Here is a 72,089-nt window from a genome sequence, read left to right on the forward strand (position 1 = left end):
AAGCTACCAGCCTAGGCTGCATCTCCAACCTCAATTCAGAACATCTTGGGTGTGAAAGGCACCAGTATGCTATCCAGCCTCTCCAGGCATCTCCACGGTGAATCCAAGAGAGAGAGACACCAAGTCACACCACACTGTAATCATAACTAGATAACTAGCAATGACACCCACCACGTAGGTGTGTTGAGAACATCAAATGATGAGCTAACGTAGGAGTTTCTAACATAATAGTAGAAAAATCATCCTGTTTCCCCTCAATCAACTGCTACCTGAAGCTAACTACTTTCTAATGTCTCTTTTAAAAGAAATAGGAATGCAGAGAAACAAATGAATAGTTGTCTTCTGATGGCTTTAGAAAATAAGTAATTCAGGGTTTAGCGGCAGCCTCTCCTCCTGCAGCTCCTCCGAGCATCTCCATCAGCTTTCAGGTTCAGCTTTCCACATTTCCAAGCACTTCATTTTGCAACCTGGCCTTATCTGCCAGGTGCAGCTGGTGAAACTGAGGCATGAAGAGGTGGAACGGCGCTGCCTTGGCAGCCCGGCGCCTGGATTAGGCTGCAGAGTTGCTCCTGCCTGATTATTTATTTGGTCCACTAAGCAAAGCCACATCCTCACTCAGCGCTGGGGAAACACATTTTTCTCAACTTTATTAGCACAGACTCCTCCAAAGAGGATCAACTTGACTCCTGGCTGGCGAGGGAACCCCATGCCCTTCCACTTGCTCTTCACTCCCCTCCCTGGGCTTGTGTCCCAGCACCTGGCAGGCTCAGCAGGACTTCATGGAACCAGCCCAAGGCCAGATTATCCTTGTTGATTTAGGTGACGAAGCCGACTAGGCTTCATCACTGCTACCTCTTCAAATGACTTGGTGGCATTTTCTCTCAAGGTTCTGAAGCATTACTCAGAACTGGAGAGCCTCAGGGCGCAGAGAGAGCAAGTCAAGTGGCTGACTGCTCTGAAGGCCAGCCTTCGCAAAACTTCCTGCTCTTTCATTACCCCTCCATGATGAGCTTGGTGGCAGCCCCTCTGAGCCGGGACCCCACGCATGCAGACAGGACATCCATGCCAGACCCCATCACCATCACCTCTGCTTTCACCAACATGCATAAAGAAATTTATTTATTTATTTAGGTGGTGGTGCTAGGAATTGAACCCAGGGCCTTGTGCATGCAAGGCAAGCCCTCTGCCAACTGAGGTATACCTCCAACCCTAACAAATTCCATTTTTAATTTGCTAAGATGAGCAGAGGAGGGAAAGAAGGGTTCGTTGGGCTGTGGGCTCAGAGGTGAAATAGACAAAGGCTGGTTTACTCTGTGGGTCAGAGGCCCACGGCTTGGAGGCTGCATGTGATTGAAATTGTTGGTGAGAAACTCTGAGACTAAGGTGGAGCCCATTAAAGTAATTTAGAAAGACTGGGGAGGAATTGAGGCTCGTGCACCATGGCTGTAAGGCCAGGACAAAGGTTGATGCAACTGGGAAGAGTCCCCCCAGGTGCACCTTCAGCACAGCAGCCGACCACCGCCCACAGTGAGACTCCTGCCAGGTGGCTCAGGAGAGGGAGGAGAACGCTGTAGCTGGTAGTTGGTGGCTTGGAGGCAGCCATTGATCAGGAACCCCTGTGAAGCCAGCCTGGGTCCCCAGGAAATACCCTGGGAATAGTGTTGGGAGGTGGAGGGGACTTAGTTCCCCCAGCAGGTCAGAAGCTGGGAGTCCTGGGCTCAGGGACCACCCAAGTGTGGCCCACTGCCCTCTGGCTCACCCTCCTCACCTGAGCTGGCTGCCCAGAGCTTGGACCTGGCTGCAGCAAGTGCTCCACACACTGGGGTTGAAGTGGGGAGAAGCTGCGAGCAAACGCTCAAGGCGTGAAGGAGCGGCCTTGTCCAGCTGGGCCTCCTGCCCCAGTGCGAAGAAGGACGGGAAAACAAGCGGCAGGAGCCAGCAGTGGGGCTGGGAACACCGAGGGAGCCTGTGTGCCAGGGCAGCATGTGCCCACGGCCCCTTCAGGCATGAACTTGGCTCAACAGACTCATCACAGGCCCGACGTGGGCCATGCCTTTCCTAGGTGCCAGGAGAGAGCAGCCACCCACCTGCAGCCTGCCTTTGGCCTCATGGACCCTGGGTGACTGGGTACTAGTGAGTACTCAGTACCGGGGGCAGGGTGGGGTCAAAATGAGCTGAGAATAAACAGAAAGACAGGAGTGCTGAGGGGAGGGGCCGCTTGGTCCAGGAAGGCCTTGATGGGAGGTGACATTAGGGGAGCCTGATAGAAAGTCCCCTGAGGGACCCATGACATCAGGGATTCCCAACAAGGGTCAATTCTGTCCACGGGGTCATCAGGTACTATCTGGAGATGTTTCTGGTGTCACAGCTGGGGAGGCTGTTAGCTGGCTCGTGGGTCAGGGTGCTGCTCAGAGTTCTGACCTGCCGGGCAGTCCCATGTGTCAACCGAGTCCTGTTTGGACCTGCATTGGGCTGACCATTTAGCAGGTTTGGAAATATTTCTTGGTGTGTTTGCTCAGATACTCAGTTGGTTCAACGGTTTGAAAAGTCTGTGTCCACCTGTGGGCACCACAAGGGACATGATCCCTGTCCTTGTCAAGTCTATCGTCCGGCTTTATAACAAATCAATTCCACCCCATGACAAGGGGCAGGGAGCAGGAACAGACTCAGAAGGACATGAGGTCAAAGAAAGGGCTCAAGAACAGAGAGCCAGGTGAGAGGGAGGGGACAGGGCAGGAAGAGGGTTCTGAGATGGGAGAGAGTTCGGCCCTCCAGGATGGGCAGACCATGTGGGCAGTGGGAGCACAGGAGGGCAGGGGGAGACAGGGAGGGAGGCTGCACAGGTGCCCCTGAGGACGGGGCAGCTGCTGGAGGACTGCAGGCTGCAGACTGGCCCGACCACTTGCGGATTAGACGGAAACAGTCCTGCTAACCATGCCGAAGAGCAGGAGGCACTGAGTCCTGTTTCTGGGTCTCTGGACCCACAGTGACAAGTATCAGATAAAGACCATTTTTAGTGAGGAGCCTGGGAGGTAAATGGGCTAATCCAAGTCCCTCCCAAGACAGTACCTCCCCTGGGTGGACAGTGCAGAAATTGGAGTGGCGTGGTCACGCAGCCTTGCAGGGCAGGGTAAGGAGCTTAGGTTGTGTTGTAGGGAAGCCTTGGCCTCAGAGGTTTTCAGTAAGGGAGTGACAGCCAATTTGCATTTCAGGAAGATAAGATTTATTTGAACAAGTCAACAATAACATCCAAATTACCATGAAATAGAAATTAATTCAAAATCACACTCATTTGTTGAGAACTCACTACCTACCAGGCACTGGGGGAAAAGCGAATAAAGGAAAAATCCTGCCTTCCCCTGAGCTCTGCCCCCGAAAGCCATTCTTCATTTCTAGACCTGTGTGTGAAGGGCGGAGTGTTTTATGTGTTGCAGGTCCTCTGCAATCAGTCTGGCTCAGTCTCCAGGCCAAGAAAATACTCTTTTAAACTCCAGACTTCCAGTGCTTTCTGCTTCAGGGGTTTATCCGTGGGCCATCTCAGAATTACTTCTTGCAGCCACTGGCCAGAGCTGTTGGCTGTTGATTCATCTGATTAGTATCTGTTTTTAGATCTTTATTATGAGGAGGGCTTATCATTGCTCACAGTGAAGCACTAGGTACCAAGAGATCATTTCCATGTTATTCTTCTTTCTTCTGAAGATGCAGATGTAGGAATCAGGGGTTCCTGTAAGCATCAGGGCCTATGTTGGAAAGATGGCCTGCTCACCAGAACCCTGGCTGATGCTCTGCAGCTCAGGGGTGTGTTCCTGCCAACGGGCAGAGCTGGGCTTTTTCATTGTGTCAGAACAGAGGCTGTGGAGCTGGACTGGGGGAATGCAGCCTCCCAGGATGAAGGCTGAGCCTGGGGGTGCGGGTGAGGCAGGTTGGGGGGTGTTGCCAGGAGGCTGCTGGGAGGAGAGCCCTGTGCTCTTTTGAAGTTGACCTTGTTCTCCTTTGATTGACAACTAGTTCTTGGGAACAGCACTTGGCCAGAGGGTTTGAAAGGCTCAGAAAACTGGCCCTGGGCCTTTCACAATGAATCCCGAATACAAGCCTGATCCTGAGTTCTGCTGAGGTCACAAGGTTCCTGCTCAGTGTCTGGGCCCTGTACTTAGAGGCTCTGGCCATCAGCAAGGAGTCTTGCCTCTACAGTGGTGTTGACCCGAGATGCGGTGCAGGAAGCACCCCTGCACCTCACAGTTACTGGGGCAGCTGGGTGGCGTCGGGGCAGTGCCACAGCATGGCCATTTTCTCCTGGAGCTTCGTCTCCTGATGTCCTAGTCCCAGATCTGCCAGACGTCTGGGAAGCCATCCCAGTGGGCATGGAACTAGGGGAAGAGGTGCTTCTTGGGAGCACACAGTGGGGGTGCGTTCTCTTTGTCCCCTCCAGGAGGTCCTGTCCCTTAGGGAGAGGGAGGGGACCTGTGGTGTGAGTCTGCAGTGTGGGTCCATCCAGAATGGACATCCCCTCACATGCCTTTGTCTTCCCTGGGCTCCTGCCTCACCCAGCCCTCTACGCTGAGTTGAGTCAGGGAGAACAAGGGAAATAAGGAAGGCTGTTTCCTGGAACACAGAAGCCTCTGGAGACTCTGTACCTGTGGTCCCACTGAGTAGCCCCTTTCTCTACCCAGCCCACCCTCATGCCCCAGGAAAAATTACTTCAATGGACTGGGGAGGTGGGGTCAGTTCATGACATGTGGGAATACAGGCATGGCACCGGGGAGGGGTGGAAGGAGAAGGCCCTCACTGACACCAGGCTCTTGTCCTGGGGGCACAGCTGGTTTCTCCAGGGCTCCCTGCTGACCGGGAGCAGCCGAACCTTTTCCTGAACATCAGCCAGGGGCTTTGTGAGGGTCATTTTCTTCAGACAAGTGGGTGTCAGGGAACGGCGGGGCCATGGTTTCCAGATGTGTTTCTGGGGGAATGTCCAGCTCCAAGCACTGCAGCCACCTCTTAGCTCAAGGTGGCCCCCCAAAGTGACCTGTCCAGGGCCATTTGTCCACTGCAGGGGCAGGGCCTGCTAGACCAGACAGCTCCAAACAGATTCCTGCTCTGGGCCGTGAAGCCCTACCCACCCACTATGTGCCCTTCCTGACAAAGCTTCAGGGTTTAGGTCCCCGCTGTCCTGGGGACACTGGCCTAGGTGGGAGGAATCTGAGAATGAACAAGACATCTTTGCAACCTGCCGCCATCTCAGGTGCTTATGTTCCGAAGGACCATAAAGGTAGAGGCTGTTTTTGTCCATTTTTGATGAGGAAAGCAAGGCTTCAGGAAGTATCAGGAAGGAGGTCACATGGTTGGTAAAGAATCAAGTGACAAATGTGCCTCCTTCCCTCCCTAGCCCAGGCTCCCACACTGGCCCCATCACGCACCAGGCCGGGGCTGCTCACCATGAACCATGATTCTCCACGGCCAGATGCTGGCTGCAGACGGGCGGCCATGTCCAGAGACACTCGGTACCTTAGGGCCTTGTGTGCTCTGCCTCAGGAGGGTGGAGGCCAGGAACATCTGCACACATCCCATGCACAGGACGGCCGACCCGAAGGGTGGTCTAGCTCCCCTGGACAACGGTGTGCCTGCCACCAATGTGTGCCTGAGAAACCCTCAGGAACCCTGAAGCCATGAAGCAAAGTCGTCTTGCGGGTGGCACCCTTTCAGTTGGCACCTTGGAAGGCAGGTGCGCCTGGCTAGAGTCCCCGCCCTGACGCTGAGTCCTGTGACGCGGTTCTCAGAACTCACCACTGCCCATTTTTCATTCTGTGTTGTGCTGTTTAAATTTTTTTTTTTCATTGCAGAAGACAAATTCTATTTCCTTCCTCCTGAGGGGAAGCTAATTCCAGCAAAGGCCATTTGTCTTTGGTACCTTAAGATCTGGATAATTTACTGCAAGTTTGTTTTTTATTGAAAATTATGTAGATATTATTCAGAAACACAATTTCCAACTCTATGGCACACTTAAGCGGATTCTATTCTAAGTGCTAATTTGTGTACTGAGGAGATCTGCTGTAATGTGCATTTCTTAAAGATTTTTTTTTAATGACTCACTGCCTTTGAGACCCTCCACCTTGGGCTCCATGAAGTGCCGAAGGATGAAGGTATTTTAAATGGCCATTGTGTTGTTATGAGTTGTTACCATTCAACTGCAATTCAAACTCGTGACACTTCATGTAGATTTTATGATTAATGCAGAAATAATATGCACTTACATGTGTTTATGATGTTTAACTAGTGGTTCCAAATGTGCTTCTTCGTGCTTGGCTGGAGCGTGCCCTTCTCTAGAGCTTGTGGACACACTCTCCTTCCCTTATCATATGAGTTGAAAAGGGACTCGGTGTCCATCTAGAACAGCTTTCCAAGCTATTTCTGAAAACCTAAGAATTAAAAGATGCCCTCCAACACACAGGGACCCACCCAGGTTCATGTGTATGCACATGAGACTTTTCTGCTTCCTTGGAAACACTGGATACACTGGAAACTGTAACTGGTTCTTTAACTTTCACAATGTGCATTTGACAAAGTAAAGACCTGCAGTGAAGAAACTAGGTCAAGTCAATCTATCCCTTCAGTTCTTTGTGGAGAAATCAGCAACATTGTTATGCAAACTCGGCAATCTGCATCAAACCTGGCTTCTTCTACCAGGTGTGTTAATTCCTAGGGCTGGGAGTTATCTCCCTAGAATTTGGAGGGAGAGGCTTCTGAAGTGTGGGTTCTCATCTCTAGGATCTCTCCCTGCCCCTCACCTCCAAGCCAACCACCCTGATATGTTCAGCCATAACAACTGCACAGCAGGATCTGGCTAGCGCCTGCCTGCTCTGTGGTCCCCAGGAACCCTGCTGGGCTATGATCTTCATTATGGCAGTTTTCAAGGAAACTGGAGAAAGTATACATACACGATCATTTCTTACAACTGCATATCACTACAATGATCTCAAAACAGGAACCTATGGATAATGGCTCTGTTACTTTGGGGTTTACTAGGTACTAGCTCTCAGATTGAGCATTTCCTAGGCATCATCTCATGTAATCCTTGCAAGAAACTCATGAGTTCCAGCATTACCAGCATCTTGCAGAGGAAGAAACTGAGGTTCTTAGAAGTTTGTCCAGCTACCCATCTAGGGCTTGGTGGAGTGAGAGCTGCTCCTAGAAGGTCCATCCCCAAAGCTGAGATTTTCAGTTACCCCAGTGGGTCGCCTGTCTGCTGTCCTCACTCTGAGTCCAGCCAGGAGCTTACTGAATTCTGAGCCTAAGGGGGAGGGGCCAGGCTGGGAGGAGATGAGTCACTGTCTCCACTAGAGAATGCTGTGTGTTATGGTTGACCCAGGCCTAGTGGAGAGGCCAGGACCCTTGGATGGCTGGACAGGGAAGATGGACCTTGTCTTCCCCCTGAAGCCCACAGCCTGATGGCAGTTGGGGGCTTTGTGACGTCAGATAAGAGGTATAATCTGGTAGAATCAAGATGTCCCACCAGAGTCAATCTTGGAGACAAATTAAACCCAGAGACTATGACAGCAAGAGGCTCATGGGTCTGGTTTGAGTTTCTGAGAGGGGGTGCGGACACCCCAGTGTTTCCTTGAGTCAAAGATGGAAGCAGGAGAGAAAAACTGGTGTGTGGGCAACCACTGTGAACTCTTGGTAACAGCAGGCATCAGCCACTGACCAGGCCAAGACCCTGTTCAGACCTTAATGTTTCCGCCTGGGGGAATGGAGACCATGCCTATGTCACTAGGCTGCTGAAGATGCATGAGGAAGCAGTTCACTGCATGGCACCCACACAAGTCACGGGGAAGGGATGTCACATCCTCTAGGAAGAATCAGAGGTGGGAAGTCTTCAGACCTTAGAATTAGGAATCTCTTTGAGAAAGGGCCAGTGGGTCTCCCTCACCGCCCTTACTAGCAGCAATTTGAACTGCGGACCACATTTCCCCCTTCACTTTGGCTGATGGGATCCACAGGAGAAACAGGTGGTCCTGCCATAGTAACAGATGGGGACCCTGAAGCTGGCAGAGATCCCACATTCTCCTGCTCTGTCTTTCCTTGCTTGTAACTGCACATGGTTGTGCTTCACTGTGCAAGCCACCTGAGTCCAGTGTGGATGGATGCAGATATATAAACAAATTGTAAAAAACCTAAACCTTGAATCCATTCAATAATTCTCCAGGATTCTGCTTAGCTTCATTGTGCTGCTTCCAATTTGAGACTCGCCCAGCTTCTCCTATTGGCTGACTGTAACTATAAAGATAACTGATTCCTATGCCAAGTCCAACAGGATAAATTAAAATCCTTGTAAAACTATCCCTAGTAGGGGAAATGCTGGGTGAGATGCTGAAATTTATCTGTTCAAAAGCATGAGCCCAGTGCTTGCCTGGTTTTTTGCCCCCGATCAAAGTGTTCTTCCTGCTTCTTGTCATCGCTTTACCCAAGGTGCCCCTGACAGATGGCAACAGAATGTACACAGCCTCTGCTTTGATTTTAATAAAAAATCCTGACTAGAGAGAAAATGAACAGTGGAAGAGATCGAGGATTAGGTCCTCCAAACTAATTACGCCGAGTCTGGGCACATCATGACCTCCTCAGCATGGCCGTTTCACCATGATGGGGGACTCTGTGATTCAAAAGAGAAGTGGAGAGATGCCTCATGCTGCCAGGCCTTCTGACCCCTCCCCAGCTTTGAACTAGGGCTGGTGGCAAGGTGTTTACTTGTATTTTTATTTAGAAAATTAGGTACACAAGTGGAAAATGGCTTTCCTTCGGATAAAAGACTATCAAGCCTCTTAAATGTTGGAAAATGTCTCCATGAGCCTATTCCATGAGCTGGCAGGCACTCTGCAGGAGAAGGGCCTGCTGCGATGCCCAGCACAGGATGGCTCTTGTGTCCTGCCAACTGGATCGTCTCTCTGCCCCAGCTGGACTCTTCTGCCAGGGCTACACTGACCCACACGTCAATGGTGATTTAACCCTTGAATGCACTTCTTGACTTCTAGATGCACTTGTTTTCTGGCCCCAGGGCAGGATGATGTGGAAATCTGGGGTGATTTTTGATGTCTTAAATACTCATGAAAGTGGACTGTGGCATGGACAGGCCTGCATTCAATCCCAGCTCCACTTCTCCCTCACAGAGCAAGTTAGAGAGTCCGTTTCTGTATCCACAAAGTGAAAAGGTGTGTGCCATCAGTGGACAGCTTGACCCTCATCCTCTAGGCGAGCAGGAGAGAAGGATGGGAGCTTCAGGAACAAAATGAGGATAAGAAATTCACAGTGGGACCCAACCTGAAGCCCAGGGTCAAGGGCCTTTTCTCTTCCCCAGCCACGTAGGCTCCTAGGTGTGGTTCTTGGTCTCTGTCTGTCCCAGTTCTCTGATGTTGGGACCACCGTGTAGAAAGAGGGACTTCTGGGGAGCTGCACCTCAGCTTGGCTGGTCACTTTAAAGATGTCTTCCTGTGTATTCTTGATTAAATGTGTGGAGTGATAATTTAAACTGGGGCTTTATAACTGTGCACAAATTGTGGTGGTTTGGGGAATTTTTTAGACAATGACTTATACTAATAACGTTCATTAAAATGAGTGAGGACATTGATTTATCTGGAAAGCATAGCTCTACAGAGGCATAGCTACTGTCTGATTGTTAAAAAAAAAAAAGGAAATCTACTACTAATATTTTCAGAGAATGAGCCAGAGAGAAGTGACTTGTTGGAGATGGCAGATCCTATCGGAAACGCCGTCATCCAGCAGTGCTGGTCGCTGATTATCATGAAGAACCTTCTTAATGGACCCAATTTAAATTAGACTCGAGGATATGTATTGATGTTTAGCCAGCTTCAGTGTCAGGACTAGCAGAAGATTAGCAGGTGCCAGTAAAAGCCCAGCTCGGAGCACAGCCTTGCTGCCACCCCTGAGCAAGATGAGAGGGAAGATTTTGAAGGGTCTGGCACATGGTGTTCTTCTTCTGTGTGGCTTTCTGGAGTTGAACATGCACCCAGGACTGCTGACATGTCTCAGATGTGACCAACACGTAGGTGCCAGGGACAATTAACAGAGCTGTGGTGGCAAACCCATTAAATCCCAGAGAGAATCTCCCATTCAGAGACACTAATTTAACATGACACCAACAAGCGTGTTTATATGTGCTCATCGTGGTGTCAGGCATTCCGCGGTAATTGAGTTAATTAAAAGTTAATGGCACAGAGCACATCACGATGCTGTAAGTGACAGGCACGTGACCAATCCTCATGCTTTCTTGTTTGAATATCTTTCACTCACCGTCAAATTCTACTTCTGAAAGATCCATTCCACATCACTGCCTCTCCTCTCTTTGAAGAGAGTACACGCTGCTCCATTTGATATATAAACAAAGGTTGCTGGAGAAGATGAAAGGAGATGTGTGCTATGCCTAAAGATCACCCACCATCGCCAGCCTCGCACTGAAGGGACACGCACATCCCTAGCTATGGCTGCACCAGGACAGGGAGACAGACACAAGGCTGTTGCTCCCCAGTGGTTTGGTTAAGATGGAGGCAGGGGACAGGATAGTGTGGTATGTAAGAGAGTGAGACGAACGTCAGGTTGGTTGCGTCTTCTGCAGGTGGACGCTGCTGAGCCTCTGAGCTTCAGTCTTCTGTGCAATGCGGAGCTAGTAAGAGTCTGTGCTGTCCATGTTGCTGGACATGTCAAAGGCACAGGGAGAATTTGTCTAAGAAACTTGGCACAGGGTTGGGCCCACAGGGAGTCATCGGTACAGGCTGGATAGCTCTTATTTGAGCCAGGGGGTCACTACCCTAGGCTTGTCCCTGCTTGTTCTTGTTTGGGCCACCCAAAGGGTTCTGAATGTTCATTTTTATAAGTTTTTGGTTGACTCATTTACGTTGCAAATACCTCGGCAAACAGCGTGAAGCACAACAGTACCTGTAGAAGCAGTACCTTAGAAATCTGTCATGTCTGGCCAGGCGAAGTCAGCAGAAATTTCCTGGCTGAGAAAACCTACTATGGTTGTGCCTAGAGGTGGAGGACAGACAAGAAAGCAGCTCTATTTCCCTTGTGTGTCCAGTGCTGCCAGCCACAGCAGGAGATAGGTGGCCTCTAGGGCCCGGAAAACCAAGAATCCATCATGGGTCATCATGGAACCTAGCAAACAAAATTCCCAAGTAATTGTAACACTCAAGAAAAAGAAAGCAACTTTTCCCTGGGTCTTTCTTGGGACAGCTCTTGGCAAAGATCAAAGAAAACGACTTTCAAACTTTTATAGATGGATCCAACAATAAAGCAAAAGCCCTTATTGTACATCGCAGCTTGGTGTCCCCTACACACCCTCTGAACAAGTGTTCAATGTCGTCCTTGCTGGCCTAACCATGGTGCTGCTTTCTAGCTTCTCTCGCACTGTCTCCTGTTGTTTAAAATGCCAGTCATGACCTGCAAATTGATTTCGTGATCTGGAGGTGAATTGTGACACCTAGTTTTAAAAACGCTGATCCAAGACGTTAGGTGGGAACATATTTCTACAAAAGCACTTCAGTGGAGGGTCAGGAATGAGTGGGGCTAGGGGTCTGGCATTCTGGTAAGAATTCAGTTTTGTATTAGTATCTCATTCCTGGCCCCCGGGGGGAGCCCTAGGAGCAGACCACTTGGCTGCCCTGTCTCTTGGGCATGGTCCCAATGCCTTTGGTGTGCACTAGAATCACCTGAGATCCTAGTTGGGGGACTGAGATTCTGCATCTCTACAGCTCCAGGTTAATGTCACAGGTGCTGGTGCCCCTGGACCACACTCTGAGTAGCAAGGGACTAGAAACCACAGAGGGGAGACCTGGTGTTTCCAAGCTGCCACCCATGGTCCCATTCAGTGAGGCTCTTCTCTCATCTCCTGGTCATTCGTTTTTAGAGACTGGTCATTTAATATGCATGAGAATTTGAAAAACCACTCAAATGAAGTTAAACATTAACAAAGAATGATTGAAAATCATGGGAAACTCTTGGAACTGAAGGAAGCTGAAGAACCAGGCTTTTGAGAGGCTGTGAGGTGGGAGGGCTGGGGGGTTGGGTGGTAGGAACAGGTAGAGGTCTCCCCAGGTGAGGTCACTGCAGTGAAAAGTCCTTGAGCTATGGCAGTGGACAACTTCCAGGGAGTTGAGTCCCCCGTAGCTTCTTGGGTGACAGATCTTCCCTTAACCAGGGAAGACAAGGCATCTTGATTCACAGACACACCAGGATAGGACTAGGTCACTCTGTGCAGGCAGACCCTGCGACAGCACCACCCTGGGCTCTTGGAAACCTAAACAGCACTGAGAGAGAAGGATTGCTCTGTCCTAAGTGCCAGCTCCAACAAGCACCGTACAGATCTGGAAACTTAACCTCTCAGTAAGCCCCGGGGTGCTTCACTGGGGATGCTGTTGCCCTCTAGGAAACAGTGGACAATGTCTGGCCACATTTATTTTTTTGTCACCCCTGGGTTGGGGGTGCTACTGCCACTTAGCAGGTAGAGGCCAGGGTTGCTGCTAACCTCACACAGTGCACAGGGACAATTGCCACCATGAAAGACTTATCTTGTCCAAATGGTCACTAAATCCAAAGTTGAGAAAGCCCATGGTAGACATGCAGCGTGGAGATGGTCTTCTCTGTTGTCCTCATTTTATAAACAATAGGAAGTTAGCTGATAGCCAGGGAGGCAGGTCCAGTACTGGGTGGCTCCAGACACCCTACTCCTTGCTTGACTTCTGAAATACAGCCCTGCATGTGCCTGCTGGGAAGAGGAGGGTGGGGACACACTCACAGGAGAATCTTACAAATCTCTTGTGGAGAGATTGTGTGTCCCCCTTGGAGGTATGGCCCCCTCTGCTCATCGGATGCGCTGTGTTGCATGCTGGAGCTGCTCCAAACTAGCAGGTTTCACTGAACAGTGCCAGGTGGGTGGGCTCTGTGTCTGAAGTTACCTGGTGCAAGTGTATTCATGCTGGCACCATGAGCAGGTTACCAAGTGACTGACAGCCATGGATTTCCCCAAACATGCAGGTGGAAGATGCACAGCCAGTGTACTCCCTTTTAATATTCGGTGGCATAGATTGAATATAGCAGGGTAACAGCAGGCATCTGTGAGAGCTGGGTGTAAGAGCTGGCACCATGGCAGCCCTCATTTTCTCAGACCACATGGTAGGTAATGGGCCTCCATCTCTCGGATTCACCCACAGGGAAGAGGACACTGAGTCTGCAGGGCTGTGGTGTAACCCAGTGTGCAGGAAGGGCCTGAGCATCTTGGTGACCCCATACCCATGCTGTCTCTCCTGAAGGGCTTGCCAGTAAATGTAACTTTGGGGAGGCATTTTGTTTAAATGAGGAAATTTCACAAATGTGAATCAATTGGCCCCATTTAACTTGGTCACATAGAAGGGTTTTAAGATGTTTGATGGATTGCTTCATATATTTTAATTGCTTTCTATACAATGATGTTTTTCATAAGGATGTATGGATGCCTGTGACATGGTGGTACTGTCTGGGTCACAGAGGGATGATAAAGAACTAGCTAGAGAAAGCACTTTTTAAGAACTTCTTGGGTGACTGTCTCATGCCTTAAAATCTTAGAGAATAATGATTTTGTTTTAACTTTTTTCTCCATCTCTACTTACCCTGGACTTTCACTGGTCATTCTCACCAAGAGAATATATAAAATATGAAACTCTAATTAGAATCCAAGTAGGAGTCTCATAGGCTGCTAATAAAACTAGCTAATTAACATGGATGTGTCAAGTGACAGTGAGGCTGTAGCCCATGTCACCAGCCGTGCTCGTCACCACATGCTCAGAACGGCACAGGGATGCAGATAGCAAACCCATGTTACAGAGGAGAGGGCAGAGGCTCAGGGGAGTCAACAACCTCTAAGGTCACATACATGGAAACAGCATTTGTCCCTGACTCGAGTGCAGTGCTGCTAGGCGTCACGACACACCTGCACTGTTCTTTTCTCTTCTGCAGGCAGTCAGTGTCACTGATGCCCAATAGCAGAGGTTTCCTTGAGTAGGTAAGGGCTGCTCTGAGGCCAGGGCCATAGTTCCTCCCATGGGGACACTCTTTAGTGCTCATTTTAGCTATGATAAGTTCCACTCAGTGAAGGGTTAGGGTTAGGGGTGTTGAAATTGAGTTTATCACCACATGACAGTTACATATCCTGACATCCAGGCTGGTTGTCCCTGCAGTCCCCAGAAAGCAACCTGCTTGGGATGGCCTTCTGCTGGCCCAAGCTCTGCTCTCCACACTCCTGGGCACACTGAGAAGAATGGAACCTGGGCTCTTCCCTTTACCAAGTGCCTTGCTCAAGGTGAAGGAGGCTGAGCAAGGGGAAGTGTGTGGCAAGCGCTGAGCCCCAAGGATGGAGGGGCTCTGGCGCCTCAGACACCCGGGCCCGTAGCTGCCTCTCCTCTCACTAGTGATGGCCACTGATGGTACCTCCTCCTTAGGTGCCCCCCACCCCTCCAGGAGGTCCTCAGTGAGCAGTCCTCTCTCAGACTGGACTCCCTAGCAGTCATCTCCTCCTGACCTTTCTGGACCCGCACATAGCTCCACCTCCCAGCTGAGCCTGGGGACACCGTCCTTCACTCGCGGGCTCACTGCCTGGCCCACACTGTGACGCTACTGCTCTGGATGTGACAGCCATGTCTGCTGTGGTCCCAGCTCTGTGTCCACTGGGACACCTTCACCTTCCTCCATGTCCAGGCTCAGCTTCCTCCTGGGGAGGTGAGGAGCTGGTGAAGCCAGGAGGGCGGCAGAGGCTACCCTGCCTTGCTCTGTGATGAGCGCATCAGAGGCCAGAGGCTACAACAGGACCCCAGCCTCTGCCATGCTCGGAAACCCCACCTGGTGGAGCACAGAGCTGGGGCGGAGGGAGCTCGAGCACGGTCAGTTCCAGGTGCCCCAGCCTCTGGCCATTCTCTCCATTTCCCTGTTTGTCACTCTGAGCTGCTGTTTGTCCCTGGGCTTCTCTCTGACTCCAGCTACAGACGCCACAGGCAGACACCTCAGCTCCCAGTGGGAGACGAGCAGCTTCTGTCCCTCTCTGTTTCTTTCTCTCTTTTCACAGACATCCCCAGGTCTAGCAGGGCCCTCATGCCTCCATGGCCAGACAAGTGAAGTGACTCCTGGTCATTGGCCAGAGACACAGGATGGCAGATAATCAAGTATCTCTCAGCTTGGAGGGGGACACTTTGCATGGTCACATGCTGTGTTGGAAGTAGTGGACACTCAAATATAATTGACTGTTCTGCCAAGAAAGGGAGGATTTTAGACAAGTACTGCAAAGTGTCTACTGTGTGACCCTACCTGGGCTCTGTCCTTCCTCCTGGGCTCCGTCCTTCCTCCTGGGCCCCGTTCTTCTGCATGGCCACATTCCTTCTGCCTGGGCCCCTTCCTTGCACCAGAACAAGCCAGCCCACATCCCCAGCAGCGGCCAGCCTGGCTTTAATCCTGGGCCCTGCCCTGGCATGTGCCATGATGATAGACACAGCTCCTTTCCATGACAAGGAGGCACAATAGAGGAGCGGCAAATTCTCTGGGCCTTGGAAAGGGCCGGTGTGTGTTCCCAATCCACCTTGGGTTGGCCACAGCAGTGTGAACTTCAGTAAGCTACTGCATCTGTCGGGGCCTTGACTGCTTCATCTGTTAAAATAACAACCTCTCTCTTGAGAGCTATCGCAAAGGCTGAATGTTCATGGCAAGGTAGAGGTAGGTGGGTCGGCCATGCGCAGGTGGATATTAACTCAGGATAAGACCAGAGGAAACCCCCAATAAGAGTAATTGGAAAAATCAGAATGATGAACATTAAAAAATAACAGGCAGTCTCAGCACACTGAGTAACACTCGTGTGTGTGCCCAGACGTGGGAGAATGCATGTGGTATTTACACTCAGGTAACATACAGTCTTCGTAATATGCAAGAAACCTAAAAAGTTCCATGAAAGCACAAACGAGAGAGCACAGACAGCCACACTCCTCTTGGCTGTGCATGGCCAGATGTGTCTGGCACACCCTCAGTTCTGTTCGCAGAGACACTGCTGCCGCGTGGCTCCTGGTGCCAGGGAAGGGCCACAGCTTTTCTGACTTAACTAGTTTTTCCAAACTAACAGGATGTGCAATCTAGTATATAGTTTCTGATTTGTGAATCTGTTAACATGATTCAAATTATAAAAACATTCCAGATGACCTTCAATTGCATGTGTATTATAGACATCATGCACAAAGTATACATTTACGCATTGCAGAGAGCACTGCTGACGTGGAATGGCAACACTCTTCAGTGGAGCATACTGGTCTCAATAAATTACCCCCAAATTTGTTCTCCTCCTACAAATCCAGTTGTCTGGATTTGAATTGAACACACTGCGATAGACTCAGGGATAAGAGTACATCCCATGAACCACCTTGGCGCATGACCACGGAAGCTGGCCACGGCTCACACAGGGTCAGCACCACAGGGAGAGAGCTGCTCTGCTCACCACCCGCTTCCCGGGCTCTGTCTGGTGCTCTGTGGTACTCCATGGCTGGGGGTAAGCTGGGCCACAAGACAGGTACAAGGGCAAAGCCAAAGTGGAAAGGTCCCCAGATCATCAAGGAAACCTCGAGGACCATTTGTTCTCACCAGCCAGCTTCTTGGCATCTGCTTTAGGAATCCAGTGCTGCTGTGCCTTTATTGTTGATGTTTTAAACAAAAATACAATGGCCCCGTGAGCCCAGAATTCTTGAGCATCAACTTTTTCTAAGCAATTGCGTTCTGTCCTAGTTCTTGAAAACATAAAGCTTCTTGGAAATGCAACTATCATTGTCTGGAAGAATTTCTGCCATCAGTGGGAACTGACTGGGCTTCATGTCCCACCACACCAGCCCTCTTCCTAGGGCCCTAGGAATATCTGAAGTGCAGGGCAGATCCTGTCACCAGCACTTGTGTTATGAAACTTTACATTAAAATGTTAAGTGGCCTATTATTGCTGGATGCATAATAGACCCGTGTCCTTCGTGTCGCACAGATCGGCTCTCTAACTCTGCCAGGTCATCCCTTTGGACCTGCGAGTATGAAGATCCAGTCTCAGTCTGGAGGGAGAATGAGATATCGTGTCAGTTATCAGGATAGGACAAAAAGGATGTCAGCAAGTCCAGAGTGCCATGGGACCCGGGAGGGATCCCCAGCCCAGCAAGGTCAATGGGGGCCACCTCAGCCCAGAAGGCTTCGGGGTACTGGGGAGGTGGACGCTGGGTGAATCTGGCTTGGTAGTGCCACCCAGGCCACAGAATCCACTGAATTGTGACCACCTGGGCCTAATTATAAAATGACACAGCCTATGCCAACACCAGCCACAGTAGTAGCCCACCTCCATGTGCACAGCTCAGTGAAGCACTTCCCTTCATACCTGGCTCTGCACGCCCACCTCTGCTTCAGCCCATGGACAGAGATGGAGTTGAGCAGCACCCTCGTCCCCTCCCACGGGCCTTCATGTTTGAAGGAACCATCCTGGAAGCCCACTGAGTCCTCCACACCCACGTCCTCCACAGGGTTGGGTTCCACAGCTTACGCAGTGAGGGACTGGCCCCAGGAAATCCCGAGTTGGATCTGACAAAGTGAACAGGTGTATTTTCAGGACGTGGGGTGGGGAGAAGGTCTCCATCCCAGCTCTTGAACCAGCACCATGGGGTTGAAATGATGAGCTGGTTTCTTTTTATCTTCATTTAGATGTACAAGGGGAGTTTGGGACTGGTAACACATGGCTCCTAGGGGTGCTGTTTACTTAAAATCACATGTACAAAGCCCTTTGTAGGAGATAAAGGGCCACGTTAACCTTAGTTGGGTGGTGATGGTGGTGGCAGTTGGTCATATTGTTCCCTGTACTTCCCGTCCCCACCAACACAGTTCTGCCCTTGTCTCTGACCTCTGCCCACCTTCCCTTGTCCCAGCCTTGCTCCTCAACACGTGGTCCTAAATGCAGCTCACCATCCACGGAAGGTAACAACTCAGCCTTTCTGTGCACTGGGGGAGATGTGATCTGATTGTCTGCCCTGCTTCCTTAGATCCCCTGCCAAGCCTTTCTACGCTAAGTTAAAGAGAATTGATTGAGGCTAGATTTACTAAGTCCTCTGAAATGGTTCTATTATTTCAAATACAAGAAAATAATGTACTACACCTCCTGAGAAATATATTTTCTGCAACATTTTCATTAATCTCTTTATTAAACTAAACTGGCTTCTCTTTGGAAATTAATTACTGAAATAGTATTGAGAATTTTAATTTCCACAATATACCAGCAAGAGATACCGCTGTTTCTTTATACACTCTTACACAGCAGGGCCATAATCTATTGAAATAAGCCTGAAAAGGGGGCAGCTTGTAATTGAAACAGTATAACACAAGTGTTTGATTACTCTCTTAGAGCTAAAATGGCCCTGTCGTGCTGTGTTTGGGTGGAATGCAATGTATATTTAGGAAACAACTCTATATGGAGAATTCGGCAGACCCAGGTTTTACAGTTTGGATGTGGCATGTTTCACTGCAGTAATATGCCCACGAGAAATAGGGTTTGGTTTTGGCATCCGAGAGTTACAACCCTTCCGGTACCATGAGAAGGAAGTTTTCCTGACGAAGCCACCCCCATTGTGAAATTTAAAATATTTAAATCACAAAGTGGTGAGCATGAATTATGGATGTTAGCATGCACAGGTAAAGGTGGGTACCCCGGTCTCTGGTGTGTGCACAGCATCCCAGTGTAGGTGAGGATCTGCGTGCACGCAGCTTCTCCCTGTGCATGAAGGCACTCTGGGACACAGATTTAGCTCTTCATAATTCCCCCTCAAGTTCAGAGGATGCTTCATATTTTTCAAGACGTGCTCCTATCTATCATCTTCTACCCTCCCAGGCGTGTTTTCTCATGATAAGAATTATTTACACATCATTTACATTTATAGATTCGAGTATTTCCTGGAGCCCAGCACATTCTGCAGATACTGCGTTTCTCTTCTCCTCCCTCCCTCTCCCCCTCCTCTTCCTCCCTCCCTCTCCCCCTCCTCTTCCTCCCTCCCTCTCCCCCTCCTCTTCCTCCCTCCCTCTCCCCCTCCTCTTCCTCCCTCCCTCCCTCCCTCAGTTTCCAAGCACAGTAACTTAAGATCACATCTTATCCATTTCATTCCCTTTTTCCCCCCGTGAGTCAGCTCCGTCCATAGATTCCCTGCAAACAAGTCCTCTGCACCCAGGGGCTCCAGATACAGCTGCACCAAATTCTTAAATAGAGAGAACTGCCAGAAAACAGTGTGGTGACAAGAGGAAGCAGCCTCTACTTCTGGAAGGGACCCTCTGGGGACACAGCTGCATGGGGATTCATCCTGCAGGGGTCCTCAGCTGAGTTGCTGGCTCTGTGCCCCTCGTCGGTTCCCAGGGCATGTAGGGGCTTCATTGTGAGGATGATGTCTTTCCCACTATCTGTCACTCTTTCCATCTTCCTGATTTTCATTCTATGTGGGTCCTAACCTTACTCCATTCTAATTTTATGGTATCTATGTAGACGTAGATTTTGCATAATACTTATTGTTTACCACACATCAACAAAAGCATTGAAACTGGAATATTTATCCTTATCTAAAATAATTTTGCATACCATTGCGAAAATGCATTTTATTATAATCCATAAACATCCTCGAGTCTGGTTTCCTTTTGGGCCAGGAGTTTAAAGACTGGATTTAGAATTCTGCCAAGGATCAGTATAAAGTCACAAAGTCACGGACCCATCCTGTTTCTGCTCTTTCTCCAGTCTGAAAATAAGGCCAATGCAGCCAGCTTCCTGGGGTGGGAGCAGAGGTGGAGAGGCAATGGCTGTGCCTCGCCAACTGGAAAACCAAGGCACAGAGACCCGGCAACGGCCACAGCCACAGCCTCCCTATGTGGATGAGTCCTGCTCAGAAGACTCCTGTGTTATCACAGGGTCCATTTTGTACTTATTTGGGGGTAGGTGCAACCACGAGGCTCTACGCATAGGAGTTGATGATGGGGGAGACTGTGGCTGCAGGAACACAGGTTGGGCCACTGGGACTGAGGAGCACTGTGGGCATCTTGCAGAGGCTGGCAAGTGGGCGTTATTTCACACTTGGGTTCTTTAGCAATGCTGGGTATTTAGGAAGGAGGAGAGAAGTATCCCATACGTGAGAGGAAGGGGAGCTTCCTGGTTGTCCTCAGTATTCAGTTCTTCCAGTGCCTTGAGCAGCTTGACTCCAGCCTTGAATTTGCAAACCTCCTGGTGCCTGTGATGATCAGCCCACAGACACGCATGACCACCACCAGTCCCTGTGCCCAGGGAGCCCTGTTCCTTCTAGTGAAATATTTGGCGTCCCTCCAGTGGTCCTCATGAGATATCGTTCTCTGAGCTATTTTGTCCCGTCGTCAATAGTTTTTTTTTTCTTTTAAGATAGCTCAGTTGAATCACACATTCTCTCTGCATGAAGTCTGGAGATATTTTAGTCTCAGGGATGAGTGCTCAGGGCAGTCCCCAGCTTGTCTCCTGGTGTCAATCCTCCAGTGACAATTCCTGAGTTAGGTGTGTGCAGAACTCTGCCCACAACTGAGGCAGAGATGACCAGAGTCACTGCTACTGTTGGAGGCACAGCTGGCTTCCGTTAAAGAAGCAGCACCTCAGAGTGACAGTCCAGAAGGGAGACGACAGTGCACATAAAGAGCTGGAAATCAAAATGTTCTGGTTTCTTGATGGAAATCAGGAAGTAATTCATGAGAGCCATGTAGCCCGCACAGGCTGCCACTGTTTACAGAAGCCCCTTCTTATAGCTTCTCCTGCAAAGTCTTTGACCAGAATTGTTCACTTAGGATAATTAGAGAAAAAATTCTGTAATAAATTCTATGTGAATATTAACCACAAATCAATTCCAATGAAAGTGCTACTTTCCCAGACATCTGTGAAGTTGGGAGGAAATAATTTATGCTCATGTCTCTTCAGCTGGATTAATTTCTTCAAACCTAAGTGATCCATGTGAAGATCTTGTCATTGGAATTTATTTTTGATCCAAAGCCTCCCACATATCATAATGCTAATAAATATTTGTGTTGTGCCTTAGCACTTACAAAGTGCTCTCCCATCCATTATGTCTCTTAATTTTTATATTGACTTTTAGTTATTTCATTCAACCATTATATGAGTGCCTCTTGTTTATTCAATCAAAAACATTATAGACTGCCTCTCCCTGTGCTAACTGTTGGGCACACCATGGCAGATAAGGCAAAGTCCTGAGTCAGAGACTAAATGCCCTTGAGGGAGGCTGCAGGTGCAATGAAAAGTTATATAAATGTGCAGCTCAGTGTGAAGAATCCAGAAGCCAGGGGACAGAGCATGACAGGGAATGCTTGTCCCTCTGCCTAGAGGCTGGGCAGCCCTAATAAAATGAGTGAATGAGCCCAAATACAGCATTTCAGGCAAAGGGAACATGAGTGTGAGGCCTCATGGAGCCCACCACCATGCAGCTACAACTCCAAGGAATGCGGATATATTCCCATGGTGCTAAAATTTTAATTTTAAAGGCTGCAGAATATTCCATTTTATGATGTCCTTATGGATTTTATGGCTTTCCCAAAGTTGCAGCTCAGAGCTCGGGTGTTTCTCCACTCCTACCTGAGCCTCAGGCCCCAGCAACTCATAATCATTTGGGTTAATAGGCCCACGTGGCCCCTGCAAATCTCCTAAGCTGGAGAGAGCACCTCCGACTCCTGGGGATTAGCAGGGCCCACTTAAGTGGCTTCCTCAAAATGAGTGAGAAGGAAGCAGTGGGGGAAAGCACCAGCACTGCAGGCTGGGCTCTCGAAGGTTCTGGGAGCCTGGAGCACAGCCACCCTGTGCGGATCAGTCCCTGTGCGGGGATTTTGGAAGTGGATTTTGCTGTCAGAGCTAATGACTCTGCTGGAATCGGCTTTTCGATTTCCACATCTGTGGTTAGCAGTGTGCTTAGTCAGGTGCTGCCAAGAGCCCCACTCCCCAGCCACCTGGGCTCTTGTGGGCGGGGCTCAAATAGACTTTCACCTCCTAATTTCAGGGGGCGGGGACAAATATGATATTTATAGACAGCCTTTCACCATGGTGAAAGGCTTATTACATTGTTTATCAAGTGTAATGGCTGTAAAACCCTATCAAATGCCAAGAAACCTACAGGTGACACATCTAAAAGTGGCTTCATCAGGCTTTGCAAGCTGAGATGCCTTGGATGAGCCTTGTTTGGTGGCTCATCTCGTGGCTCCCTGGGAGGAGCCCTGCCACGCCGCTGCAGAGCCCTCTGTCTCCTTGTCTTCCGTCCCTACGTGTCCCAAGGCGGGCTTAGTTTATCTGCTTACAAAGGGAGGGGAATTTCCACTAGGGGGGTGGAAAACAGTTGGTACAGAGCCCGTGTGGGACTTCACAGTATTTGGCCTCTGCCCTGAGTGAGGAGGCTTCCCACCCTGCTGGGAAGGCCCTGCACAGGCTCCCTCCTCACACTAGTCCTCAAGCCCTCCCTGAACTGCCCTTCTGTGGCCATCTGATTCCTCGCTCTCCACTGGGCAGTGCCTTCCTGTGAGGAAGGGATTGTCTTTTCCTCCGAGAAGAATCTCCTCCCTGGCAGGGGTCTGATTTGTGAAACTTACTAAATGCATTCTTTTTTAAAAAAATAATAATGATAATAGAAATGTGTGTGAAGGATCCCTCACCTCCTGAGCTATGGCCTGGGACAAGGAGTGCTTGCGAAATATGCGAAATATGACAACTCTCAGGTCCTGGCCCAGATCCGACAGAAACCCCTCGGCGTGAACCTTGATGGATTTGGAAGCAAGCTCCCATCAGAGTTTGGGCACTTCTTTGTCAGCAGGTAAAATCCAGCCTTGGTTTCGTTCAGGTGTGCTCTGCAGTGTGGTCTTGGCCAGTCCTCCTTGGCCTCCTCTCCCTTTGCCCTGTCTTCCCGAGGCTCCTAGGAGAAAACACACCTGGGGGTCTGCCTGTCACACTCCCCTGCCACAGAAGCTCCCAAGGCAGGGGTCTCTGTGTGGTTCCACCTCACCCCTCAGAACTGGGCCTGGAATACAGTCACCACTCCACAAAGGCACAGACGAATGCACAATTCACCTACAGAGCAGGAAAAATTGATTAGGGCCCTCCACAGCTGGGAAAGAAGTGGCCAGGCCATAGTAGTTTGAGATAATATTGACTTTTTTTCTTTTTCCCTTTGATTAGAAGACACTTGAGAAATGAGGGCAGCCATCCTGTTCTCCCTGGTGCCTTTGGGTCATGTCCACTAACAGAAAGCAGTGTGGACAGCTAATTTCCTAATCAGATTAATTAAATTCAGATGTTGAGCACAAAGACCTCCCGCACCACTACCTGAGTAAACAAGACAGTGTGAAGGCTGATGCTCCTCCAGGCTCCCTGAGCCCCTCTGATGAAGAGCTGTGCTTCTGTCCTCTGCTGAAACTGCTGGGAAGATGGGTGGTGGGAGGGACATGCATGGTGTACAGGAGTGGCTCAGGAGGGGCGCTGGGTCCTCACTGCCTTAGTGGACACTCAGGACTGAGTCTGATCCTTGGGTGGAGAGAGACACTGGGTCTACTGTTGCTTGACACCATTAAAGATTTGGAGCCAGGATTGCACACCTGTAATCCAGCAACTCGGGAGGCTGAGGCAGGAGGATCACAATTTCAAGGCCCTGAACACCTTGGCAAGACCCTGTCTCAAAATAAAAAAGGGCCAAGGAATTGGCTCAGTGGTAAAATGCCTCTGGATTCAATCCCCAGTACCAAAAACAAACAAACAAAAAATATTGGTTAGGTATTATCTCTGACCCCATGGTGTTGTGGCCCAGCTCAGGTGAATTATACGTTCTGTTCAGAATGGATAACCCTCTGCATCAACTGGAGGCCAGGCATGGGAAAGACAATGGGAAAGACAAGATGGTGTCACAATAAGGCATAGTTATGTGCTTGAGAACTTACAAGCTAATGAAGCTTTTTCTATTTTATGCTTTATGTCCTATATTAGGGAAAAATTAGATGACTCTTAATGAAAAATGCAGGTTCATGACGACCACTTAAATAAGCATAATAGAAGAAGAAATGCAAAGAAAGGGAGCTAATTAGACTCTGAATACTCAGGCTGACATGTTCAGGGGATCATCAACCCAGGACTCCATGGGTGCTCATGAGCACATGGTTCTTTCTCCCATACTCAATAGGTTTTCCCAAATCTGTGACGGGCGGCCTGTCCCACCCCAGGCATCCACCCCTAGAAGCTCTGCCTTGAGTTGTTGCACTTACAGAGCTGAGATCTATCCCCCACGATCCCAGCCCTGTTCATGAGAGGTGCCAGGGGTCTTCTGCAGGACCTTCACCAGGCAGTTCCTGGAGATTCTTCTCTTGTCCTCTGTCTCCTTACACCTGAGTCTTTGTGTTTCCCTGTGCGACTCACACACACCCAGGTCAGTGCTCCTCTCAGACACCTCTGCATTCCCAGAGTTGTCACAGTACCTGTCGCACAGAGGGCACTCAGCAAACATGGGGCAGATGCACGCATTAGCTCCCTTCTCAGAGACAAAGTGCACAGTGTTGAGCAGAAGGTTTGGCATAAACTGTTTTCCAGTAAGTGCTTTGATAAGTATAAAGAACGTGCACTATGATGACAATTAGGGGTATAATAAGCACATCCCTCACTGATATGGCCCAGCGTGACCTAGAACCTACCTGAATCCCACGGCAGCACTCAGCAGCACTCAGGCCTGTGTCCACCAGTACAGCACAATACTGCAGTGTGCACCACGCTGACCTTGGGACTGGAGGGCGCCACTGGTCGGGCGCCTTTCCTCTTTATGATAATGGTGTGGACACCGTCTTACATGCCATCAGCTCACAGGGCCTGGTCGCACAGAAAGCAGGCAACACCCTGGGGACTCACTGCCAGGGGTTTCCTTTTTACTTTTTATTGTGAATGGTGCTCTTTTGTGGGAGAATGAATCAAACAATTCTGAATTCGGTTTTTGTCTCCTTTTGTGCAAATTCATCTCATTTTAACATTTTTTTCCCTCACATCAGATTTGAACTTGATATTTAGTCAGAGGAAATGGCTTTAAGATCTCCAGGAGGCTCAAGGTAATAATTCTAAACAGTAGATACAAACGAGCCAAATGTCAGAGCTAGATTTATTCCAATTAAGTCATTGTAAGTCAACTCCTTTTATAGATCTGAAGTCGAGGAGGAAGTAAATATTCCATCCCTGAGGATTTGTTAGTGGAGATGTAGGCCCCCTTTCCACTCTTGAGTTTGAATTTAAAATATTCCCGGTGCCAAGGGGCTAGTGGATGTGCACACAAAATAATTGTTTTAAAATTTTATTAGACAAAACCATAGCACAAACGCTATGGTTGAACTATCAGCGCCCCAGGTGAGGGAGGACATTAGCATCATTCAAACACTGCACGTAGCTACCTGCTCTAGAAACTGCTGCTAAAACTGGGTATTAAATCTCACCTTAAAGGTCAGGGGCAATTTGCACATTTTTATTAATGGGCCCAAATCACCCTTGAAGGCCTGGCTATTAAAAACACGGAGTCGGAACCAGTGGGCATACCTATGGGGAGGACATCATTAGCCTCCTCCTCACAACTTAGAGCAATACACATTTTCAGATGGATGAGACCTAAATATGAAAAACCATAAAACACACAAAAAGATCATATAGGAGAAGTTAAAAACAGGACTTTCTTTTATTCCACTAGGAAAAAAGGACTCTATAAGAAGTTTCCAGTCCCAAAAGCAATAAATAAAAGTGGATCAATAACTAAAACTCCTGTATATTTGAGAGGTCCTATGGGTTTCTTTTTTATTAACAAGACAAATGACAACAGGACAGAAAATTTTGTGACATATATAACAGACAGCTACTGTCCTCAATATAGAAAACTTGAAATCAACAAGACAGAGAACACAGAAAAGTCAGCAGTGTCCTGTGGTTTTCTGAGAGTAAGTCTTCCCCCATAGCAGACCAATTGCAGGGGCTTCTAAATGCCCCGTTTCCCCTTCCTTCAGGTGAGCAAATGGGTGGGTTTCCTCAAAGCACAGCTTCATCCTGTCATTTTCTTGGTCAGATGGTCTCCATGGCTGACAGGCTGTCATGTGACCGCATGAATCTGATTGTCATTTCAATGAGATCATAATGAGAACTAACTAGGTTTTTTTATGAAACAAATGAATTTGCTTTTAGAAGAAAGTGTTTTACAACTCTTACTGAGTAATTAGATCCTAATGCTTGATATCATGGTTTTTTTGGTATTGGATAAATGACTGAATTTATAATTAAACCTGTCTCTCAGACTGAAGTTACTAACCAGACACTTGGGTCAATTATATAATAGCAGTGTACATTGCATTAGACGTTAGCTCAACAATTACCACGCAACATTGAGTTCTGTTTCCAAGTGGTTTTTAAAGACTGTCTTTTTAAGATGGGCCATGAACAACAGAAGGTGCCCCAAACTTTCAGGACAGGTTTTTTTGTGCTGCATGAATCTGATCAGGACCAAATCCTCTGATGTGAAGTCAGACCCCAGCCTTCCTTAGGTGATTTTTAATAGGAAGCACTTATTGAATGCTCCCAGGTTTACAGTGACAGATACACAGACCCGGGCCTTACCTGTACCCCGGCCTTCTGGGACTTTTGTTCTGCTTTGGGAGATACAACATGTGCAGACAAATGGACATGGAGCAGACTTCCATTGAAAGGCAAAGAACTTGAACTCCCAGTGATGTCCTCGGTGGTCACTGGGGACGTTCACCTGGTTGATGTACAAAGCTACTTGAAAACAAGACCTTATCTGTGCCCAAAGTCCATGATGCCATCATCTTCACAGACCTGGAGCTTGGCTTGGGGTCTTCATTCAGAGGTGGTTTTGATCCTGGAGATCGGCTTTCAGTAAACAAATTTCTTAGAGATGAGTACGTAAGCCACAATGTCAATAGAGTGACTGGTCATGAGAACCATAATTGTAGGTTAAACTAGATGTCCTTACTTGTATGTCAGCACACTCTTTCTGTGCTGGTAGAGCTGCCTGGGAAGCAGAATTTTAGTCATGAGCTGGGCCAGGAAGGATGAACACAGAAGCCTTGGTGACAAGGCATTTCTTGGCTACCTTATTTTACAGCATAGAAAGCTGAAAACAGTGGTAAGAAGAACCTCCACCGTCTCTAGGGGCATTGCAGTTTACCAGGAGCCAGGTTAGCCCCTTAACCAGCATTGTTTCATTTAGGCCTTGCAGTCACTTGTCACATATGTACTTTGAGACCCAGTAAGCTGGGAAAGACAGAAACTCCATGGTGTGTCTGAACTGTGTAGCTCAGAGCACCAAGGGCTCCAAGCCAGGGCTCATGTGACTGCTGTGGATAAATGGTTTTAATTGAGGGAATTAGAGTTGTGCCTATCTATTAGCCTTGTTGAAAACCACACTCTAGATGTTGGACGCAGAGGCTTCTGCATCCTCCCATTCACTGGGGACTTCTCGGGGTGAATTTCTCTACCCTGTGTCTTTGGACTTTCTTAACCTTCTTTACTCAGTAAAGATGTTTTCTGTCCTGCCCATGACACAGTTTCAAGATAGGTTTTTCCTCAGGTTCTTTGTGGTTCTCTCTCCTCTGTGCCTGACCTGTTGTGGTCTTCATAACTTACTTGTGACTTAAGTCCACTTCACACATGAGAACATCCCGTCCCACTGAGGTTCATAACCACCCCAGTCAGATGGGCTGTGGCAGAAGGTATATTCTGTGGTCAGTGCTCGAAAGACAAGTGCCCAGAGATGGCCCAGATCCCATGAGTTCCAGGTGGGAAGAACAAACCCAGGGAGCTGTGAGCATGGTTGAAGGCAATGCACTTGAAGCAGGGAGGGACGTGGGGCAAACGTGAGAATCCTGAGGTCGGCCATGACTGCCACACATCTTCAGATCTCAATGAGAGCAACACTCCCATGCCCCCTGGGGACCTGTCAGCCAGCAGGGCATGGTTTCTGTGGCAGGTAATGATGTCTTTGTGATATCTTCTCTGCCCAGTCTTACCAAAATGTGAATACTCCACAGCTTACAGTAGCAGATTGCATTTAGAACCAAGTAACTCATTAACGCGTGTCCTGGAAAGAAGGGGTGACTGTCTCTGTCACCTTCGTAGTGGATTGCTACATTCATAGGCTGAGAGGAGCTGCTGGAAGAGATGGGAGCTAGCGCAGGTTTTGTGAATAAAGGAGCCGTGAGGTCCGGCAGGTGTTTTGGAAAGGCCTCTGTGGAGGACGGGGAGGAGAAAGGCCCCAGAGGGCGACAGGCCATTTTCATTGCAGCCGAGCCACTGGGAGAGGAAGAGGAGTGAAGAAGAGCAGGGAGAGAAGGTGGGGGACTGCTACCAGCACTGTCCTAGCGATCCTCGCTTTGTCCCCATCCTCGCTGTGTCCCTTCTTCCAGTAGGCACTCTGGGAAGGCCGCCTGTGTGCCACGCGCTCTTCTCAGTGGTCCCTGAAGTCTGATGCCTCTGCTGACATGCTGGAGAGTCCCCGATACGTAATGTACTCAGACCACCGGCCAGACAGAACCTGACAAGCTTCCACCAGTCAAGGAGACTTCAAGGTCAAATGGGGCTTTGGTCCAGACAATGTCTCACACACAAATGCTTAACATATGTTCTATGAGAAAATAAACAGGTGATGGAAGAATGGAGTAAATAGAATAATTGCAGGGCATTCAAGCTAGATGTTTAAATGCCTGAGACTGTTTTAAAGAGAGATCTGGACCTTCTTGAAGAAGCAAACACCTCTATTCTGATCTGTGCAGTTTGGTGACAAGAGAAAAGATGGAAGACATCAATACAAGAAAAAAAATTATTTATTTTTGAGCATAACCAAGCCAGCAAGAATGATGATGATTGAAAGCCACACATCCCTGTGCACAGCCTCCAATAACAGGCACCAACATCATCAGTAATGGATTCCAGCGTCCTTCTCTGCCCTGCAAAATTAATGCCTCAAAAAAGAACGTTCAACAAGCTCCCGGTTCATTTTGTTGCATTAAAAAAAATTTATAAGACTACTAGGTTTAGCATTCAGTCTGGGTTTCCTGAGCACCTAAAAATCCCAAGAAGCAAGGCTGTGGGTTTCCCTGAGAAAACCTTCCAAACAGCCGTGGCACAGGCCCTCCGCACTGCCTTTGGACCTGGAAAGACCCTGGGGCCAGGCGACCTGGCCCAGCACCCCCAGCTTACCCGCTTCACTGAGGATTGCAAGAGACAGGTTCTGTGACCCAGGTGGGAAGTGCTTCTGGGTTTTCACTGTACGCAGCATGATGTCTTTTCCAATAACAGTATTACCAGGGACGTGTTATCTCTAGGGGATCTCCTCTGCTTTATTTAATTTCCCAATAAGTTTGTAGCCTTTACTGTTTCTGAGGGTAAATGTTGCACATGCTTGTTGGAGAGATTTTAGCACTCTAAAAGGCGTAAGCAGTAAAAATCACCAATAATCTTGCCACCAAAAGATAAGCAGTGTATGAACATCTCCTGGACTTTCATTTAGTCCATAAATACACACATGATTTTACCAAAATGGAATCTTGTCATGTTCGCTGTTTGGCAACCTTGCTTAGCCAATCTGAATGGAGGTCACATCTTTCCAAGTCCTGGGTCTCGTCACATTTTAGCGGTGGCAAGAGAGATCTTAATTTGCCACTCTGCATGTTTCTCTTTATTATCCCCTTATTTTGGCCGTTTGGCAAGTTTTCACTTTGGGTCATGAAAAAAGATGAATTCGCAAAAAATCACCATGGAAAGAGGCTACAGATGGCCCTGCCCTACCGTGCACTTCCTGGCTCGGGTCTCAGCCTGGAAAGCAGGTTCCCTGGATGGCGTACACTCTGCTCTCTCCCCACTCTCTGTAGGAGCCTCCATCTTCCCCCTCAGTCGTCCTGGCTCATCAGTCAACTTCAGCAGAGAAAAACCGGGCCTCACTTAATTATTCATCATTCATTCTGCAGAAATATTTACCAAGTTCCTCCTGTGCATCGGCACTTTGTGAGATACCAGGGGATATCAGAGAAGGCGAGGCGGTGAGGTGCTTTAGCTTCAAGTAACAGATCTCTAACTCGAACTGATCTTCACTTAAGTGAGAAAAGAAATTCCATCAAACTGGGAGGTCAGGAGAAGAACAAGCTCCCAGGGGCAGTCACGCAGTGGCTCAAAAGTCTCATCAAGGTCTCAGGATCTTTTCATCTCTCAGGTTTATCCTGGCCACTGTCATTTCTGGTCTGATGGTTGCTCTTGGCTGTTATCAAGTTGGCCCCGCAAGTGCTGGCCCAACGAGTCACCATCAGAGGGAAAAAGGAAGGTGTTTTTCTGTCTGTTTTGAGAGCAGGAGGAAGGGACAGAAAGGTCTCTGCACACTTTTCAACAGAGGCCAGAATTGTCACCTACCTACCCTTAAACTAGAGGTTGGCAAAGGACACAGAATTCTCATGACAGCTGAGTCAGAATCTCAAGTGCAGAACACTAAGGAGTAAGACTCTGGCATTACCAGAAGGGGTTTTCCCTTAGGACTTCGGTGCTGGCCTGGCCTGTGGGATGAATAGGTGTTAGGGGTAGAGAGAGCACCTGTCCAGCATGCGCAACAGCATCAGACATCAAAGATTATAATCATTTGGGGAAATTCCGTGTGTTCTCATTTGACTGAACCCTAGGGGTGGTGTTAGAGACCTGACTAGTGATAGAAAATTGAGCTGGAGGGGGACAAAGGGGCTAGATTTGAAGGACTTTATAAGCCATGATAAGAAATATGGGTTTTGCCAGATGCAGCTGAGCACACCTATAATCCCAGCAACTTGGGAGGCAGAGGCAGGAGGGTCACAAGCTCAAGGCCAGCCTCAGTAATTTAGTGAGGTCCTAAGCAGCTTAGTGAGACCCTGTCTCAGAAAAAAATATGGGTTTTATCTTAAAGGAACAGTAGTAGCTCACTAGAATATTTGAAGCAGGGAATACATGAGATTGGATGATTTTGTTTAATCTCAACTAAATGGAATGGAGTGTGAGACCAGATTGGGATCTCAGAAAACAAGGTTGTGTTGGTAATTCTAGAAGCAGAGATGCAGTGTTGGCTTTGTGGGAGAGTTGAGGAGAAGAAAAGGAGCTCAAAGTTATGATTCTGTTTTTTCCCAAGATTCCACAATTCTAGAAATCTACATTAAAGGGATGATACATCTGGGAAAATTAGAATTTAAGAGGTGGCTATCCAGAACCAATACAATCAAAATGGAACAACTACCAGAGGATAGATCCTGTTCTTAATATATGTGGGATATGAGTTGGCTAGATAAATAAATTAATATCATATGTAAATGTCCATTAGCACAAGTTCTTGACTGACATGAGTGATCCTAGTGATGTTCGTGTTGTATGAGGGGAAGAGTAGACGATGTGTTTATGAGTGAGGCGTCCAGCAGCTTCCTGTGGGTTAATAGGCTATGGTTTATTTATGTGCTTGAATCCCCTTGGTGAAGCTGCTAATAAGGATGAGTCAAGCTTCAGTGGTCATCTCCTCCTCCTCCTCCTCCTCCCTCCGCTCCTCCTCTCCTCTCTCCCTCTCTCCTTCCCTCTCTTGTTTGTAGTATATTGAGTGGCTGAGTGCTCTACTTGCCCGTGCATGGCAGAACTCTCCCACTTTGCATATTTTGCACAAGAGTGTTCTCTTTAAGCTTTAAAGTATGAGTCATCAGAATGAACCATGCATTCTCCTCAGACCCGGGAGCTATCTAAAATAGAAAGCACTTAATGTGAGAGCAGTGAGTAAAACCAGAGCCCTGTCCTCTGGAGGCACCCCTGCCTGTGGTCTGCATGTTCAAAGGACTGTCCTGCTGTCCATGACTTATCAGTACTTAAGCCTGGTCCACAGAGGAGCAGGGAGTGAGAGTATTGCTTGATATCATTACCTACCTCTGTTTTTAGGCATCCAGCTGTGTGTAGGAGGGGACTGTGGACATGGGCACTCCCATATGGTGTCCCTTCTGAGGATTGACTTCCTAATCTACCTGTGTATATGGCAGATTAAAGGATTCATAACATAATCTACCTGTGTGCCCAGCAGGCCCTGACGTTTTCAATCTGATTCCAGATTGTTTAATGCCACGTGCTTTTGAAGGCTTTGTCTTCCTTCCATGGGACACAGTGAGAACAGGCTACAAGTTGAGATGACACCTTCAGGACTGCCCTCAGGAGCCATGACCTTGATGTAGTGGGACATAGGCTGCATCACTGGACACCAGAGAGCTCCTGTCTTAGGCCAGTTAGGAACTATGATCTTAGACAACTCATTTCCCATTTTCTTTCATCCGCAAATTGAGTGAGTACTGCTTGCCTTGCAGTGTTGACCAGGGGATAGTATGAGAAAAACTACTCTGGAGAGAGCCAGCAGAGCACATGGTAGAAGCTCAGTGAATCACAGCTATCGCCGTGCTTGGACTCTTAGGTTCTCTGTCCTCATTTGCCCTGTAGAATGGCAAAATCCTCACTGCACTCTCCACATAAGCACTGCAAGGGTCATCCCACTTTAGAGTGGACCTTCCCAGCCCCCATCCCAGCACTTTGACATTGGGGGCCCAGTTATTCTTTGCTGTAAGGGGACTGACCTATGCAGCAACCAGAGTGTCCCTAGATGTGGTCAAATATCCCCTGGGGTGGGGCTGGGGTAGTCAAATCCTCCCTGGTGAAGGACCACTGCTCCAGACTGTGGAAGAACGTGCCCCCTCTCAGCAAGTTTTCCACAAACAAGGTTGGGACATACCTAAAGTTGAGAAAAAGCACACCCCTACATTTGTTTGCTAAGCCCCTAGATAGTCATACGTGAGAACACGAGAACAAATTAAAGCTTTTTCAGCTGGAATAATCTCTCCAAGTTCAGCTCCAGATAAGAAGCAGCATTTGGAAATGAGTAATGTCAACATTGGGGGTCTTGTCGTCACTGCTGCCATAGCTGAAGGTGTCCTAGGAGTGATGTGGGGCCACCCCTTCCCCACTCTTCCTTGGATAATCCATGAAAATCAGGTGTCAGAGTTCAGCACTGAGTGTTCCCCTGGGAAGAAGGGTCAGCTCAGAGCTGGACTCAGCTGTGCGACAGCACTGGGCAACAGGGACCCAGGGTTCACTGGTCAAATCTTAACCCACAGGAATGTTCCAGACTTCCTCTCCCCCAGCTAAAGTCTAATTGCCCTGTCTGCAGATCTGTGGGTAGTTCTGAAGAACATTTTAAGGTAGTTTCACTAATAGAAGCATCCACTCCTTCAAGGCCCTGGAAACTCTACTTAACCACAAATTCCTTCCCCTGGGGTTTTATATGTTTGGTAAAAACAAAAAATCAACTCAGCTACACAGAGTCTGGAAAGGCATGGGGGTGTGATTCAGCCACTGTGAGAAGAGAGATAGAAAAACATTATAAAAAGTGTTTTTGATAATCTTGAAGAGAAAGGAAAGACACTGTGTGTGTTCACTGCACCACACACACCTACACACACTTCACACCTACACACTCGCCCCCCACACCACACATATACACATCTATACACAGCTACAAACTCCTACACAAATACACACACCTACTTACATACACCATACACCTACATACATTCCCCACACCACACACATACACCCACCCCCCACACCAACACATACACACACCTATACACAACTACACACCCCCACACACATGCACACACCTACATACACCCCTGCACACACACCTGCACATACACACACCTGCAGACCCACCTCCACACACCTGCACACACACATACCTACAAAACACACACCTTCAGATACACCTACACACACACACACACACCCTAGATTTTGGGCCCTGGGACTAAAGGAAGAGGAGCTCTCCTCCCCTTGGATGCTGTTGCCCTTCAGCACATTAGCAAGCAACAGCATCACAGCAGGGAGCGATTAGTGATTATTTTCCGATAATACATGCGTGGTGCTGTAGCTGGAGATGATGGTGCTTCCGTGCTGAGATCCATGAGGTATAGATTTTGCGTTTCAACACTAATTCAAAGTATGTGTTTTTTATGATTGATGAGGACATTGCAGCACAGCACCTTCATGATTTGCATTTTTAAAAAAGGCTCTGTGTATAAATCATTTGCATGGATTTCTCAATCAGAAGTCAAATGGTTCTTGTTTTAAAAGCTCTAAAATAGGCTCTTACTAAATATGTTGTGGAAAGTCAGAGATTAAGATGCCCTAACATGGTTTTATATTCCCTTACTGTGCCCTAGATGTGTGTGTGTGTGTGTGTGTGTGTGTGTGTGTGTGTGTGCTGTTTTAAAAAAGGAAATTTCCAGCCCGTATAGTACCATTACCTTCAAGTTAAGGGTTAGCCATTCTCTTTCCTAACATCTATTTTGTGCTTTGTTCAAAGCCAAGAATGACCTTTTAGGGAGTTTATTAACAAGATCTTTCAAGGAAAGGAAAAGTTCTCTTTTTGACTACAGAAAACATAAATGATGTGGCTATACTCAGCTTTAGCATATCCTGTGTTTTTCCAGTGAGATGTGAGTTCCAATAGGGGAGACTAATGTTTTCTGGAGATATCCTGCATGGAGACCCTAAACTTGAAAATTGCATTAAGACTTTTCATAAAGGGAGAAGGCAGTTTTCAGTACAAGGCAAATGGCAGGAAAAAGGTACTGGAGATGGCAAAGTCAGAGATGCCATTAACTACGGAGGCTTTGAGAAAATGTTAATGCTGGACCTGGGTGATTGACAGTGCTGATCAATGTCAAGAACTTCCTAAGTGGACGTTTCCTCTGGCTGGGTGCAGAGATGAAGCTCTTGCTTTGCAGCAGCTCATGGGGGGGGGGCGCGTGTCAGAGCTGAGTAAGTCCAGGAGGAAGAACCTGGGCACAACACAGGTGCCCGTGAGGAGCCTGGGCATGTTGCTGGAATGGAATTGGGAGCAGAAGCTAACTGGGATGCTGGGAAGGAAGGAAGTCCACGAGCCAGGGTTGGGCAGGGTGGGGGCGGGGGAGGACTGGGGAGTCTCCCTGTAAGAATGTGCAGGCTCTGTGCCCCAGTCTCCAGTACTGCCCCTCACTCTGGGCAGGCTCCTTCCCTATTTTAATGATCTTGTATTCTGCTGACCTCCCTGCCTGTTCTGCCTGCGTGGAGTCCCGTCAAGCACTGAGCTTGTATCTGATCACCTAAGGCTGGGTACTTGCCTGCCACAGGCTCCAAAGTGATGTAGGAAGGACTCAGGTTGAGATGGAGTGGGGGCTCCGGGAGGTCCAGGAGAAGGGAAGATCAAAGTCAAAGCCTCATGGTCTAGGGTGCAGTCTTCAAGGGTCCACCGTGGCCTCTTTCATCTTGTGAGCAACTGCTCTATCTGATCCCCTCATGGAGCACGCGGCTAGGGTGGGGACACTTGGGGTAGACAGCCCTCTGTAAAAGGCCCTTTGCTACCACTGCACGGGATTTTAGTTTTTAACTTTGCCTCTGTGGCTCCAGAAACCTTTCCAGACGAATGGCTGCTTCCTTTGGAGGCAGTGATTCATCTCCCTGGCAGAATGCTCCTTGGTGACGGTGTCTCTCCTTCATCATGAAGGAGTAACAAAACATCTATAAAAGGGAGACAGCTTCAGATGAGTGGGTATGAAAGTTCCACACAGCATCAATGGTTGAGAGAATATGCATATGTTAATTAAGAATTCTGACATATTTCTTTTATAAGGTCCCTTATGAAAGATAGACTATTTTCCACATTTATTTTGTGTTGGAAGTGACAGATGAAATTAACATACTTCATAAATTGCCATCAGAGAGGGTCAATTAACAAGTGAACTAACCTTGTGAAAGTCATTTTGAAAGACTAGTTATGTCTATAACATTCCCTGTCAAATTAGGTAAAAGTGGGAAAATTAGAAGGCTGTCAAATAAATAGCAGGCTAAGATTCTGAGTAATTGCATTTTGGATAAGGTAAATTAGTTTCTGTGATTTTTGGTTGAGAAACAGGAAATGAGTAGTGGAAATTCTACAGACTTTGGAACTCTGTGTGTGAATATATTTGTGTATACTTTAGTGAACATGCGTAAGGATGGGTATGTGCTTCTACCCAGGCACATGTGTGAAGGCAGGCAGTGGAAAAAGCACGTGTGGATTCCACAGGGAAGCAGGAACCCGTCTGTGTATCTCAGCCAAATCTCTTTTCCTGCCTCGGCTGGGGCACGGCCCTGCAGGTGCCTCACAGGTACCTGGCTAGCACCCAACTCCCTCTGCTCACGAAGTCCTCCTTTGAGCTATTTCTGCCTCTCTCCTCTGGTCCTTGAAAATTGACCCTTGTGCATGGACAGAGGGCTGGGCAGGGTTTTGGCCATGTAGAGACCAACAGGTTGCCCCCAGCCCTGGAGCTGACATTCCCCTGGAGAAAACAGCATCCACCAAGCCCCTGAAGTTGAGATTCTTTCCCTGCAAGATATTTGCTTCAGACTATCAAAGGACCAGAGAAAGCAGCCCTTGTAATAGGTCACCCAGACCCTTGGAAGGCAGAGAGGAGCCACAGCAGTCAGATCTCATGACTAGTCGCCACGTCCACCTTACAGATGGTTCCAGGGAAACCGTACCACTCACACCAAGTGCCCAGACAGGAAGTTGTCCTCTGCCTAGGCAGATGCAACCACAGCTCCTCTCCCATCCCTAGTGGGAGGTCCTCACACACAGCCTCACTCCTCCCTCACCCACTCTGATGTCTCCGTTCTGTTCTTCAGAACTCTGTCATGTCTGTGATGCAATTAGATCTTTGACTGGGTCTCAAGTTCCTGGTTGTCACATGAATCAGTAGAGCTGAAAATTCATCCCAAGTCTTGGTCACCTGTCCCCTTTCCTCCAAGGCCTCTTGTGGGACTTGGAGCAAGACTACTTCCTTATCAGGATGCAGGCTCCTCAGGTGTGAAATGAGGTGCTTGGCAGCATGGAGACTCGTTAAAAAACAGAAATAAATACAAGTGGTTGGATTTGTGTGTGTTCCAGAGCCCAGGGGCACATACACCTCAGAGAAAGCCCTTTGTGACCCATCTTGTCCCTCCTTGTGGTACTTAGAATAATCTATTAATCTCCTAATGATTCCTGAGAATTCCCAAAAGCACATGTGTGAATATATGTGCACACGTATCCCCACTGACATAATAAGAGAGTTCTATTTTTTTTCACATGATTCCATCTCATGAGTCAGAAACTAAGTCTCAGGGAAGCAAGCTGTTTGTGGTCTTGCAGTCAGTAAGGTCTGGCCCCTGGGGCTGAACTCAATGGGTGTCACTCCAAGAGCAGAAGTTTGGGGCACCCAGGGTGCTCTCTTCAGAGCCAGCTTCCTCAGGTTGGATAGACTCTGCACCCTCTCCTGATGCAGGAAGGATCCTTGCCTTATTGTCTCTCCTGGTGACAGAATGATGCGCTCATACCCTGTGTTCTTTTCACATCCTGCTTTGGGAGGGTCAGTTCATGTCTTTCCCTGGTCTGTCCAGCGCAGCAGGCCAATGCAGATGAGGAGGCTAAGTTCATGCCCATACACATGGGGAGCAGCTCAGAGCAGTGTTCTCAGGTGAGTTGCCCAGGGTTCTGTGATGGAAGAACAGGCATGAACTGACCATTGAAAGCATGAGGAGAATCACTTCATGAATGCTGGCCATAGTCTACAAATTTAAAATCCAACAGCTTGGTCTCAGAAAAAGCAGGAAGAGTTCCGTTCTGGGGACCCCAGCCAGGAATGGAGATTCTATGCAGCGACCTTTGCATCAAGGTTGCCATTGTCAGGAGAGTTTCTGACTGGCTGTGGTTGGGTCCCGCCTCGCACACAGTATTGGATGAAATCACAGTATGACTGACAGACCCACCAAGACCACAGAAAATGAAGGGGTAATGGTGCAAAGATAAGTAGGGTGCTGTTTCTCATAAAATGGAAAAAGGGGTGCTAGAAAATACAGACTCATATCTCCTACATCAGGTAATAAAGCCAAATAAACCCCAAAGCTCAGTTCCTTCTGTCTGCTTCCAAACCTAAACTGCAAATCTGCATGCAAAATTTGGCGGTGTCAAGGTAGCAGCTTGTGGGTGTAGGAAAATTCAAGAGAGCTCAGCCTCGGAAAATCTGCACCATAGCAGTTCCCATGGTCCTGGGGCACTGTGCACAGCCTGTTGTAAAGCACAGGTTAACCCTGTGCTCATCTCAGGGAGTCACATGGAGAATCAGAGGCCAGGCAGCTTCTACAGGTTCTGGGGAGTCAGTTCTGCTGTAGAAGAGATAGGCAATGGGGTTCCACAGAAATCCCATGTACGTATTCATAGGATTGCAAACTGTTTTAAACACTGTGAAGACCTCTCCTGGGCCATTCACATTTTATAAGTGGCAACATAAAATAAATGACACCCCTACACACACTTTTAAATGGAATTCTTTGAATTCTGAGTATCTGGCAGATTTTACAGCTATTGATATTTTGACAGATATGTTGGTGACTTGAGATCTTTGGGGACGATTATCTTTAAAGTTGTGGATTTTGCGAATGTAAATATAGATATCAACTCAGCCTTCTCTGTAGACCTCTTGGCATATCAGAACTGTGTGTTACAAGCACATTGCCACTAAACTTTGAGCAGAACAGAGATCTAGCAACTGTCTTTTCAGAAAGTTTACTCCATGTTAAAAACCCAATAAAACAAATCACTTAAAAATAAAGAAATAAATAAAAAGAGTGAAACCACCATTTTTAGAAGTTCTTAGTCCAAAGTCAAAGGGGCCCTGGCTATGCAATACTTAAAGGAGGAATTTTGACATGGAGTATTGGATGGGCCATGCCAATGGATGGCTCTCAAGGATCTTTACCAATAGAAGATGTTTGGAGTACTTTCCAATTTAAAATGCAAGAGTCTTGGAAGGACATAACTTATAATAAGTTACAATTGATTTATTTTCCATTATTTTAGTTGATGTCGTTAGACAATAGCATCTGGAATTTGCTAAGGAAGAGCAGTTGCTTGAAATATGTGCTGTTTTGAATAAACTGATCCTGACTTAATGGGCTTTTATAAGGTTTTACGCATGGCTTACTACCCACACGCCATTACTAAGGTAAGCTACTTAAAACTATGGTTCAATGTGATGTTTCTCAGTTCATTTGTCTGTTCCATTAATGATGGAATGTATTTTCCAGCACACAAATCCTATTTATGATCAAGACATTGTTGTTCTGTAAATCAACTTAAACTCTATGCCATGTAATTTACCTGCTGTCAAATCTCATCTGAAGAACTGTTGTCTGGTGTAGCCCTAATCCAAAATATGCCCAAGTGTAATGAGCTATGCATGTTGTGTCTAGTATTATTCATTTTTAATAAACTTTTGTTCACCCCCACCACCATGTGGGAAACTGACAATCTATAATATTTTCTGTATTGTTCTTCTTCTTTCTTAACCAATTATCTTCCCAACTGGGGAAATATTTCACACACAAAAAAAATGTGTGGTTTTTTTTTTTTTTTTTGTACCAGTTCTTTCAAGCATTGTAATGAGTAATTGCTGATTAGATAAATGTACAGGAAAAATTCCAAAGTGACTTGAAATTAAAAGGAAGACCGATAATGACACAAGTAATTTCCTAAACAAAGATGGCTTAGATAATGTACAATTCGATTAGATGACCTCCAGGACAGAGACCTCTCAGTTTGGGGAGCCTGGCTGATTGGTCAGATACGATCAATATGCCCCATAATGGGCAGAATATCCCTGAGATTGCCTGTCCATGTGTTCAGTTGTCCAGTTTATCAAGGCCACTCCCATATGGTCAAATCACAGCTGCCTATAAATGGGTAGATAACACTGTGAACGGCCTTCACCTTCCAGGAGCCCCATTCTGATAATCATGTCCAATGGATTCCCCCTACCCCTTGGGACGGGCAGGAAATCCATGCCTAAATCACTAGGGTATGGTTTATTTTATACCCATTTAGTTTCCACACAAGCCAACTTTCACTTGGAAAAATGGAGGGAGAACTGTTTACATAGCCCAGCGGTGAGTGACTGTTCCCCCTCTGCTCAACAAGCAGCTGCCCTCAGCAAGGTGATAGGCAGTCTGATGAGAGCTGTCACAAGCCACGTGTGGTACCAGCTCTGGAAGAGAGGGTGAGCTCTTCTCACCTGCCCCCTGTGAAGATGGCCTGGAACCCCCCTGGGGCTCAGCAGGAGGTCAGCCACCAAGCCACAAGGGTCAGAAAAGGGTGCTGGATTACAGAGAGTGGACAGTACTGGACGTTAGGCCACTTTACCCATGTCAAGGGACATCTTGCTGCTTTCTTCTCCTCACACGCTGACTTTACACTCCAAACTCCACACGAGGCACAGCCTAATTCTTGGAGCTTTGGCTGGCCATCCTGCTGTGGGTTTGGCTCTTGTCTCTTACAACGTGTTCTTCTTTAGCTAGTGCCTCCAGGGTGCTCGGGCACTCTGCAAGGAACTCTGCCCTGTTCCAGTTTGTCCTACAATGGTAGAATATCAGGGTTAATTTTGCCACTGGAGGAATAAGCTCACCCACCACCCAGCTCCCACTCACAGATGAGGCAACTGAGGCCTGGACTGTAGGTCACTCAGGGTCACTTGGCTAGTGAACAGGCCTGGACTAGAAACCAAGCTTGATCTGCTGTTTCTGTTTGGATTTGGTTGGTGGTGTTTAGCCAAAGGAGAGATCCCTGGAGGTGGGAGGAGCCAGCCTCAGTTTTCTCTCTGAGAAGTGGTGGTAACAATGAGACCATCCTGGGGTAACAAGGAAAATGGGAAAGCTAAGTACTGGGGACAGCATAGCACCTGACACCTGCCAAGTGTGTGACAGCCTCCCGCTGCCGCTGGGAAAGAGGCACATGCAGAGCTTGTTTGGGGGTGGGGTGGAGCTCTTTCTGCGTTTTCCTGGGTCTGTGTTACCTGGGAAAGTGACCTGCCTCCTTTGGTCAAGATCAAATCACTCCATTTCCTGTATCTTTTTGGTGCACTCTCGCATTTGGAAGCTGCCTGGCCTCCAGAGGTCCATGAGAAGTCATTACTACTGTCAGAACTGTGTTCCTATGTCTGCTTTTTAAGAGCAGTAAGGAGGGACTTGCCAAGTACCTGGACAGTTGTAATCTTGGGAGGCTTGACCTGAGTGAATGGTCTCACGAGGAGCCATGTGATTCTGTCTGCCCAACACCAGCTGCCTCCTTCCATGGCATGAACTTGGCCTCTAGCACACCCTGACGGGGGTCTCCATGTAGCACCTTGATGCCTGCACACAGCTGCTTCTTGTGTCAGGGATCCCTCTCCCTGACACACCCTCCATAGTAGCCTGTTAAAAATCAAAGGTGTTTTGCTTGGTGAGCACCAGTATCATCCTTCCAACCTTGGGAATGTCTGCAAGGGCAAGTGGCCAGGGCGTGCCTCTTTAACTGCAGGCAGTTTTCTCTCTGTCCAGATGGTGGTGCCATCTTCCCCTTGAAGTCACTGCTGGGCACACTTGGTCCAACCCTCTGCTGGTTCCTAAAAATCAGAGCTGGGTTAAGATCTTAATGCGGACTCAAAAGAGGGACTAAAAATAAAAAAACACAGGTGAAAAAATATCCAGTTATTATTCATTGAGATATATGTGAAAACACATTGGGTATATGCACAGGCATTTCACGTAAAACAACAACAAAAAAGAGCCAAGTGATACTGAGGCGTGGACGGAAGGATAGACGGGTTCTCTGGGCAGACCTCTTACATGGTCGCTTCCTGTCTGTGTCAACTGACTATAATTGAGAGGACAGTTTTACGGTGCTGTTCAGGTTTAGGGTGGAACCTGATGTTCTCTTTAAACTCTTGGCAGGTCTGGGTTTTCAGGGTGGATGTCTGGGGTCCTCTTTGACATGCCCTCCCTTGGCCCAGTCCTCAGGGTTGCACTGCCTGGCAGAGGCACCATTTAGCCCCACTGAGACATGGGGACCAGAAGTCCTCCAAGCCAGGGTGAGCCTCCCGGGAGCTCATTCCTCTAGTCCCAGCACAAGAAACCTTTTTGTTGTGGTTGTTCCTGGGCATGGAAAATACAGAATTAATTGAGTATTATAGAATATAAATCAAACTTCACAATTTACTTGGGGAGATAAATATAAAATATTGAAATCATCAATATTTTTCATTTAGAACAAGGAGAATAAGATTTAAATTACTAAACAAAACTGGTGATAAAGGAGTGGAGCAGGTCTCATAAAATATGCCGTCACACAGGCAGAGCTGTGACAGGAACGGGAGAAGCCAAGAGTCATGAAGAAGAGCTGGGAGTATAAGGACACAGGCTCTCTGTCAGCTTTGAGTTGGGTCAGGGCTAAGCTTGAGTGAGTGACCACTGCTTCCAGATCTTCACCTGCCCATTCCAAACCTGCAAGGCCCTAAGAAAATGGACGATGAGTGCCACGCTCCCGCAGCAGAGGCATCGTGGGCACTAGGCTTTGTCAGCTGGTGATTCCACTGCACATGGCATAGCTGGTCACGGTGGGCTGCACTTTGGTGGTTGTCATGGTTTGAATGTGAGGTGTCCCCCAAAGCTCCTGTGCTAATGTAGGAGTGTTCAGAGGTGAAATTATTGGATTGTGGGGCTACAATTTAATAAGTGCCTCCTAGTTTGAAAGGACTGACTGCATGATAACTGTGACAAGTGGAGCATGGCTGAGAAAGTGGTCACTGGGGCCTGCCCTGGACAGGTACATCCTCCCTTGGCCCTCTCTCTGCTCCTTGCTTCCTGGGCCCAGTGAGTGGAGCAGCCCTTCTCCACCCACCATGCCTTCCTTTCTGGACTAAACCTCTGTTACGTAAGTAGTCAAGACAAACTTTTCCTCTCCTACGCTGTTCTTAGCTCACAGAGACTAACAGCCAAACAAAACAGTTGTCTCCTACTGTGTTCTTTTAAGAACCAGTTCAGAACTTCTTTTCCAACACCCATCCAGGGGAAGTATAGACTGGGTGTACCCCCAGGCCTTTGCTGGGCAGTGCAAGGCTGGGTATGGCCTGAAGCTGTGTCTGACTTAGAACTAAGACTAGTTAGGTTAGAAGTAAGATGACTGGGTCAAAACAAATGGCATAATGCCCAAGGACCTGGGTTCAATCCCCAGCACCATGCAAAAGACATACAGGAAAAAAATTAGACAATATTCTAAAAATGCTGTTATCACCTATGATTTTTTTGTCGTTCACCACAATTAAAACAAATAAGAAAAAAAAACACTGTTTCTACAAGAACTGACTTTTTCCTGATAAAACATTCTGAAGATGATTTTTTTTTCCAGATCATCAGTGCTGCAAATCAAAAAAGCAAAAAATCCATGTGCCTTTGAGGCTGCCTTGTCATTAGTTCCAGTTGCAGATTAGAGGGTGCAGCCCGAGGGCGAGGGATGACAATAAGAACACATCCCCACCAGGCGCGTAATCAGCCCCAAATTGAAGCCCATTAGATCTTTGGCTTGGAGTATAAAAGTTGGGAATTATTGAACTGATTTTAGGGATGTAAGGGTTTAGGACCTGCTATGGAATAAATATGAGAGGGGAAAAAATTATCCCAAGGCCAGCCATTTTCTCAGTTTGAATTTGAAGTTTTTACAAAGTATAGTTTCTACACTAGAAAGATATCCAAAGACGTCTGTAGAAAGCCGGAACTATGTGATGTTACCAGGCCGTGCTGTAACGGGAACTGAAGGTTAATGAAACATTTCGTGGAGTTCGCTGACAAAGTCCGTGGAATACAAATAAAGGAGATTGAGATGAAGGGTCTCTGCTGATATCTCACCTTATCCTTTTGAAAACTAGTTTGTGCTCAGACTGAGCTTGCAAAAATAAGCATTCATCCCCTGTGAAGCAATTGTTCATTATTAATATCCTAATTCAGGTCAGGTCACCTGGAATTACCTTTCTAAAGTTTGACTTTCTCCTACACCACTCCCTCTGCAGAGTCCAGACAGAAGCTCTTGGCAATGAGTAATTTAACAGAATTAATTAGAAGCACAGCAAATTGAACAACTTGCAAGCATGTCACAAGCCAGTCATTGGTGCAGGAATTATTTAAATTGGTGTTGACTCTATGTTAACTGCTACACTGTTATCTTCCTTCCAAAATCCTAAGATACCAGAGACAGTGGGGTCGGGTGTAGAGGAAGACAGGGGCGATGCCTTTCACTATCCATGGTAACGGATCATGGCCACACATTGTTAAAAAAATGTAAGTTACCAGAAAAATTATCCAGTTTATCTGATCATAATTTTATGTGACATGATCGCCTTCAAATTGAAGAACCAAAGACCTAGGGTGGACCACCCTTTTATGGCTCCATAAATTTTAAAAATTTATTTATTTATTTTAAATTGGTATATATGACAGCAGTGCCATGACAGCATTTTAATGGTGTCATTGCCCTTAAGAGAGAAGCCAAGATTCCTCGCCTTGTGTGCAGCGTCTCCTGCCCCGGCCACACGGTCCTCTCCATGCTCAGCCCTCGACGCTTCCTCTCTTTGCCCCTTCTGCTCTGTGCCTCCAGGTTTTGTGTGGTTGTCAAAGGTTCAGGCACTTATCCAGGCTCCTCCCCCTCTTGCCTGTTGGCTTCCATCAGAGAGAGCTTTCCAAACAGCTGCCCACCCATGACCTACATGGGGTTCATCCCATTCTTCCATATTTGATAATTACTCAAGTGATTCGTGCTTAATCCCACTAAATGGTGGCTCCCTGGGAGCTTCATAAATCTTCAAACTTTCTACGTTATTATGAGCCACGTGTCTAGCACAGGCTCAAAGGACAGTAGGGACACATACATAGTATTGAATGAGGAAATGATAATCTTAAGAGAGAGAGTGGCTGGATTAGGTTGGCCACCTGGGTCCAGAACCTTGTCAAGATTCATTCTCTCCTCAACACTTTTACAGCCTCCTCCTTTTGCATTAAATGATCTAGAATTGGGGAACGTCTTCTCCACAGGGACAGCTAGTAAGTATTTAAGTTCTCTCAGCCACGCAGGCTTTCTTGTAAGGTCTCAAGCAGCAAAAGAAGGCAGACAAGGACTGAGAGAAGCTGGGTTCCAGGACCTCACCTACAAAAGCAGCAGCAAGCTGCCTTCAGCCCAGGGCTCTAATCTACCGGACTTTTCTATGATATTCTGGTTACTTTACCCCTCATGTTTCTATTTCTGTCCTTAGAAGCCCTCCACCTTTGTTCTCCTAGAAGATGCTTCCAAACCTCAGTTTAACCAGCACCTTATTTAGGAAGCTTTCCTTGGGTAACAAAAAAGGATCCAACAGGCTCTGTATAGATGGTGAATCACGCACATTCTCATGTGGCCACATCTTCAACCATGTCCAAACAACCCCAGGAATCTGCTCACTGCCCCTCGAATACAAACTCACTCAAGGATTAAAGTTCACAAGCCCCCTTCTTTTATACTAAACGTGAACTACTCCTTAAATATTCTCTGAAAAAAAATGGAAGCTGACATGTACAAACTGAATTCTCTACAAAATGCAGACAGTGATGGAATTTTTAAAAGAGTTTGAAATAGAGGGGAGGAAAAGAAACTCAAGGACAGGAACAGCAGGCTCAGTGCTGGAGACACACCAGCTCAGGGTCTGGTGTCTGCCTGGCCATTCTCTCCAGAAGATGAAGTTCTTTATTCTTCTAAACTAGAATTTTCAGCAGACAACAAAAACAAACTTTATTTTTCTTCCTGGCAACTCTTTAGTCCCCCTGCCTCCCCCAAGATGCCCACACTTCTTTTCTTCTTTTATCCCTAGATTCTCCCTAGAGTTCGACTAGATTTTAGTTTAATGGCCCCTCACCTGTTCACATCAGGCGCCTGCTTACTGGACCGTCACTGGACAATCTAGGTGATGGGCAGGTCTATAATCCCGCTTTTGTCCTCATGGCCTGGAGACATGCAGCTGTCTTGATCACAAGATTGGTGACATTAGCATCTCAATCCTGAGCTGGCCAGGGCCCTTGAGGAAGCTGTGTGGCACATAGCAGGGGACGTCCTGACAATCTGTAACAAAATCCAGCACAGAGGATCATGGGTGGACTAGCTGAGCTCCTCAGCACTGAATCTGCACTCCAATCTGGTGTGCAGATACTTGGCCAAAAGAAGACGGAGCAGTCTGGGTTAAACTCCAGAAGAATCTAACAAGGCAGCCTCTCATGTCCCAGTCATGTCTGCTGCTCAAGGCACTTTTTATGCACAAATGAAAAATCAGAAAAGAGATGCTGAGTTAGGATTCTAGGAATAGGGGAGAAGGCTTTATGTAAGAAAGATGAGTCTATTCCTTTAACTTGTATTGCCTCATTTATAAAAGGCAGGGACAGATGGAATCACTTTGGTGAGCTAGAATGTGTATGAAGTTTCACTTGCTTTATTTCCCTTCATTTAATTATGCTTATTAGTAATATGGGTGTCAGAAGAAGATCATGTGCTATCCGTCATTGCCAAACAAGGAACAATACCATGTAAAATATGTGTGCATGCTTGTGACAGTTCTAGTAACTTCACTGAACTTGGTTTTGAAATAGGCAGAATAGCTTTAGCTGAGTTCCTAATGCATTGCTTTGGGCTGGGTTCACCCTCAGGGAATTCTCCAAAGACAGGTGTCATTTATTTCTTGTCTATTGGTCTGTTATCTAGAGGGGGATAAAAGAGACTCCCTGATAAACTCATTCATTGTACATTTGTTATATTTCTTGAAAATCCATATGGAAGACACTGTTCTGGTGTTTTGTGGGAATAAGACAAATTCTTGCCTTCCAAGGCTTGCATTCTAGCGAAGGTGTCAGACAAAGAAATGGCTACAGAATAGCCCTGTGGCAACATGGTTAGATACCTCCAGAGTGGACTCCCACAGTGTCTGTCTGTGATTGGCTTATTCTGCTAACATAGTGTCCTCAGAGACCCTCTGTGTTGTACCACATGTCAGAATTGCCTTCCTCTTCAAGACTGAGCCACACTCCTCTGTGTGGCTAGGATGCATTGTGGTTTCCCATTTGTCCCTTGGTGGACACTTGTTTTCTTTCACATCTTGGCTGTTGTGAGTGGTGCTGTTAGAAACATGGGTGTCCTCACTTCTCCTTGAGACCCTGATTTCAATTCCTTTTGAAGTCCACTCAAATGTAGGTGCAAATTGAAGATTTAGAAGCATTGCCCTCTGGCATGTGGGATCCTGAGGGAGGTGGAGCTGTTCTGCCTGTCAGCACAGTATGATAAAGCTGCATGGAACAAAGTACACACACACACACACACACACACACACACACACAGAGTCCACAGGCCCAGGCTGTCCACACACTGGGAGGATGTCACTGTCAACATCCTGTCCTTGGCACTGTCCTAGAGTTGTATACAATGTTACTGGGGGAGCTAGTTAAGATACTAATGGTTTCTCTTTGTGCTATTTCTCACAACTGCATGTGAACTTCAGAATAAAAGTTTTATTTTGAAAAAGCAAGCTTTGTTCTCACCATTTTTGATTTGAGAGGACCCAGATGGAAAGGGAGAGTGGTAGACATCCGTCTAGAAGGGTGAGAAATTCTCAGCATTGTTCATAGGAGGAACTGGGGCAGGGGCTGAGACAGACCCAGGGTGCTGAGTGGATTCTGAGTCCTGGGAGCCAGGGCAGCACCAGGCCCAGAGTGTAGCCCAGAGTGGAGCAGATGGGAAATGGAGCTGAGATCCAGGGAGACAGGGTCAGGACCAGTACTCGGGACTGCACGTGTTCTATCGCCAGGCAGGCTGGTGTTCCAGATGGCACTGGTTCTGGGAAGGGTGGGCTGTGCAGGACCTTGACCTTGGCCCCATCTTCTCCTCACAAGGAGATTGGAAAAGGGGCCTGGTGCTGTGTTTCCTCTTAATTTTCTAAATGAACTTCAGCACCATGTGGATGACTTTCCAGGGGCTTCAGATGATAAACCCTAATGAGGAACATGATGGTAGGTGGGCTTTTTCTTGCCTCATGTGAAACTTCAAAGGTTCTAGTGACTGCTGTTTTTTAGCCCTTGTTGTGTGCCCAGGGATTTCGCTAAGTGCTTTACAAATCTCACTTATTTTCTGTGAGTTAGGTTCTACTCTTCCATTGTGAAGATGAGGCAATCAATATTTGAAGAAGGTGACTGAATAGCTTAAAAATCACAGAGCCGGCAGGAGAGAGAATTGGAACTTAAAGTCCTGGCTCCCCGAATCGAAAGTCCATGCTTGGAATCTCAGCTCTTTCCTGGTTCATAGAATTTATCAGCGAGATTAAAAGTGTAGCATGACAGAGAAAGCAGACCTCGACAACAGAAATGGTTCACACGATAGAGCTGATGAGACCAAGTTCCATGTTGGGTCAAGTGCATTGAAATTCTTCTTTTATCTAAAAATTTAGAGACCTGTGAGGACTAGAAAAACCATAGTGATACCATGTTCTGCTCTAATCCTGTCAATCTCATGTGCATGTGCTGCAGGCTCTGCACTCCGCACAGGCTCAGCAGTGCTCAAGGGCCAGGTGTCCCTGAGTTTAATAACAGTACACGGTGCCCCATTTGATGACAGTCACTGTCTGAATAAGTTGCAATTTTTAAATAAACCTTATTTATTCTTTTTAACTCGGAAATTAATACGATGCACTATATCTCTCATATATAGTTTTTTCAGTCATATTTTATTTCATATGTATATTGCATTCACAAAGACTTTACTATTAATATATCTTTACATTTTATAAAGTGTTCTGTGATGTGGTCTCACTGTGTGCATACTTCATTACTCTCCTCTTAGAACATTGTGGCGTTTCTGGTTTTTCCTATATTTAAGAAATATTGAGGCTGGGTATGGTGGCACACACCTATAATTCCAGCAGTTCAGGAGGCTGAGGCAGAAGGATCGCAAGTTCAAAGCCAGCCTCAGCAAAAGCAAGGTGCTAAGCAACTCAGTGAGACCCTGTCTCTACATAAAATATAAAAATAGGGCTGAGAATGTGGCTTAGTGGTTGAATACCCCTGAGTTCAATCCCTGGTACCCCCCCCCAAATAAAAGAAATATTAAAATAAGCACGCATGTTAACATGCATGTGCGCACGCACGCACACACACACACACACACACACACACATGCACACAGGCACATACACACACACCATGGCTAGATTTCTACAAGTGAATCTTTCCAGTCTTGTGTGGAGCATTGACAATTCTATTTAAGAATGAGGTTTCAACATCAGAAATGTATGAGAACTTGTTTTCTCACAAGTTTGCCAAATGCAGACTTAGCCTTTGCTAATTATTTTATAAGTTAAAAAATATCTCATTCTATAATATTTTTACAATCTTTTAAAAAATTTTAGATCCAAAAATTTTTTAATTTTTAGTTTTGCTAATTTCCATTCTTTTCCTGTTAATTTTTAACCAACTTCTTGTATATTCAAGATAAGCTGATATCTTATGTGACATACCTATTTTTCAGTTTTCTGTTTATCTCATTATGATATTTTAGTCATATAAAAAGCTTGCATTTAAGTAGCTTAATCTATGAATAATTTACATGGTAAGAATGCCTTTAATTCTGGCTCAGAAAGAGGTCTTCTCTACTCTGTTACATAAACATTAAATGACTTTTCTCTCCTAATACCTTAACCTATCTGGAATTCATTAGGCTATATTTTAATTTTTTTACATATTAACTGTAATTTTTAGAGAACATAATATTTAATAAAATATATTTTAATACTATTTAACCAAATGAATTTAAATTTATAAACTTAAAAAAAAGACTTGTATTGAATCCTATCACTCTGAGTTTCACTCTGGAAGAGAGGAGAGGGCAAGTGAAAACAAAATTCCTAGTAATTGTTCTGCTGTAGCTTTGTTTTCAAAAGTATTATATTTTTCATCTTTGCAAAGAAATCTCTTTAACCCTTGTGCCTCTCCTTAATGGATCTGGCATAATTCCATCATCCATGATTTACACAATTTCTACTCCAACCAATTAAAATTTTCAGCCTGTGTCCCCCCCCCCCAAGGCAGAGGGTATTCACTAGGACCTCACCCAACCTGCTTAAGTAAAATTATTTTAAATATATGCATAGATTTCTTCCATCTAATTAAAGTTACTTCAAAAGTTAAATAGAAAAATGCCCTCAAAGTACACTGTGGTTATGAGCATGCATACACAGAAAAAATGTTTCTATTACATCTAGTTAAAAAGAAAGAAAATAAATAAAAAGCAAAATTTTACATTGAGAAAGGAAGTACTAACTCTAAACAGAGCAAAATTTACAAATAGCATCAGGATCTTTAACTAGTATCCTAACAAGTAGAAAATATTTTTACCCCTTTGATTGATTTTAGAGGCAGCTGTAAACATGGAGTAAGTCCATCTAGGGAGGAGGGGCCACACACAACTGTGCAGATGAAGGTGGAGGAGTGTTCTAAAGGCTGAAGATGTCTGTCCCAGGTAACCCTCCTCCAGGAGTTGGTCCATAATGAAGTTCAACTTGAATAAGGAAATAAAGCTGAGAAAAATAATTTGAAATGCAATTTCTCTCCCCAAAGAGAAACCTGAATTATTGCAATAGAAAAGTGACTGTAGGCTGACTCCCAGACGTTGGCCCAGTGTGCTGCAAACACGTGAGCCAGTATCTAACTACTGACAGTATCTGACTACTGACTGGGAGATGGGGGGTTCTCCTGGGGGGGCCCTGCGGGGAGGATAGGGCAAACCCACATCCACACACACATCAGCCAGGAAATGACCAAGTGCTGCTGCTTGGGGCTCATTGGGCTGTCATGAGGATCTTGATGTGGGGAGCACCCCGGGTGGTGGAAATGCCCAGGAGATTTATGCCAAGGTCTCCAAACTCTCCTCTGCATGACAAGCCGGCATTCAGAATGCGCCCCAGGCCTGGAATTGTGCTGCCCACTCATTTACCTTTCCAGTCCTTAACAATAAACCTGAGACAGGTATGGGACTTACCACTTGTTGCTCACACAGAGGGCACCCTGAAGGCCTGTGGCTTACCACCATGAGGTCACCCGTCCTCCCAGGTGACCGGGGATGACTTTGCTTTTTACTCGTTGTTTTGGCTTAACTGTTAATACTACCTACTTTCATTCTAAAAAGCGTTCTGATGAGAACAATAAATCACATGACCTCTGTAACAAAGTACCCCAAACGCAGGGCCTCGCAACCAACACACCCTTGTCACCTTGCAGTTCTGCAGGGGTGGTGTCTGACATGGTTGACACAGGGCTAAAATCCAGGTGTCTGCAGAGCTACATTAGTTTCTGGCCACTCCAGGGGAGAATCCCCTTCCCACCTTCCCAGCCTACGGGGACTGCCCACCTCTCGTGGCTGTTGGCCTTCCTCCATCTCCACAGCCCACTGCTCTGACCTCCTTGTCCTCTTTCTTCTCAAGGACCTTGAGGGCCACCCAGAAAATCTAAGCTCTTCTTTCTCTTTTAGGGTCAATTGATCTGCAACTCTATTCCTCTTTATCAGGTAAACGAACATATCTGCAGGTTCCAGTGATTACGGATAAAGATCTTGGAGCAGGAGAGGGCATCATCGTGCCCACCACATCTCCTGGGAGGCAAGGGAACTGAGCTGAAGTCAGGGTTCTGACTCCAAGTCCAGGGCAATTTCAGTGATCATGAAGCTGTGCTTTTGAGGGAGTCTTGTTGCATATTTTTGAAATTCTAGAAGGTGGGCAAGAGTGAGGATCACAGAAACTCAATAAGAATACCTATTAGTACTTTTAAAAATTGTTTACATTTGTTCTTTTTGGATATACATTACAGTAGAGTGTATTTTGACATATTATATGTACTTAGAATAAGCATAATTTGTTCCAATTAGGATTCCATTATTGTGGTTGTATATGATGTGGAGTTACACTGATTGTATTCATAGATAAGAATATATGAATACATAAGGATTCATATATAAGGATTGGAAAGATATGTCTGGTTCACTCTACTGTCCTGCCTATTTCTCTCCCTTCCCATCATTCCATTTGTCTAGTCCAATGAACTTCTGTTCTTCATCTTGCTTATTGTGGGTTAGCATCCACATATCAGAGAGAACATTCTGCCTTTAGTTTTTGAGGACTGGCTTATTTCACTCAGCAGGACATCTTCCAGTTTTCTCTATTTACTGGAAAATACCATAATTTCATTTTTCTTTATGGCTGAGTAATATTATGTTGTGTATATATATCACATTTTCTTTATCCACTCATCTGTTGTAGGGCACCTAGGTTGGTTCTATAGCTTGGTTATTGTGAATCAATCTGCTATAAACGTTGAAGTGGATATGTCACTGTACTATGCTGATTTTAAGTCCTTTGGGTGTAAACCAAAGAGTGGGATAACTTGGTCAAATGGTGGTTCCATTCCAGGTTTTCCAAGGAGTCTCCATATTGCAGTTCCATCAACAATGTATAAGTAAACCTTTTTCCCCACATCCTTGCTCACATTTTATTGTCACTTGTATTCTTGGTAATTTCCCTTCTAGGTCAAGGGTAAGATGGAATCTCAATGTAGTTTTTATTTGCATTTCTCTAATGTCTAGAGATGTTGACCATATTTTTCATATACTTTTTGACCATTCATATTTCTTCTTCTGTGAAGTGCCTGTTCAGTTCCTTTGCCAATTTATTGACTGTTTTTTTGTTTGATTGTTTTTTGGTGTTAAGTTTTTTTGAGTTTTTTTTATATCCTGGTGATCAATACTCTATCTGAGGTGCTGGTGGTAAAGATTTTCAAAGCTTTTTCTATGAAGAACATCACTTTAATTTTAATAGGAATTGCATTATTCAAAGCACTAATTATTAAACACTGCAAAAGGCTGCTCCTGCCCTCTAGTTGCCTATGATCTGATGGGACCATGAGTATGCTCTCAACTAATATAGAATGTATATGTTTCTACCAAAACTGAAATGAATAAACTGATAAGATGTTAAATATGTAAGACTCGGGTACAAAAGAGTGGGCAGGTTAAGCATCACCTTGATAATGAGTTAGTACTAGTTTTATCATTTTCTTATCACAACTATTGTACCTTTGGTGGAAAATATAATTTTTAGAAATCTTACAACCCCTCTCAACCCTTAGGGATCACGTGTTGTATGCAAATGGTATACATGGTTTACAAAAATCCTGTGAGCTCACTTCTAGGGAGTTTTCACATAATTGAGCTGTGGGCATGTCTGAGGTTCTGGAACCTGCTTCCAAACCACTTTGCAGGAGGGTTTTATCAGGTTAATGTCACAGCACCTCCCCGTCAACGGGTCTCATCTCCTCCTCATCTGGGGGCAAACGCTGGTGTCTTAGCTTTGCATGACTTCCAAGGTAGAATGTCATCAAACACATGGTTACTTTGCACTCACAGTCACGCCTAATCAGGAATACCCCATGGTTAGGCGATGTGTATCTCCAGTTGCCCACAGTGAACTTGCCGAGAATCACAGTTCTAGCGTTACAAATGTGCTCTCTTATAAGATATTCAAAAGGAAAGGAATGAGTGCCACTTTTGTTTATAACTGGTAGATTGGCTCAAGTGGAAGTTCCTAAGAGGTGTTCCAGAGATGGCATAAATGGCAGCATCTGTGCTGGAAAGCCTTTTAGTGCCTCAGGAGGCAACGTGGATGGAAAACACTGACTTGGGTGGCAGACATCTTCATCTCCAAAGGAGAAGCCGGTTCTCCCCAGGTTAGAGTGTGTCTGATACTCGCTCTTCGTTCTCCAGGATCTGAGGACTGCGGCAGAGAAGTGTGCGTGATGTGGCCACATGCCCTCCTCTGACGCCCGGATGTTCAACCATGTCATCTCAAAACAGCAGTTTAGACTGTGTGTGATTTGTTACTCCATTTAAATATTTTGCCCAAAGAAAAACTATCAGAGTCGAGAAAGGTCATTGAAGTGCTTCCTAAATTGTTTTTCTTCAAAATGGCTCACGAGTCCATCTGTTGTTTCTGTGCTTTGCTCCGACTCCATTGATCCAGGCTTCTCCTCTGCGACTTGGGTCATCCCATGTCATGAAAACTAATTTTGAAGAGCAAGATCCTCCCTTTTGGCCTTCACTCAAAAGAAATCCTTGTAGCACATTTTGTTTTTCATCGTGTCACCCCTTTGGGTACGATCACAGCATCCAATTCTGTTGGATTAACTCGTGCCTTTTGTGGTGGGAGATGAGAGGATGAGCCAGATGAAGGGCAAGATGTTTATCCTCCATGGTGGAGCGGAAGGACAGGGCGCGTGTGCGAGCTTTGTAATCTGGTTCATTATGTTCCTGTTTTTGAAAGGTGTCTTTGTTGATGCCATGTACACGCAGCCAATCTGTTGTTATGATGCATTAATTGGCTTGAAGAGTCATCCACTTGCATGTTGTGAATTGATGGTTCACGTCTCCAGTGAAGACATCCCCACTCATCCCCCCCAGCGTGGACAGGAGGATGAGGGCACCCAGCACTGGAGTGGCTGTTCAGCAGACCCTTCCCAGTTCAGGAGTGGAGCTGCCCCTCCTCTAACCCCACACACAATACTCAACAGGCCAGGATGCTACCCCGCCCCCCAGAAGTGGGGCACAACCTCGTGCACTATCAATATTTCCACTCTAGGATGAATGCTTTGCTCTGAAGAGATGCACCCCATGTCTCCCTCCTATTCAATGGTGGTCATCTGAGAGTTATGTTTTTAAGGACAGCTTTGATTTTCTTTCCACAAAGTCTGACCTCCCAGGAGGGCACACGGAGCCAGGCCGCTCCCATGATGTTTCTCAGCCTGTTTGCGGCAGGCTGCTGCCCAACACGCGAGGCTCATGGGGTGTTTTTGTGTGTTTCCATGCGCACGAATAAAAACACACAAGCTCTCCAGACTCCTAAATTCATGCATAATTTTGCACTGGATGAGGTAAGTTTAAAAAATGGCCATCAATAAGAAGCACAGCTATTCACAACATAATTAGTAAAGAAAGCACAACTAAAATCATCAGGGGGGCCCATGTGGCTGCAGTGAGGAAAACATGGATTTTAGAGTCAGGGATAAGCCTGGATCCTGCCTGATGGGCCCTGGGACCCTTTTTGCTGACCTTTTTTTTTGCATCAAGAATTTCTCTAGGTTGCATGGAGCCCACGGTATTGAATGCTCAGACATAGATTAATTGCCAAATAAATGTTAATTCGCTTCTTTTAAAAAGTCATCAGTTTGATGCACTTTGATGGTGTTCACCTCGGGAGGTTTGTTGGTCAGTTAAGACCACTGAGTCGACTGGCCCAGGGCCCTTGGCATGGGGCCCACTCAGCCCCATGTGCAAAGATGGAGAGCAGGGACAGATGCCCACAGTTGAGGCCAGAACTTCTTACTGTCTTCTCTTAAACAGGTATTGCTTCTTCAGAAGAGAGCTTTGTGACAGCAGCATCACATGAAGTGCGTGTGGTGTGCCACGCCAGGGACTAGGGGGTCACTGATGTGCAGGGACATCCACCAAACCCTGCCTTCCTGGGGCCAAATGCTATTGACGTAATCATCACCCCAGTGAGTATTGGCCCCATATCATGGAAAGGGCTGTAGGGTTCTGGGGCTGCAGGAGTACACACCAGGGGCTCTCCAGCCGCTGCAGGGGAGGGCGAGCTCTATCGTGTTGGGTCTGAAGGATGAGCAGGGCTCCAGTGGGAAGCCCATGTGCAGTAGGAGGGCTGTGTGAGACAGTAGCTGTGCTGGGCGGGGGACCTCGTGAGCTGAGGATTTGCAGGGGCCAGTGTAGCCCAACAGTAAGGCAAGGTAGGGGCCTCTTGTGATATGGAATGGCTTGGGCACATGGCTGGAACCAGATTATAGAAGGATTTATCAAATGAAAGGCATTCGCTATTTATCCTAAGAGGGATAATAAGCCGCCTTCAATGTGGTACCACCCCTGGCACCACATTTCTAAATACAAATTTAGAAAACAACCGTGTATGCCCTGTAAGGAACAGAGTGCTTTGGGAGGTGACTGGTGCAGCACAGGTGTCCTAACACATCTTCTGGGTGGCCAGGGCAGGAAGGGCCTGCCAGCTGATGGTGAGGCCAGGTTGAGAGCAGGCCTGGGCTGAAGACAGGATGAGTTCTGCATGTCCACTGTGGTCCCTGGAGAAGCCACACTCTGGGCTACATTTAGAACCAAATGGTCAATGCACAGTGCCTGGGTCTTGCTCTCTAGTTTCTCAGAATGTCTCACCACCAATAGTGGCTTTTAAGAATATTTTGACTAAATTATTTAACAAGGAAAAAGAGTTCTACTAGTTCCAGAAAATTCAAGCCTTGAACACTGGGAGCAAGAGCTGGCTGGAAATCCAGCACAGGCTTGCATCAGGCACTTCCCTGGCTCATTCCCTGAATAGCACTGGACTCCTGAGGCCCTGGGAAGGCTGCACGGATGACTGACAGAAGGGCTCCTGGGGACTGTGCCTTGCAAAGCCTATCCCCAACACCAGGAGGATGGGGTACCAGGCCCCTGAGCATAGCCCAGCGTGCCTCTCATGCCTCCTGGAGCTCCATGCTTAGGATATGGGATGTGCCAGCATTCCTTGGCACCAGGACCAGGTGCTGCCACCTTCCATGTGCACCACCTTTTCCAGAGTGCAGCAGGAAAGGCCTGTCACAGGACCACCAAGTGCTGATTCAGAAGACATCCTGAGGAGCCAGCTCTCTCACGACCCTCGGGTCCCCATGGAGAAAATGCCACTGCAGTTGGGTACAGAACTCCCACCCAACTGGGGGAGGCCACTGGGGCCCAGGCCTGGGCACCGTCCCCGTGAGCTGCCCATTTGCACCTCTCCATCTGGCCCTGGGTCGGCAGCATGGTGCTCGCCATTCTGCTCGGCAGCTTCTTGGAACAAACGTGTGTTATGTGTTCATCATGCAGAGGGGACACTGCATGGTGGGAAACCTGACGTGTGTGTGCCCACCTCTGCGTGTGTCTGGCATGTGTGTCTGTATCTGCATGCGTGTGTTTCTATGCAGGTCTCTGTGTGTGTCTGTGAGGGGAAAACAGGATCCTTTGCAGACCAGGGGCAGCCGCACCACCTGGCCTGTGCGCTGGACGTGGCCACGTGGACAGTTGTCCCCAGCTGTGGTTTCTTGAGCACCCCCATCTGGCTCCATAGGGATGTTTTTCTGTGTCACACCTCACACTCCAGGGCAGGGCAGCCACTGAGAGGAAGAGCAGGAGGCCTCAGGTCCAGAGGTGGAGGGCTGGTTTCCGTGTCTCCTGGGCTCCTCTCACAGGGGACTCCGAGAAGTGGCCTCAGGAAGCCGACTTTGCATTCTGGCTTTGAGAGCCTTTTTTCCTGCTTTGTTTCTGAGCCTCAAACGTGGCCACCAGAACCCATCCTGGGAGTCCCAGGAGACAAATGCTGTTCTAGAAGTTTCAAACTGTGGACTTGTGAGTTTGGGTATGTGAGTTAGAAAGAGAAAAGGAAATGAGCGTCAGCAACACTTATTTTCTGATACTGGAAGTGCCCTCTGGGACTTGGAGTCCCGCTGCAGAAAGTGCGGCCTTGGCCAAGGAGGGTGTGGCCTTCACCTGGGCACAGTCAGGAGAACCCAGGCATAGCCAGAGTTCCCACAGGAGGGGCATGGCGTGTCCGGCTGGGCTCACCAAGGCACCTTCCTGCATCCTCCAGGGCATCAGTGTCACTAATGTGCCTTTGCAAAAGGAGAAGGGCTCTCAATAAGCCACCAGCACTTCCTGCTAGAGGTTCCCTCCTCCCCTACACAATCCTCTGTTAGGAACAAGCATGATGGACTTTGCCCTCACCTTGGACTTCCTTGGCAGATCACAGGAAGAAAGCTAGCCTTCCTCACTGGGCTCGCAGCTTCCAATGCAAAGAATCCGGACTGGGGCTGAGGCTCGACTCACCCCATTTAGAGTTGAGTGGAGCCCTCCTTTTTGGACTTAATTTTATATCACACCCTGTCCTCAGAACACCAAGTCTGTTTCTGCCCCGGGGCCTTTGCACTTGCTACTTCTGCCATATGGGCCTCTTTCTATTCATTTTTGTGTGGATGGCTCCACTGTTTTCTTGACGCTAGAGTCTCAACTGAAATGTTCCTCTGCAATAAGCTTTTCTCAACCATTTTATCACTCTCACATCCTCCTACACACAGTTGCTCAAGCACACAGATGTGCTCCCTCGGGGTTGTCTCCTGTTGTAGCCACTAGCTGCATGCAGCTGTTGAGGCCTTGAAGCATGCCTCTTTTGGAGAACTGAGTTTTTAAAAATGTTGGTTTAAGTTAAATAGCCACACGTGGCAAGTAGTTATAGGGAGGCTGGTGGAGCCGCAGGAGACAGACCTGCTTCATCACCCTTGTTGCTAATGAAATCACCTTGCTCACATGTTCTGTCTGTTTCTCATCCACCTCTCTACACTAGGAACCTTTTTTATTAACGTCGTACTTCAGCCTCAGCACAGCACTGCAAGTCCTCAAAGATTTCTTGTTATTTTTGAAATGAGGAATTGTGGGGCTGGGGTTGTGGCTCAGCAGTCGAGCACTCACCTAGCACATGTAAGGTGTGAGGTTCTATCCTCAGCACCACATAAAAATAAATAAAAAAAGATATTGTGTCCAACTACAACATCTCTATATATAATTTTTTAAATGAGGAAATGCCAGTTAGGAGTAGTTGGCTTTTTTTTTTTTTTTGAGATGATCCCAAATTCTTGGCTTCTGTTTATTTTTGTAAAAAAAAGGGAAAAAAACAACCGACTGTGACAGTCAAACTCTGGCACATTTTGTGACATAAAATACTGGAAGGTTGTCTACTTACATAATGGGTTTTCTGAAACTCAGCCTGACATTCTGTGGTCTTCCTACTAAGCCCTATCTCCTTGTTGTCTATTTGTCTTCCCCTTATGTTGGCAAGGGTCTGGGATCGGCCCCTCCCAGTTTTAATATAGCCGTTTATTTGGCAATGTGATCCTGATTCTCAGTCCTTCCTGTGGTTTATGACACTGGCCAAATCTTAAAGAATGTGGAAGCTCAGGGCTAAGATACAAGATATTTGTTATCTTTAGACAAAGAATTTTTGGTCAAATTAAAGTCGAATCCTTGGCTATTTTGAGAGAACAAAAAGCCGTAACTTTGTTATAGCATGAAATTACCCCCAAAGCTTTGTTGTGATTGATTTTTTGTTTTCATTATTCTCATAATAGCTCTCAAAAAAACATAAAAATGTAAAATTCCTTGTCTGTAAGATCTTCTTTCGGTTCAAATGTTAGAAGGCTCTGCCCATTTATTTATTTTTTTAATAAGGTAACTTTACATTATTTTATCTGCTCCAGAAATCAAGATGGTGTGTGTGCACGGGTGTGCATGTATGTGAGTGTGTGTGAATTTGCTGATGACAGTAAAGATGAAATCATGCTAAAGAAACAACGAAGAAGACAATTCCCTCCCCACTCACCTGATTTCCCTGCTCACACCAAACCTGTCCTCCTTGTGCTCCCTGTTTGTGCCAGGTACGCGCCGTTCTGTGCATTACTCAGTGCTCTAAGGAATCAACACAGCTTAATTATTTTTTCCTGATGGCTACAGTCTATCACGTTGCCACACCGACTTGAATTCAGCTTGTCCCCTTCCATTGGACATTTACCTGGTGGCCAGTGGGCTTTTATTAGAAATAACACTGCAGCAAATATTTTCCTCCAAACAGCGCCACTCAGATAGGACCAGGAGTCATAGCAACATGGAACAAAGTGCCCCAGTCCTCCGTGGTTTTGTTGAATTTTGTGGCGCTACTTTCTGAAGGGCTACGAAACCACCAGGTGGGGGATGGCTGCACTGATTTGTCTCCACCGTTCTTCTCTTTCATTTCTGAGTTTGGGATAATTTGACTTTAGCATTGATCATAGCAGTGGCAACTATAGCCCCAGCTAGTGCTCTTGTGAAGTCTTCTGTCCCAGGCCTTACATGAGGTGCTTAGACATATTGTTATGGTGGTTGACCCTGGACCTGGAGGTGGTCTCGCAAGGTCAAACTGGAATCCCCGGATTAACATTTGCTGGCTTCTGAAACCTACCCAAAAGTGGCTGTGGGGTCGCTGTGAGGACTGAGTGAGTGACTAGGGCCACCTGCCCACAGCTGCTTGTTATGACTCTAATGGTGTTTCTGTTGGCCCATTTGATGGATGAGGAAACTTACAGCTGAGGGTGTTGCTCAAGGTCACAGAGGGCACCCTCTTGTGCTGGGATCCAAAATGCAGACCATTTCCCCAGAGTTCTGACTGCAAATGCCTTTTTTTTGTCACTGAAACACTGCTGTCTGACACCTTTGCCGGGAACAGCACTCATCCAAGAAGGGTGGCTGTTCTTGCCAAAAGCAGCAAAGGCAGAACTGAGCACAGAAGATGGAAACAAAAAGTCCCCGTGGTTCTCAGGGGGTGCCATGGCGTAATTTCTTGCTTCTAACCCAGTGCAGCTGGGTCTGGGTGCTGCCTTCCTGGGGATCCGAAGGCGGCTCTCTGTGGAAGTGCCTCATGGGCCTGGGGAATCCCAGGACCTGGTGAAAGCCTGCTGGGCAGGAATCTCGAGGTCCCACTCAGGGCCCTGCAGATCCTGGCTTTCTGGCATGAGCCATGTCTTCTAAAACACTGCCTGGCGTGCTGAACATTCTCCTGAACGTCAGCGTAAACACTCAAGCTCATCCCTTAATGTGCTCCGTTCGTAAATGCTTAGTCAAATACTTTTATTAGCATAACATTCCTTTTAAGAATAATGATGTTGGAAAAACAAAAACAATGTAAGCACATTTTCTCATCTAGGGCTGATTTTGAGTTTTTTTTTTTTTAACACTCTTCGCATATTTGATGAATTAATTGTAATTTCCCAGGGGACTCTAACATGAGCTGATCTCTTCCTTCTGTGCTGAGATGTTTGGTTTCTATTCCACTCCCAGTGCCTGTCCATTGAGACCAAAGTTTGAATATGGCCACTGGCTCATAATCTTGCAGACATAGCCTACTTTCTCTGGGGAACCAGATTTCAGTCTTCATAACTAGTTAAGGCGTTATTTCTCCCCCTTTCTCTTTGCCCAACAGCTGTTAGTGGAGACGACTGATGTCAATGGCAAAACCCTGGAAGGGCCCGTGCCTCTGGAAATCATCGTGATCAATCAGAATGACAACAGGCCAACCTTCCGGGAAGGCCTCTACATCAGCCACATCATGGAGGGGTCGCCCACAGGTACGTGGGGCTGCCTTGTGTCAGCATGGTAGCTTGGACAGTGGCACTCTGTGGAATTTGGGGACTCCAGACACTGTTGTCCTGCTGTCCTAACTCGGGGGCATGCACCAGCATTGACACAGCACTTCCCTGGGTGGAAGGTGGCCCAAAATGATGAGGCTCTGAGCTATAAAGTGTCTTCCCTTGTCCCTGCAGGGGTCCTCTGGGATGACCACCTCCAAGTCTCTGATGCTCAGCTGGTGTTGAGCACGTGTGATATCTGGCCACCTGTGTCAGGGCGGGTAGGGCTGAGTGCTGTGATATGGTGAGGTCTAGAGAACTGTTATTTCTTTTCATTGTCACCTTTTAATGAGAACAATATGGTGAAGCAGGTAGGACTCCTTTCTCTCTCCTTAGAGATATGCACAGAGGAAGCTTTGCTCAGTTACAGGCCCAGAGGCAAGCGCGTGCCTGGTGTTATTGAGTCGCTCGGATACCAGAAAGCTCCCTGCGATCGCGTCCCAAGGTCCACCCTCCTGGGGAGGCTTTAGAAGTTAGAGCTCCCTTTCCTGGCCCAGAACATACTAATTAAAGCACCATGGGGCCAACAGCAGAAGCCACTTTCATGTCCGGTGCTAGAAGAAGGAAGGACAAAGGAGGAAAATCCTTATTAGGCTGGATTTTGATTTTAAGCTTTAAGATACACTTGAGTGAAAGGCACTTTTATTAAAAGGACCACTGTCTCTGGGTCCAAGATTATGCCCAAACCATAGGTGACAGAGTCAGGGCAGTGGGGGCCCGAGGACTGCTTGGCCGTTTTTTTCCCTCGCTGCTGAACTGATGGGATGCATCAGTGACATGTAGATGTGGAGGCTCAGGAAGCATTGCCATGGCAACCTGCCCAGACTGCCAGGTGAATAATTGTATGCAAGGTGCCTGAAACCTCCCTTGGGCTTCTGGGAGCTGGGTCTCTGGCACCTCATCAGAGCCCCCAAGGGCAGGAGATACCCTCTCCCTTCCTACTGTGCTCTGTGTGCAGCGGGTGTTTGGGGGTGTAGAGCAGAGGAGGGACAACAGCCCCCCCAGAGGCAGAGCTGCGGGGAGGGTAGATCAGATGCTGTCAGGGCAGACAGGCTGCGTGCTGCTCTTGACAGAGAGAGGGCTTCAATGACAGAGCCCCTAAAATTTGGGTTGGATGTTTACATAAATCTACTTAACAAGCTGCTGTGCAGAACAAGCTGGGAGAAGCAATGCGGACAGCTATTAAAGAGGCCAGGGTGGGAGTGGAGCCGGAGGATTCCAGGTTTCTGTCTGCAGTACCCTGGGCCTTGTAGCTGGGGCTCTGGAATGTGCATGTGCAGGAAAGGTGTTCTCACCAAGAGTGGAAGAGGCTACATCCTGGGCGCTGTGAGCACGCACGGCTTTGTGCGTTCTGCGTAGGTGATTAGATGACAGCCAACTCCCCCCCCCACCCCCCTGTCCTTCTTAAGGTTTAGGAAAGAGCATCAGATTGTTTCATATACATGTAATATTTTTGAAGAAAAATAGAATCTTTAAAGCACACTGGATTTCTTAAAGCACAGAGCTATCCGTTAGGGGTAGAGACATCTTCAGAAACATGGAAATGCAGGAGCTTTGATTTGTGACTGGTATTATGCCATAAAGCCACGCGCCGGGCTTGGGCCTCTGTGTAAAGTAGCTGCCGCTGACGATGCATAGCTTGGCCTGGTTTTCTCTCTTCAGGGTCCCTGGGTTTATCTCTAGAGGAAGCATCGGAATGGAGTGGGTCACATTCAGGTCATGAATGTGGAAATTTTATAGAAAGCTTTTGGAGGAAAACCACTCAGATTACTTTGCACCCTGTAGGAGAGCTTCAGGAGAGACGGCCGTGGACTCCATGACACAGAGCAAATCTGGGAGAGCCGGGAGCAGGCCCTTTCCTGCCCCTCCCCAGCCCAGACCAACCTATGCCAACCGTGGCAGGCCATCAGAAGGGCCGACTCTCGCAGTTCCACAGCACCCTGCTCATCTGTGGCTTTTAGAATCCTGTGTGTCGGGAGTGTTGAGCATACACATTTACAGAAAGGATGCTGAACGTGGAGAGCCAAGAGACTTCTCCAGACCATAAGTAGGAGCTGGGGGAGGACCTCTATATTCTGTCTGGTCTTCCCTGGTCACATGCTCTTGCACCTGTCCCACACACTTCATGATGAAAATGGCCCTGGGACTGTCGATGCACGGATTTCAACCTTGCTGGGTGCCAGGGGCTTTTTTTTCTTTTAAAGAAAGAGTGGGTGGGAGAGAGAGAGCGAGAGAGAGAGAGAGAGAGAGAGAGAGAGAGAGAGAGAGAGAGAGAGAGAATTTTTTAATATTTATTTTTTAGTTCTCGATGGACACAACATCTTTGTTTGTTTGTATGTGGTGCTGAGGATCGAACCCGGGTCGCACACATGCCAGGCGAGTGCTACCGCTTGAGCCACATCCCCAGCCCCTGCCAGGGGCTTTTGATCCACTGTGCCACTTCCCCCACCAGCCGTGCCTTACTGAGAGATGGATAACCCTATCCATCTTACAGATAAGAACACTGAACCTCACAGAGGTTTGGAAACGTGCCCACACTGGGCAGCTGATGGAGGAGAGGGAATTGGTGTCCATGTCTCTGGCTCAGGGCATGCACGAGCTTTTTAAACCACGCTCTGTGTTGGCGCTGGCCATTGCCTCTCCAAGGGCAGGATGAGGGAGAGAGAATGGGGTAGATGTGTTCATTTGGCTGACAGGCAGCTGCCAATCTGAACTTCTGTGGTGAAGTTCTGGCCACGTGTGCAAGGCTGTCCTGCTCAGAGCCTGCTCCAGGTCTGAGTATAATGGACCACGTCTGTTCCTGTTTGGCCACTGGGGTTCTTCTCAGCTCCCTGGCTGGCATCACGTGCTCTTTGCAGGCCTGGCTTGTAGAGGAGGGTATCATACAGCTCTGCTGGATCAGCTGGTTCATATCCTGACAGAAAATAGCCAGCACTTCTGCCCAATTACCAGGCTCACCAAATCCACACAGTACAAGGCCAGCTGCTTCCCATCTCCAAAGCACATAGGATAGACCCGAGGCCCTAGTCATGGCCCACAGCACTCTCCTGAGCCCACAGACCCATGACTGGCTGCACGGGGTATGGCTACACAGCTTCATAAAGCCTCATGCTCAGAAGGACCCTGCTTTCCTGATGCCCTGTTGTCACCATCTTGAAACCTTTAACGTTTGTGGCACATGGGGCTCCACGTCTTTGTTCTGCACTGGGCCCAGTACTGGGTCGGCCACTCTGCTCAGCTTCTAAGCAAGGCGAGACCTCAGGCCAATTTTTGGACCTCTGGAAGCCTCAGCTGCCCTGTCTGTACGAGGGGGTGGACGCACTAGTGCCCACCTTGGAGACTGAGGGAGGATCAAGTGAGACAGTGCCTTGCCCAGAGCTTAGAGTGTAATAAATGTGCAGGAAACACTGGTGTGTTGTTAATCCTGTGATTCTTCTTTTCATTCTGACAGTGTACCCTTCAGCACAGGTAAAGCTAAGGGACACACAATTAGTGTGAAGGAGAAATCATCTCCCACAAACAGGCATCATTTCCATGTCCCCATGTACCTGAATGCCAACAGCGTCAATCCATCACGGAGGAAGGTCACCCGTATTTATCTGTACCTGCAGACAGGAGACCATTCCCAGCAGCTCTGTGCGAAACTCCAGGGTGTTATTTGGGGGAATCACTCCTGCATGAAGGCAGATCAACAGGAAATAATGGTCTTTGAACTTAGCGGATCACGAGCTGCTCCTTTCATGGCGTCACAAGGCATTGATTTATGGGGCCCGAGCCAGACTCTGGGGGCTCCACAGCCAGAACTCTGTGGGAGACTAGTGTTTTCTGAATGTCCAAGGCATTGCAGGACATGATGAGCATGGGAGGAGGAGGACAGGGCCCTGGGAACTCTGGAGGCACAGTGCCAAGGCCCCTGGAGCCTGTCAGCACCAACTTACAGGTGTTCTTGCCAGTGGCCTTCTGGACACCTCTGTGAGGGGCTACCCATGAGGAACAAAAGGCAGCTGGGCTTCCTCCCAGAAGAGACCCCGTGAGGGCGTGCGGCTTACCAGGGAGGTGCAGGGGCATGAGGGGACAATAGGCCAGCTGTTGCAGGCGCAACATTAAGGTGGCTAGCAGAGTAGACTTCTCAGCTTGAGCCTTGGGGGAGCTCTGGGGATGGGACATCAAGCACACACAGCAGAGTTGTGCCAGCCAAGGAGTGAGCACTGGGATGCCTGTCCCCCAGCCTGAGGAGAAGATAGCGGGTAGGAACCGTGTCCAGCAGCACTTCAACCTCGGCCATGCACAGGGCAAACTGGGAGCTGGGGCTCCCAGGGCCCCTTGTAGCAAGATACTGCATGGAGCCATGGGCTTGGCCTGGGCTCTGCCTCCTGCCCTGCCCCAGCCACTTTGGAGGCCACCGGGGGAACTGGGAGACTGTATCCCTGCCCCAGGCAGGGGGAGCAGCTCTGAGGGCTGTTGGGGAGACAGGCAATGCGAGGACTCTCTTGGTCTCCAACCCCCCGACTGAGAAAGGCCATTGTAGTGTTTATCCTGCCCGCCCTCGGGGGCACTCTGAGCACCACTCTGTGCCGCTCCCTGGGCCGAGGGCACTCAGCCCCTCCTGTATTCATGCCATGCAGGGAGATGGGCGCCACAACTAGGTCACAGCCAGCCTGGCTGCTTATCCCAGGAGGGACGGAACCTGGGCTTACGGGAATGCCCTCTCTGGAGAGGTGATGTGAGGGCAGGACGGGCATTTGCCCTTTATTGTTCCCAGGATGACCTGGATCTCTCCTCCTTTGGACACAAATCACCTTAATCCTTAAACAAGTCCCACCAGGCAGGCGGGAGGGAAATGGCCCATCAAGTGGCCCTTCAGAGAGGCTGCCTGGGGGCTCAATCTGCCTGGCATCTGCTATTTCCCAGGGTGGCTTGCGCTAAGTAAGGATGGCTGTGACATCTGATGGCTGACATTTGTCCCCTGACTAAGGGCAGAAGCATCCTCGGCTTGCTGGGTTGGCCTGGCACTAAGGTCCTTTCACGGTTGCCTCTTCCCATGGGACGCAGCTCTCAGGCCACCTACGGTCAAGCCTGTCTTCACTGATATTTTCAGAAACTTAAAACGTCTTTCCTTCTGGCTGTCCCAGCAGATCCCAGGGCTTCTGGAACATTTGAGGTGTGCAACCAGTTGTTTGATTTCTAAGAATTAAAACTTTTTTTAAAAAATGCAACTTTTTTTTAGCTTTTCAAAGTGGAAAAAAAAGTGCAATCATACCACATTTCACCAGAGATGGTGGCCCTTGGGAGACCCTGCAGATGCCCAGGCATCTCTGCCCAGGGAGAGGCAGGTCCACAGCTTTACTGCACCTGCCTTTTTGCAAGGCACTCTGCACCATGGGTCCCAGGAAAGCTTTTGTTAATCAGTGAACATTGAGCTGAATCGCCGTTGCCAACAGCTAGTGTCCAGCTCCACCATCTGCCAGTCATCCAGTCCCCTGTGGACCAAAGATGCTCTCACTTTCAATCAGTTCTTCAGGGAGCAGAATCCCTTCCCTGTGTGTTGACAATTTACTTAGTATGAATTCATGTAAGTGGGACTGAGTTCGGAGGATGTGCCTTTGCAGTTTGATTTGGATTTGAGTGATGCTTGTGATTCTCTTCTCTTTCCCATAGTCCCCTTTGACCCTAAGTTGACTGTACATCCCTGGGGCTGGAGATGGGTTGGGGATGCCTCTTTGCTTCCTGATTGGCCCTCTACTCCACCATGAGGTTTTATTCCCAGGCCAGGCTGTGTGCCTGTCTCCCCACTGCCAGTGTCACTCTGGTAGACCTTTGCATTCCAGGGGCACTGGGGGACACAGCCCACGGGATCACATCATTTGCTTCCCTATCAAAGAAGACATTGGGCAGCTCCATGCATTAGTCTGAGGAGGTGCTCAGAGGTGGGCAAGAAGCCCTCCTTCCTCCACTCTTCACTTGGGAGAGGATTTGTGGCCTCAAACGTTTGAAAATAAGATGTAAATTTAATTAACTCCATTAAAACAACAGTTCAAAGTGGAGACAGGGTAAAGCAGCTTCCGTAGCTTCAGAAAGTGACTGATCTTTCCACAACCTTTTCAAAGAATAACTCTGACGCGAATGTCTAGTCAAAATGGAAATCGGGTGACAGTGAGCATACAGAGCAGACGCCCTGAGCTGTGGCAGGAGAGCACCTGGGCTGTCCCAGGAAGCGACCCCATGTCCGAGCGTCCCCTCTCTGCAGCACAGGGAGCTCCATGCTCCGGCTGAGGGTGAACAGCAGGTCCACATGGCATCAAGTGCTGCAAGTTCAGGGACAGCTTTATCTCCATAAACTCCTTATCACCATTTCGTTCAAGGAATTACTTCAGGAGGTCACTGGGCAGCTGCTACCAGCTGGGTCACGTTCTAGGTGCTGGGATGGGGGCAACCAAGGCCCTCCAGGATTCTGTTCCCAAGGCAGCTATGGTGTGTGGCAAGGAGGAGAGAATCTGCTAAATGAACAAAGGTAATTTAAATCCTTTGGGTCAGATAGAGCCAGGTGAGGTGACAGAACGAAGGCGAGGTCAGGGAGGGGCCCTGCTGAGCCCAGTGACCTGGGAGCCCAGGAGGCAGGGCCTGGAGAAGTGCTGCAGGTAGAGTACCAGAATGTGCCAAGGTCTGGGGGCAGGAGTGGCAGAGGAGGGGGCAGGCATGAGGCCATGTGGCTGGGAAACGTAGGAGCAAGCCCAGGAGAGTTCCCGGAGGCAGGCAGGGCAGGGTGTCTGTGCAAGAGCCAACAGATGAGGCCCTGGGCCAGGTCTGGCCCCTGCCTGTTTCTAAAATCAGGTGGTATTGGACCGGCCCTGCCCACTCTCCACACACTAACTGTGTTTGTTTCCGTGTGATGCTGCCGTGACTGGGTGGCTTGGATCGAGACTGTACCTTCCACGGAGCCCAAACTATGCACTCTCTGATGCTTTGCACAAAAGTCCACAGTCTGGTTTCCAGGCCTGTAGGTTGGGGTCATGTTGTCTCCTAGGGAGGCCTGGGGGAGGTTTAAGCAGGAGAGTGGTCAAATCTGATCCCACTGGTACAAGAAAACATGTGCCACTCAGTGGAGAAGGAAAGGAGGGTGACAGGGCCATTTCAGCCTTCGAAGCCAAAGATGACCATGACCTGGACCAGACTTGCATCTGGAGTGGCGAGAAGAGGTCACACACGGTTTTGGTGCTGAGCCCACCCTGAGTGGGGCTGCTGGATGTCAGCTGGTTCTCTGTGTTGGTTGCTGTCCGGGCCTTATTCAGCCCTAATAGGCTTCTCACTCCGCGTGGGCTGAGGGGAGAGGAAAGTAGTGTCCTCAGCCACCAGCTCTCAGGCAGGGACCCCGTGGTTTGCTGTCACCCCTCGATTTCAGCCTTCTGCAGTCCCAGGCCCATGATAAATATATTCCATGAACAAATAGTCGCGAGCGCCAGAAATTCTGAATCTCTGTAAACTCCCCTTTTTATTCCTTTTTTAAATGTTTGTCTTTATTGGCAGTTTGTTCATTTCTTCAGCAAATATCTCCAGAGGGCCCTCTAGGCGCCAGACAGGCTGCGCTTTGGGAGGGGCCGGCTACACACAGCTCACAGGCCAGCAGGAGGCCAGCTGATGAGCGTGTCCTGTACTTGGTGGTCACTGGGGCCCAGGAGGAAGTCAGCCAGCTCTCAGGAGCCCCGATAGGAGTGGTGAGGTACCTGTCAGGGAGTAGAACTGATGGTCTTCAGGAGATTCTGCAACTGTTGAACAGATGCTCAGGGAGGTTAGGTTACTTCCCCAAGGTCACGCAGCTGGTGGGTGACGCTCAGGTTTAAACTCAGTCCCAGGTGACTTCTCCTCCTGTGTGCTTCCATTTCTTCCCATCTGCAGCCTCCAATGCCCTTCCCCCAACCCCATGATGGTGTTAGGGTCATGCCCGTGCTGCCCCAAGGCCTAGAAGGCATCTGCTTACCTACCGTGTGTGTATGTATATGTACATGTGTGTGTTTGTGTATGTGTGTGTGTGTGTACAGGTGTTGCTTTGTCACCTTTTTCACTGCTGTGACCACAGGGCCCCAGCAAGGACAACATGGAGGAGGGAAAGTTTAATTTGGCTCAAGGTTTCAGAGGTCTCTGTCCACAGCCAGCCAGCTCCACGGCTCTGGGCACAAGTGAGAAGGAAAGGAGGAAAGCAGCTCAGGTGGCCACTAGGAGGCAGAGTTACCTGCTGGGGACAAAATACATACGCCAGGGACCCAGGTCCTCAGCTACCCTGCCCGCCTACAGCCCCACCCTCTGTCCACAGCGGTGGATCAGTCTCCTGGCAGGCCACCATCTAGTCATTCACCTCTGAAGATCCTGGCATGGTCTCATGCATGAGCTTTCAGAAGACACCTCACATCTAAACCATGACACATGACGTGTGTGTGTGTGTGTGTGTGTTGTGTGTGTGTGTGTATTTGGGGGAGAGGGGGGAGGGGGTGGGGGGAAGGAGACAGAGCTACACCCACCTCCTGGGGTTGTATTTTAAGATCCAGCCCTGCCAGGTCTCTGGGAGCCCATGCTTAGTGGTGGTGGCCTTCTCAGATGCCACTCAACTGTCCCCTAGAGGTCTCTTGGGAGACATTCAGGAGAACCCAGAGGTCCCTGAGGCTACAGGGCCTTCAGCCAGGACAGTCTGCGAACCTCAGGTAGAAAAGATGGTGTCTCCCCTGGAGAGCTGGTGAAGGGGGCTCTTGGGGAGCCCAGGGGCAGATCTGACCCCGTCCTCCCGAGGTCAGAACCCAGAGCCACCAGGTATTCCCGCCCCCAGGACACTCAAGTCCCTTCACCTGGTGAGTGTTCCATTGAGCAGCCCTGAGTGACCCATGAGGAAGCCCACCCTCTTCACAACCGAGGTTCTGAAGGCTGGGGCTGTGGGCAGAGGCCACGTGACATCTTCCAAGTGTGTGTTTTATAAAACATGGGCCCAGAACCCAGCTCCCCGTGTCAAAGGAAGATGTCAATAGACGTGCACGTCCTTGCTCTAATGATGCCTGCGGTTGATCCGGATCTCACAGAACCAAAGCTCCTCCATTATTCAGGAGACTCTCCAGACTTCCCAAGGGTTGGGAGTTTCCCTCTTTTCCCTTTTCCCCCTGTTTTCCACTCTCCTTTCATGCGGGCTGTCTGTCTGCCATGTCCCTGGTTGGTGACAGGCCCTCTGGGCGGGTGGGCAGGCTCATGGTCTGCAGACAGGCTCTGTGTCCCAGGAAAGGTCTCTCCTTCCTGGATGAGGGTGGCCTTGCTGTCCCCAGGCCGCTGCTTGGACGCCTCCTCTGCATCCCTCCACTGGAGGTGCTGACCCGAGAGGCTGCCCCTGCCCCTGGCCCTGGCCCTGCCAGCAGAGACGGGCTCCAGGATTCCCAGACCCAGAGCCAGGGTCCACCTTTGGGTGGTCTTACCCCAGGAGACACTCTCTGAGGCTGCCATGGGGGCGGTCAGGGTGCAACTGACATCTGGCGGTGGAGACAGTAGCACTGCTGACCTCTAAGGAAGCCAGGAGCAACCCCATCGGGAATTCTTTGGCTCAAAATGTCAGCGGTACCAAGGGGGAGGAGCCCTGCCCCAGTGGAGAGACTGAGGGGCGAGTAATGAAGCCCGTTGTTGCTGCACTTGGTGGTGACCATGGTCCCTTTCCTCTGGCGTGGGTGACTACACAGGGCTCCTATGAAGCTTGGGCACTCTGAGTGGGGCCGTCCCCAGGCCCTTTGCTAGGGTCTTCCTGTGCTCTCCCAGGGGGCAGATGCCATGGTTGTGCCTCAGATAAAAAAGTGGAAGACGTGAGTTCACCATGGGCCCAGGGCAGCCCCCACCCCTCTCCATGTCTGCTCCATTGTCCTTTAGTAACAGCCCCCAAGTGTTACAGCAGCAATGTGTCACGTTGCTCAGGGTCCCTTACAGCTCCAGTGGCCACGAGATAAAGTACCAGCCAATGAGCTGTCAGCAGGGCTGTGTCAGACCTCTAGGGTGGGCTGACTAAGCTGGGGAAGTGCCATGGTGCTCTGGGCCTACCACAATTTTTTTTTCTTTTGCGGGGGAGTGCTGCCTGGAATGGGGAAATGATGGCTAGAACTCAAGCAGCCTCCTTGCTGTGCGAGGTAGCCAAAATAGTAGAAACCATGGAGAGCGTAGGATGAAAGGTGAAAGAGACAGGGGTCAGTTGCCTGTGGGTTGCTGGGCCAGCCTGAACCGCCTGCTATGTCTTCACACAAGATAATGAGACCCTTAGGTCTTGTTTAACTCACTCTTACGGAAGCCTCTCTACCTTTGTAGCCAAATCTAGTCACTCTGACATATGACATATCCAGTGCCTCTCAACCCGTAAGCATCACCACCCAGACCGCCCCCCCTGCCCCGACTCTGAGCCCGACCTTTGAACCACTCTGCTGTAAAATAGTGGACCCGCCCTCCTCTTGCCACCCACTGGAGGAGGAGATCAGAAAATCAAGTCTTAATGGAACATAAAAGGTCTTTCTCTCTTCCTTCACCTTAGAGCTCTTTAGAGAACACTTTCCGAGGCCTCCTTGTCTTAGATGTGTTATTAGATCAGAAACACACTCGGAGCCTCGTGGTGGAAACATCTCAGCACAGCTATCTTGGTTCCCTCCACCATGACCACCCGAGATGCCCCAGGGGTGCTCACCACCGTGTGGCTGCTTCT

This window comes from Ictidomys tridecemlineatus, chromosome 13 (assembly GCF_052094955.1).
Source record: "Ictidomys tridecemlineatus isolate mIctTri1 chromosome 13, mIctTri1.hap1, whole genome shotgun sequence".
Classification (NCBI taxonomy): Eukaryota; Metazoa; Chordata; class Mammalia; order Rodentia; family Sciuridae; genus Ictidomys; species Ictidomys tridecemlineatus.